Source organism: Cupressus sempervirens, chromosome 1, assembly GCF_028749045.1.
Source record: "Cupressus sempervirens isolate cs-2001-9-10 chromosome 1, ASM2874904v1, whole genome shotgun sequence".
NCBI lineage: Eukaryota > Viridiplantae > Streptophyta > Pinopsida > Cupressales > Cupressaceae > Cupressus > Cupressus sempervirens.
Window position 1 is genome coordinate 555,828,151 of NC_143118.1, and position 72,089 is coordinate 555,900,239.

Consider the following 72,089-nt stretch of genomic DNA (forward strand, 5'->3'; position numbering starts at 1 on the left):
AAGGACCACTAACCAGGGACAGAAGGGTCCTCTTTCGGTGAATAAGAAGGTTGCAGAAGCTTCAAAGAAGGTAAATCAAATGCAACCTTCTGATTCCACTTTGCCTCTAGGAATGCATGGAAAGATTGTTCCTCAGGATAAGCTATTGAAGACAGCCTCAAGTTCCTCTCTAGTCATTAGGGAGCGACAAATGATTAATGTCCAACCCCAACTAACTGAGAGTACTCTGGTAGAGGAAAGGTCAGATCCTCAAGTGATTTAACGAAATATAGAAGGCAAGGATGCCCCACAGTAGGCAGTTCAGGAGGCTGAGACGTTAAGTTCTCCACTTTCTGTGGGAGGGCTTGAACTGGCAACCATTGAGGAGGAGAAGGATAGAGTTAATAGTTTCATTATCATCTATCAAGATCCAAATGAAAATCTTGTTTCCACTATAGCTAGAGGGACTAGTATAGGAAAGATGGATGTTTTGGTGAAGGATCAAGACCAGTGGGAGGATCTTCCAAGCACCCCAAAGTTTTCTCTCAAGGCTTCTAGGTCATTGAAGTTTGGCATGGATAGTGAATTCCTTCTATCCCCAAAGCCCAGGAAGAAAAATGTTAGAGAACCTTCTTTGGCCTCTCTAATGGAGACTAGGAGCAGCTACAAACCAGATGTAGGCTCAATGACCAAAAGAGGCAAAAAAATACAGAAGGAAGCTAGAGAGGAGGAGACCAAAAGAAGCTTGGAAAATGGGTGTTAGAGAACTCTTTAGGAGTGTTCCAATAATTAAAATTGAAGATCATATCATGGAATATTAGGGGCCTTAATGGTCCCCATAAACAAGAAATTATCAGGAACTTGATTAGAGATCAGAGACTAGATATCTTGATGATCTAGGAAACTAAGATGAAAAAGGACTTTTTGGGGAAGATTAAGTTTAGCAACTTGATGAGTGGGGAGGCTTTGGACTCAAATGGCACCTCTAGAGGTCTGCTAACTATTTTTAACACCAATTTTTTAAGAATGGAATCTACTTACACTGAAGGTAATATTCTTTTGTGTAAAGTTTTTCATATCCCTTCCAATGATTGCTAGTTCTTGCTGAATTTATATGCTCCCAACAATAAGAGAAAAAGAAAGAATTACTGGACTAGAGCTAGAAGTTTGGTGTAGAGTAGCAATTTGAAGAAAGGAATAATTATGGGAGACTTTAACACTCCTCTATTGGATGAGGAGAAGAAGGGAGGTCTACCTTCGGATTGGGAAAGTAAGCATGACCTATCAAACTTCATTAATGGCCTGACTTTTTTGGATATGGACCTCATGGGAGGTGCTTTTACTTGGACAAATAAATGCATTGGTCAGGATTATATTCAGGTTAGGATGGATAGAGCTCTTATCACTCCCAATTGGCTGTAGTCTTCCTCTTGCAAATTAGCTCTTTTTCCTAGAGTGGGTTCTAACCACTCCCCTATTTCCCTTTTGATTGTTCCTATAGGCCCCAAAAGACCTCCCCCTTTTCATTTTGAAAAAATGTGAACCTCCCACCTTGATCTTTTTGACAAAGTTAAGCTCTGGTGGAGTATTGATGTGGAAGGCCAAACTATGTATAGGGTTGCTAGAAAGCTTAGCAACATTAAAAGGATGGTAAAAGATTGGAACAAGTATGATTTTGGCCACATATTCATTAAGAAGGAAGACCTATCTGAAAAAATTTCTTCTATCCAAGCCTCTATTCAAGAGGATGGGTATGACGAGTTAAACAGGGAGGCTGAGCTATCTATCCTTTCAGAATTACACAATATTATCAGTAAAGAGGAGAAGCTCTAGAGACAAAGATCAAGGATTAATTGGCTCAAAGAGGGGATCAGAATACAAATTTTTTTCATCTTACTACTCTAAAACATTGAGCTAATAATAGAATTATAGGTTTAGATAAAGGACAGGGTATGCTGACCAAGGATGATGAAATCTCAAATGAAGCTATTTCTTTCTTCTCCTCCCTATTATCTTTGGATCCTATGCTATCCAAAGTGGATCAGGATGACATTGTTTCCTATATCCCTTAGATCATCCATCCTCACCATAATAAAATGCTTCAGGCCATTCCCTCTGATTTGGAAGTTAGAGAAGCACTCTTCTCTTTGCCGACTGATAAATCTCCTAGCCCTGATGGTTTTCCTACTTTCTTTTTCAATTGTTTTGGCCAATTTTGATGAAGGATGTGGTGAAGGTTATTTAGGAATTCTTTGGGGCTAAAAGCATTCTAAAGGAGATTAACTCTACTTTTTGGTTCTCATTCCTAAAGTTCCTAGAGCCAATTCCTTGGACAAGTTTAGACCTATTAGCCTATGCAATTATTTTTACAAGATCATTTCGAAGGTGCTATCTTCCAGGTTGCTCAAGCTCCTCCCTTTGATGATATCTCAACAGCAAACTAGTTTTGTCCAGGGCAGACAAATTTTAGACTCAATAATGATGGTGCATAAAGTTATTCACTCTACGAAATTTGGTAAAAGGGAAGGGATGTTACTTAAATTGGACCTTTCAAAAGCCTACGACTAGGTTGACTGGTCTTTCCTAGATATGGTGCTTAAGGCTTTTGGGTTTGATGTCAAAACTTGTAAGCTAATATCCCAATTGGTAACTACTTTCTCACTTGTTGTTTTAGTTAATGGACCCCCCTCCAATTTTTTCAAACCTTCTCATGGTCTTCATCAGGGGGATCCTCTTTTTCCTATTCTCTTCATAATCTTGGCATAATGCATAGGTAGACTTATTGAGAAGAATAAGAAGGAAGGGAGAATCAAAGGTATTAAACCTTCTTCTAAAAGTGCCCCTTTTACACATTAGAAATTTTTTGATGATACTATTATGGAAGGGGAGGCTTCTATTAAGGAGGTAAAGGCTATGAAGGACATCTTTGATACCTACTCCAGAGGGTCAGGTTAGCTCATCAATTGGGATAAGAGTTATGTTTTCTTTATCAACCCTCCTGAGGACAGACAAAAGAAAATTTCTAGAATTCTGGGATGTAATGTGGGGAAGCTTCCCTCTACCTATCTTGGGCTCCCTTTGGGCATGAATCCTCCTGATTCTTTCTAGAATGGCATTATGGATAGATTCAGTAAGAAGCTGGTTGGTTGGAAAGGGGCCTCTCTAAGCCAAGCTAGAAAATGCCAATTGGTAAAATTCACCCTTCAAAATTTGCCTATTTATGCTTTGAGCCTTTTTGTGATCCCTATGAAATTTTTTGAGAGGATGGAAAAAATTTAGAGAGACTTCTTATGGATGAGGGCTGAAAAGAATAAAAGGTATCCCCTAGTTTCTTGGGAAAAAGTTTGCCTCTTAAAGAAAAATGGAGGTCTTGGCATCAAGAAGCTAACTCACCTTAACAAGGCTCTTTTAGCTAACCAAATTTGATGTATCTTCAGTAGCATAGGAGAATATAGAGATATTTTGGTAAAGAAGTACATAAAGAGGCCCTCTAAATAGTTTACCCTCTTCAGTGAGAATATCCCAAGAGGATCCACTATTTGGAATGGTATTTTAAAAGCCAAGGACTTGGAAAAATCTAGAGTCTCTTGGAAATTGGGAAATGGGAAGGATATCTAGTTCTAGTCCAATAGCTAGCTTATTTAAGGCCCTCTTATGAACAACCCCATCTATGAGGTCTGGGTGAATGACTACATCAACCATTTTGGGCAAAAAGTTAGTAACTATAGGAATGACCAAGGATGGATAGACCTTTCTGTCATCTCTGAAGATCTTAATCCAATTATGATAATGCTAAACTCTATGGCTCTAAATAACAATAGGGATGAATTGGTCTGGGAAGATAATGCCAATGGGCTATATACTACTACCTCTAGGTATTCAGCCCTTTGGAGATTAAATGAGAATCCTCCTTGGTCGAGGGCTTGGCTGCCTGGCCTCATTCCAAAAATTAATATTTTCTATTGGTTGTCTCTTCAAGACAAAATCCTCACCTAGGAAAACCTTCTGGATCTCTTCTATCAAGGGAAATGCATGCTCGAGAGGTCTGATCTTTAGGAATTAAGTTCCTGGATCCTACCTCATTTTTGTTAGAGCATATGGAAGGAGAGGAATAATAGAATCTTCAGAGATAAAGAGGAGTCGACTATAGTGATAGGGAAGACTATATTTGCTAACATTAAGGAAAACTATTTAGTGACGAAAGGGGGAGATATAGAATTTAGGTGGAAAAAAAAGGGAGAAGGCAAAAGATAGAAAGATGAAAAGATAGGAAGCCAAATGGCCTCTCCCCTTGGAAGGATGGCATAAAGCCAACTTCGATGAAGCCTCCAAGGGAAATCTTGGCTCCTTGGGAAGTGGAGGCATAATAAGGAATGAAAATGGTGATGGTATTGCAACTTTTTCCCTCCCATTGGAATTTTAAACCAGCCACTTTGTGGAAGTGAATGCTGCATGTAATGCTATTAAACTGGCTTTTGAAATTAGAGTTACTAACCTTTGGCTTTAAGGGGATTCGAACAACATTATAAAATGTATTAAAGGCAACTCTCAGCCATCATGGTCGATTGCAAATCTTATTGATGAGACACATGAGACTCTTGCCAAGTTTAATAGAGTCCACATCACTCATATATTTTGGGAAGCTAACCTGGTTACCGATAAGTTTTCTAATATAGGGGTCAGCGCAAACCAAAAAATGACATTGCATCCCAAAAATAGGTTGTCGGTAGATGTCAAAAGCATGATCAAACTAGACAAGATCCAAGGAAGTACAAAGAAGATCAACATGTAATTATGATTATGAATGGATTAAGGGGAAAGGGTACTTCCCAAAAAGGTAGCATAAGAAATTGTAATTGCTGTAATTTATGACAAACTTTTTGACACGCTTTGTGGGTCATTTTTTGCATTTACAAAAGGAGAAATAGAAAGGTTAATTCTTTCTGCATTTTGCTCATACATAGAGGTTCCTATCAGTTATAGTGCAAGGTACATATGAGAATTGAGGGTGTGCAGAGTGCAGATATGGTAAGCGAAAGGTGTGGAAAGGAGCCGGTGGGTGAAATAGAAAAATGGAGAAGCAAGGAAAAAGTTTGGGAGAAGTTGGATCAAGGCGGGATAACCAGATACATTATGAAACTGCATGGTTTTGATCAGGAGGTGACCAACAGTATGGTTGGATCATGGAAGGATTATAGAGTAAAGGTGAACGGGGTTTCTTTCATGATTACTGAGGAGGTGATTTCAACCGTTTTTGAAATCCCAATTGAGGGTTTTAAGTTCTTCAGGGACAAGAAGCTCTCGGCTAACGTTGTGCAGGATTTCATGAAGGATGTGAAGGAACTAAAAGCCCTGAAGAAGATTGACACATACTATGTTCTTGATACCATGAAGAAATTGTGGAGGTATGTTCTAAGAGTTGTAATTGAGTACATCACTCTTGACCCTAGGTTTGATTAGGCTCATACCCACCACTTTGTTCTTTTGATCCATTTTCGTAATAGCTGTAAAATTTCTTTTCCTTTTTACTTCCATGAGCAAGGTGGTGGATAGCTTCAAAAATAAGCCCACTGAAAACCCCACTCTACATGAGTGGCTCTTGCTACTTATTTATGAGCACTTTAAGGCTCAACAAATAAGCAATGCCCCCCCTTAGACTGAGAATGTGACCTTTGGAAGTTCCAACTTCTCTTTAGACTTAGATAATATTCAGAGCTTAATCTCTAAGGATGGGGGGATCTCATCTACTGGTAAAAAAGTCACCCATCAGGTCAAGAATTCACTTTCTTCTCTAACCCCTAGTAGAAAAAGCCCTAGGGATCATGGGTAGAAGCAACTTGTGAAGGATTAGAAGGAAGACAGTGAGGATGAGGAGGATATGGAGATGAATGAGAAGGAAAAGGAGATGCAAGAGGAAAATAAGGAAGATTGGGGAGGGAAGAAATTCAAGAGGGAGGGTTTGGAGGATGAGAGAATGCAACAAGAATCAGATATGTTTTCACTGCCCCTTTCTCTTATCCTTCTTCATGCCCAACCTAAGGAGCAAAAAATGGATTTTGAGACCGAGGGAGGGGAGGTGCAGGTCAAAGATAGGAGGAAAGCTTGGAAAAACTTTAATGTTAGGACCTTGAAAATGGGCATTTTTAGAGAGGCCATGAATCCGCAGGTCCTTGTGGAAAACTAAGAAGGGTCATGGCTTGAAGAACTCATAGATCTGACAATTGTGGCTATTTCAAATAAAGCCAAGGAAACTAGGATGAACCTCTTGAACAATGCCTACAATAGTATGATTGATAACTTTAGATCAATCAAGTGGCTTTTCCATGAGTTGGAGGAGGTCAAAGAGCAGGTGGGTCATATGGAGGAATATAGGAATGGAACTAGTTCTAATAATAGAAATGGCCATGGTGAGAGGCCTAGTCTAGTGGAGAGAAGGATTAACAACCTCGAGAACTACAACCACAATCTCTCAAACTAGATGATTCCATTGCTAAGCTCCATTAACAACAACATCATATCTCTAACTGGCTAGATAAAAGAAAAAGTTATGTAGGAAGATGAGGAAGGAAAAGATAGGGAAAAAGCTAGACTGGTGGTCAACCCTGTGAAGGACAACATCAACAATGGTTAGGACTAGGAGGATCAAAGGGGGCACCAGTAGGAGGCTGAGTAGAACCAGATGGCCTATGAGGTTGCTTAGGTCATGCAAGAGCCGAAAAGAAAGAACAAGGACTAATCCACTACCTATTCTTTTGTTTCTATCTGTGCCTTTTTTTGGATTTTTGTCAGGGCTTTTTCCTTTGTTGATTCATGTTGTTTCTATTCTTGGTATTTTCTATGTTCTTTATTTTTTGGCTGGGCCCTGTGTTTATTTTCAGCCTTTGAACTTCAACTCTTTTGGCTGGGCTTTTCACACTTATTTTCAGCCTTGTTAATGTTTTAACTCTTGGGTTTTAGGTCCCTGTAAAACCTATTTATCTAATAAAAAAATTTATATACATATCTCCTTTTTAGCTTTGTACTTCAATAGGTCTACACAAGTCAGTATGAACAATTTCAAGTATTTCCTTAGAGGTATAGGCTTTACTTTTAAAGCTTGACTTTGTCATCTTTCCTAGCTGACATTGGTTTCACATTATATTTTTTGGTTTCTTCAAGTTAGGCAAACCTCTAACTCTTTTCATGTTGTTGATACTAATTAGATTATCAAAGTTTATATGACATAATCTCTTGTGCCAAAGCCATACATCATTAAATTTTGCAATAACACAAGTAGCATATTCTATATCCAAATAGAATAGATTAATCCTAGTTTGATCTCCTTTTCCAATCAAGTTTCCATTTGTATCATATATCTTAACTATTTTTTTTCAAACTCAGCTTTGCATCCCAAATTATTCAGTTGTAACACACTTAACAAGTTATAGTTTAAACCTTCAACATAGCAAGCATTGTCACATGAAATCTTGTCTATGAGTTTGATGGAACCTTTTCCTTTTATTAAAAATTATGCATCATTACCAAATCTCACACTATTTCCATCATGACAGGTTAAGGTAATGAACTTACTTTTGTCTCTAGTCATGTGATGTGAGCATCCACCATCAATGAACCATTTGTCATTCTTGTTCACACAAGTCATAAGTGCAGTAGCTTCTTCCTCATTTGATTCATCCTTCATTGCAACATATACCACTTCATCATCATTTTCATTAGAGCTCTATTCATTAGTAATGTAGCATGACTTTTTGCCTTTGTCTCTTCATCTTCTCTTCTATTTTTGTGCTTGTTCCCTTCTGTAAAGTTCTTCTTTTGTGTACATCTTGCTGCAATATGACCAAATTCATTGCAATTAAAACAAATGATAGGGAGCTTCCTTTGAATTTAACTTTTCCTTTGTGAAATCTTCTTGCCAATAATGCTTCAAATTGTTCAACGTCTTATTGATCTGTACTACTGTCACTGGGTGCATACTTTATCTTTTTCTTCTTCTTCTTTGGCTTTACCTCCTCAGAATTCTCTAGTAACAATTTGGCTTTGAAAGCTGATTCAATACTTTCTATCTTTAGTTGTCAAAATTAGATAACTCAAAAGAATTGAGTCTGCCTACTAGTCCTTCAAGGGTTAGATCATTTCCTGGCATACATCTTAACTCTTGAATTGTATATACTCTAATGGCATACATAGGGAACAATGTTCTCAAGACTTTACTTAGCACAATATCATCATCTATTTTACTAGTAGCACCTTTTATTGCACTAACAACTTCTTTTATTCTAGCAACATATTGAGTAATATTTTCACCTTCTTCCATTCTCATATCATCAAACTTACCTCTAAGGCTCTCTGACTTGGCTCTTTGAACATTTTTGTCTCTCCAATAGATGGTGTCTAGGGCATCCCATATCTACTTTGCACTCTTAAGGTCTTTGGTATCATCAAATTTAGCATAGCTTAAGGCAGAGGCAATTTCTAACATCATCTAATTGTGTTCTTTCTTTTTCTTCAAATCTTCAACAGTTAGGGCTCTTGCTAGATCAATACGTTTTACTAAAACACCAGATTGTGCATAATCTCCAAGTCCTCTAAGCTATAGCTTCATCAAACTTTTTCATATAGAAAATTTAGCTCTATTGAGGTTGGGTACCTCTCTTTTTGACATCCTGATCTTTGTGCTTTTAGTACCTTAAAACTAATCCTCTTAAGCAACTAGGCTCTGATACCAATTTTTAGAATTTTTTTAGAATAGCTGAGAGAGGAGGTGAATTAGTTATTCAAGGTCCATATGTACAAAATAAAACTTTTCACAATTTCAGTGAACCCTTTAAACTGTTTCAACCATGCACAAATTCATTATGTGTTAACCTAAATTGATATGTTACTGTAACATCAACATGCAAAAGTATAAAACATAAAACACAACATATCCATTAGTACACTTGACACAATGATTTAACATGGATACCCAATTTGGGAAAAACTACTAGTAACATGCTATTCCTTTTTCACTCTTCTGAAGTGATGCCCTATTAAAGGCCAACCCCGTTAAAGGTTACAACATACACTATTAAATGTGACCCGGTTAAGGGATTTCAATCACCCTATTAAAAGTGAGCCTTGCTAGAGGACTTTAGGCCATTCACTTGGAATGCCACCCTATTAAAGGATTTACCACTGAATATTAAGTCAACCTTTTTCATAAGGATTTACCCTAATCTGATACAATTGTTAGAAAGTAACAGTATAGGTTTGATCTGATGCAACTTACAACCTTACTTGCAGAATACAAATCACTATTTAGTCCTCAAATCTTCTTGGCTTCCAATCTTTGTAGCTCTGACATCTTGTTCACCCTTCAAGCATTCATCCTCTTAAAGCCTTCTTGCTTAGTTTTCCATTGAAGACTTCTTCTCTTGGGTCACTTCATGAAGCAAACCCTCTTTCTTCTCCTTGTTAGATTTTCACTTCCAAAACTTTCTAACCTCAATCCAACATTGCTTCATGACCAAACATCCCTACATATACGAAATTATAACTCTTTTACCACTCATTATCCATCTCAAAAATTAGGGTTTTTGATGGATTATGTATTCACCCCATATCTTGTCTTCTCTAGAAACTTCTCCTAGAATCCATTTGAATTTGCTTCCAAAATGGTTACATAAGATTTTGTGCCTCTAGCTCATCAATCTTATCTTCCTCCTGATTCACAAGTTCCAAGAAAATAAACTTGTCATCTTTTAATTGGCGAATCTTTGATCTATTTCATAATGCAAAAACTTAGCACTATCAATTTACTAACACTTGGCACATACTGTGTTACTCAACATCTACTATAAAATCACTTAGCATCAACTAGATGTTACTAGTGCTTGGTATCAACTTTAAATCACTCAACATCAACTATCTTGCTTGGCACCTATTAGTTTGCTCAGCATCCACTAAAAATTATTTTCACTTGGCTCCAAAGGACTTTTTTCTTGGCTTGCACTAACTTTTCTTGACACCTTCTAACAACTTGATCAGGCTTAGCAAATGAACTTTGTCAAATCTTTTTCTTCTAAACTTTCTTAGTGTAGCCAATCATTTTGCTATCTCAAAGTAGATCATCAATACATTATGTTATCACTACCTTAACTGATTATTCCACTTCGATACATAATCCTAACTCAACCTCTCCTCTAGGTACTTTTGTTACATCTTGTTGATTAAATCCTCCTCATCAATCAACTAAGTGATAGTTGTTGAAACATATAAGAATTATCTTACCAACATGTAGTAGGTTTGACATTAGTGACAAAACAATGATTGAAAATATTTCTTCAACAATCCTCTTCACTCAAGTGATCCTTTCAATTGAGTAAAAGCACAAACCTATGTCACCATTTATAAAGAAACGTGATATCAGAATGTGATAGTTCAACATTAATGGCAAAAAAAATGGTATTTGTGTTTAAAATATGAAGATGATGTAAACTGATGAAATGTGTAGAATTGGATGAATTTTATGCCTATAATTTTTATAATTTTTTTGAGTAAGAATTTATTGATTTTATTTTATTTTGAAGTCCCTTTTTTAACTGTAAAAAATATAGGGTGTAGTTCCCATCAAACAAGTATATGCAAATCATCTTTTTTTGTTCTGATTTGAAAATATCTTATAGGTGACATGTATAGCTAGTGAAGAAAAAAAGAAATAATTATTTTTGATGTATATTTTCTTTTTTATAAGTGAAGAAGATTCTATACCTTCTTGAAAAAAATTACATATTTGTGAAGAAGATTCTCTCCTCTAGAGGTAAATATAATTTTTAATTTTTTTTGATATGATTTACTATTTTTTTTCCTTTTTTGAGGGAGCATCTTCTGAAATGTTGAAATATTGACTTATAATATTTTCAAATTATAATATATTATAACTAATCAAAACACTCAAAAAATTTATATAATGATGATATTGAATCTGGGATCTATAAAAGGGTATTTTTAGTTTTTGAAAAAAATTGAGTTTTGATAGAGAAATGAGATTTGACCAAAACAAGTTTTGGTATCACAAACGGTGATACAGATCTGTGCTTTTACCCAATCATATATCAACACATTATACCATTATCCTCAAAAAAGATGTTAAATTAATTTGAAATGAATTCTCCACCTCTATCTAATCTCAAATATTTAATCTTCAAACCAAATTCATTCTCAACTCTACTCTTAAATATATTGAATTTATCAAAAACTTTAGAATTCTCTCTAAGAAATGCAACTCATATAATTCTAGTAAAATCATCATTAAGAATCATAAAGTACCTTTCTCCATTAAAATCTTTTGTTTTTGTAGGGCCACTTAGATTTGTATGTACAATCTCCAACTTTTCTAAAAGTAGTAAACATTTTTGTTGTCTACTTGGAAATGAACTTTTTTGTTTTTTTTTCCCAATACACATTCTTTGCAAATCATATTAGAAGGTTTCACAATCTTGGGAAAATATATTAAATCGAATGTTGTTCTAACCCTTATAATGTTATCAAAGTTAATGTGGAAAAATATCTTATTCCATAGCCAACTATCATCCACTTTAGCAACAAAACATGTCATCTTTATAGGGTTTATTTGAAAAGAATTTCCTCTTGTTCTTGTACTAGTGTCAATCAATGTACCATTCTTATCTTTAATAATACAAGTTTCTCTATAAAATTTAGCTAATATCCTTTGCCAACAAGTTTTCCAACCCTCAAAAGATGTTTCAATCCATCCACAAAGTAAACACCCTTAGTGTTAGTCTTTCCTTTAATGTGATATATTGCATTATTTCCAACTCTAACTATTTCTCCATCATAACTATTGAATTTAACAAATTTGTTTATATCACCAATTATATAATGGGAATGGCCACTACCTATAATTGAATCATAAATTTTCTTCTCAACATTTGATACTAAGGGTTTTTCTTCTCTTGCTTCTTGTTTCTTGGGGCTTTCTTCCTTAAGAGGAACAAATCCTATCTCATCATCTTCATCATTACCATTATCTAGGAAATTTATCAGCTTAAAATCAAATTCATCATCCTCATTAACAAAGAAGCAATATTTAGGTGTTCTAGACTCGTAGGGCATTCTAGGTTTAAACTTATTCTCTCTTAGGACATTTAGATGAATAATTACCAAGTTTTCTACATGTCCAACAATCAAGGATTTTGTTACCTTTATGTTCTATTTTCATAAGAAATGCAATTCCTTCATCAATGTTCTTATCTTCCTCTTTCTTTGTTGCATTTTTTGTAGCATAATCTTCACTTGTACTCACACTTCTTGTCAATATAGGTCTATCTCTTTGTATGCTGAAAGAAGTCTCAACTCAAGATAATTCATTGTTTGGTTGCATCCATAATTTAGATGCATGTAACTTTCCAAGAAGAATCCATTTTGTAAAGTTAGGTGTACAAGGAGAAATTTATTCAATCATTTGTGTCTTTTGATAATAAGAAATTGTCAAGGTCTTCAAAATATTAAACACAATTTCATCTTCTATCTTAGATGTCTTACTAAAGTATCCTTTTCTAGCTCCATCTTCATGCATTTTAGCATCATGAAATATACATATCCAACTCTAAAAAAAATATTTCTTTGGACATTCATCACCTTAAAATATCTTCTATAAAGTAATCCAAATTTTATGTGCAAGATTTAAATATTTTACCTCTGTATATTCTAATTTAGGAATAGATGACAATAGTGCTTCTTTAGCAAGCATATTCTACATGAATATATCTTTAGAATCCTATTCATAGGAGTGAATTTTCTCTTCATCTATAACATCCTTTTTTAAATTTAACCAAACAAAATTCTAGACCTATGCACAATAGGTGCATCTTCATCTTCTCCTTCCAACTCTCATAATTTACTCCATCAAACTTTGGATCTTCTTGCCTGAAATAAGAGAAAACTAGTATGTCAACATCAATAACAAACATTGTCATAAATGCACCACATAAGTACTGAATCATCTCTTTGACATCCTGAAGAAATACCTCATACAACTATATAAATAATTCATGCTTAAAATATATGTGGAACTTGAAGTAGGTTATAGGTTAGAGAAAACTAGGGAAAGGACATCATAGTATTTTAGCATGGAAATAGTTAGTGAATTTTAATTTTTGGTGATACCCTAACTGCATGAACATATATGGTTTAGAATTGATATATCTTGAACTTTGAAATATGATAATACAAGTTAATATAGTGAAATGATTTTAATCTTTCATATTCATATTTATGAAGGAAAATTTCTTGGTGAATGTTTATTTCATGTCCTATGTCATCTTATTTTTTGAACACTTGTGATTATTGTTATCACAAAAGCTTGCACCCTTGCTTGAAGTTTTACCTAAAGGAAACCTTATGAAATTTGGAAATAATCTCCAAGTTGTGGGACTTGAACTATGAGATTAACTCTTTGAAAAAGGTCGACTTCCTTACTATAAGGTGCACCTAACTACTCTTTGAGAGAAAAAGGGAGAAGAAATGCATGAATGAAAACTACCTAATCTAATATAAAGGGGGTGATATACCAAAATAATTTATTTAGCCATATCTCTGCCTAAAAATGCACTATTCATCAATATAATATCAAAGGATACTCATTCAACCTTTGTTTTAACTCAAAAACCACACACAAATCAAAAACCAAATGGACACTATGAGGAAGGGGCTACACTCCATAACATTAAAAGGTAATAGTAGATCCCGTTATCTATATTGGAGAATGAAAACAAAACATCAACAAAGGAAATAAATTTTTGCACTTATATTCATGGGACAATGAGATACACTAGAGATTACATTCATTCATAGAAAAAAGAAAATTGCAATAACAGAGTGGGATACTGTTGTTATAGAATCAGAGAAAAAATGACCAACCCTAAGAAGGGTTATAAAATTTTCTTTTATAGTTCAAGCATAACTCAGATAAAGCAAAAGAACTATATTAAAGATTGTAGGGAACAAATACTACAAAATTCAAGAAGATCTCATCCTGGTACAAATTCAGATGCAAGAATATCATATATTTCATAGCCAATAAAGCCCTAAGAAGATAAAAACAACAATCATTAATGCTTCAACTAAGTAGATGGATAATCGGGTACTGATAGAGTGTCCCTTTACATTTATTAGGCATAAAGAACATTCACAAGTGGTTGTAGACAATCATGAAGATTAGATTTTTCCATTTAAGAGTTATATGTCTTTGTTCTCAATATGCCAAATCAGATATATCAACAAGTCAATGGATTTGAGTGTCAAACCCTACCACGTGGACCAACCATTTTTAATCATTCTACCACCCAACCACCCCTCTAACCTTCATGTTTGACCCTTGACTAATCATGATCACATCTTTGCAACTTTTCTTCATTAACTATTATTCCTTGTGAAATCATGACCAACTATCTATTATTGCTTCATAGCTTGATCTCACATTATTCCCTTAACTATCGTGGCCCTACAACTGCATGATTCTAACCCTTCACACCATCATAGCTAAAATAGATTCTAACATAAAATGTCCATGACCATGTGACTGATGTTATCTTTAATGCATGTGATGTCTTTGCATGGTCATGAGTTGATCTTTTTATCATGATTCTAACTCTACAAACACATGATCAAGATAATCACAATGTCATAGCTCAAACTAGGGTTAATCGTTAACTCATTATGATTACGTTAACACTAAGATTCATGACTTAACCATACTAACTATGGGTTAATATTAACCATCCAAGACCAAGTGGTTAATGCAATCATTGTGTCACCCTCTTAACTAGATGTCATCATTTTATAACTATGGCCCTATGCCAACCATGACCCAAACTACCACCACTCAGTCTCCACCTTAACCATAGTTTATCCTGAATCCCTTGCAGCTCTATGAAAGAAGGAAGGTGTGGCTTCACCAGTCAAACCCTAGTTCAAGCTTATAACCTTGCAACTATGTGATAAAGGGAATTGCTGTGTCACCACTCTTAACTAGATGTTAGCCCTTCAAACTACAAAACTACACTAGCTATTGAGAAGACCATGTTGCACATTCATAGCTTCCTTAAGTATTAGGTGCTAATAGCCTATGACTAGGAAATAAAAGGTAGTCACATGGTCACAACTTAAATAGTTTATAAGATATAACATAAAAATCATGAAAGGATAAAGATAGACTTAGGAAAATAAGGGTTAAAGCATGATGCATTTGGATCCACATGAAAAATTTAAAATTTGAAATAATCAATTGACCATTAGACATGTTTTCCATTTAAGATTCATATTTTTTTGACAAAATGGGTAAAAATGGCTAACAATTCTAGTGACTTGGAGGAAATGCAAGCCTGCTATGCATTGATCAATGACCCTAAGCATCAATTGGGCTATGGAGTCATAAAACAAAACCTGTGCTTTGTGAAACCATAACTCTACCTCTATTCCTCTCTCAAACTACAAAACTTGAAAACTTGGCTATCTTTAGAGAAATAGCCTTTGCTCATGCACTTCTTGGAAAACAAGAAACTTGAAAAAAAATCTACTCTACTATGTACATTATTTTATAGGGAAAATAATTCAAAAAAATCCATTGGCTGGCTTGTTGAAAAAACTCCCTTTCTTTCTATCCTTGGAATACTTGAAATGTTCAAACATCATCCCTCCACCATTAAGTGGTTGACTGTGATACCATACATGCTCAAAATCTAATACAAAAGGTGGCTCACCTTTGCATTCATGTTTCTCACCCTGATAAATGGAATAATCCTTTATGTCCTTGAAGATAAAAATATCCTCATCAAAGCCTTTAGAGAAGCATGATTCTTCTAGTTGTGCTACTTGTTCTTGATGCTCAATCCATCCAGCTAGTGATGACTTGGGTAGGACCTCCTCATTTTCAACCTAGATCAGATTTAGAATGACAACATATTGTTCATGTATAACATAGACCCTTGGCTTAGCCTCATCTTTATGCCTAAAAGGATTCTAGTGGCCCCCCTCCTTATCAAAGATAATGCAATTCATATTTCAAGGGTCAACCATGTAGGGCTCCACATGCTTGATATTGAATGTCTCTACCATGATAAAGGTCTAAGTGCCATGATAAATGTCTTTTTTCCATTCACATCCTTAAAAAAGATCAAGGACCAATTAGTAGCAATACATCCACCATTAATCATGGCAGTGAAATCTATGGATAAGAAAATGATAGAGTGTGTAGGGAGATCCATAATAGTTATATCCTAACCCACAATGTAGCCAAGGCATGTACATAGGGTCACTTTTAAATCTTTGAATACTGCAACACTTTTACAAGAACTACCGTCCAACTAAATAATCCCATTGGTTATAGGCTCATATTTTATGCCTAGCCGATCAACAATCCTCTTAGGTATGACTGAGGTGCAAGCACCAGAGTCTATCATACAATTATGAACTATTTTATCTCCTATGACTAAAGAGATATAAAAAGGAAGTGGCTTCATCTTTTTATTTTGATTTTCCTTCTTAGGGGTTGTGTATAGTTGGTTGTACTTGAAGATTCACCTTGTGTTGATATAGAAACAACATTGGGTTCTTCTTTCTTCTTGCAACTCTACCCCTTATTCTAGTCTCGAACTAGTGTGGTTGCTCCCTTTGATATCCTTAGGTCCATGGCATGCATGGTTGTAGTACTATTGTTCTTCTAACCTCTACCACCAAAATGTTCTTTACCAAAGATGGCATAAGAATTATTCCCTTGCACTTGAGCTTGATATTTAACATTGGATTAATTTGCATTGCATTATTGTCTTGAAGTTGTTGGCATCTCGTGTACTGTTAAAGCCTGAGGAAACATGTCTTGATCATTCAACATACAACCATATGTGTATCCTTGTTGTTCTTGAGCTAGATTATTATGACGAACAATTTCCTTTGACTAATATGAAGCTACATAAGGTATACCATTGAAAGATATATTTTGTACCCATGGACCCTGTCTTGGATGTGCTGGCCTATATGAGTACAAGGGCTGAGGGGACCTAGCAATATGGGATTATTTTCCTTTGAGGGTTATCACCTCACTTCCAAGGTTTTGAATCAATGATTTCTATTGATGAAAGCCCATTAATATATTATGTTTCTAATAGTTGATCTTGGAATCTCTTACTCATGTTAGAGCTATGGTCTTGAAGTCTTTTATCTATATTCAACATCAATATCTGCATCATGATCTCAATCTTATCCATCTCATTGGAGGATGTAGAGGCTATTGGGGTTGTGGCTAGAGGTTGGCATGTAGAAGTAGTAGGGGTAGGGGCTATTGTTGATTAATGATTAGGTACATCTGGAAAGAAAGACATTGGAGTCCTCTTTGTATCAAGATATTCTCTTCCCTAATGGAAATTTCATAGGTAGTAGGCAAAGTATCTCCTCTCATGGTTTGTGTTGTGGTAGCAATATTACTATTTAGGGCTCTAAGCTAATGCAAGAAAGCATTCTCGGGGGTAGGTTTTACTGCAGTAGGTATTCTATCCCATGTTTTTTGAAATCTATAGTTGAAATCAATCATATATTCATGAAGTGCCCTCTTGATGGTAGTCAGCTACTCCAAAAGTGATAGATGATCACTTCTATGCTCAAAATTTTTACAAAGCCCTACTCCAATTCCTTCGCAATTAGTAATAGAGTTGTGTGGCAAACCCTATACCATTGGAAGGCTTTTCCCTTTAAAGATGAAGCTGAAGCATAAAAAAAGCATCATCCTCTGTAATACCATGTACATTAAAAACATTTGAAACCTCCTAAATATGTTGTATAGGGGAGATGGAAGTTTCACTAGTAAAATTAGATATACTTTTGAGAGCTAATATTGAGATATCATGTCTTTGAGCCAAAAGGAGAGGACTTCCACCATTGAAGGTGGCAAATACATGTGCTCTAGGTTGTTCCATAAGAAATAATGACCTATTTAAATGAAAAGATGGTAGCATATGTTGTGATCTATCAATAGGAGGAGTGGAGAGAGATCTTGTAGGTGTTTTTTTTACTACTACACTCCTAACTAGTGATAGAGATAATCTATTTCTCTTTCTTCTAGGGTTTTAAAAGGAAAGCTCAATGTATTGAAAATTACTTCTAGAAGATGCTTTCATATGAGCTTTGGGTATGAATCACAACTACTTTGGTCTAGAAACCAATATGTAGAGATGGAGTCACCACATACTTGAAAGTGAGCCTCTTGAAGGCCTAAAAATACTGAGAGTAGTACTATCTTCACAACATGTATTGAAGTTCTTCACTTTGACACTAGTGAAATAGTAGATTTAGAATGCTTCAATATGAGTCCCATCAGGCATGCCAAAAGCTGTTGTCACAAAAGCTTACACCATTACCTAAAGTTTTACCTAAAGGCAACTATGTGAAACATGGAAACAATCTCCAAGTTGTGGGACTTGAACTATGAGATTGTCTCTCTAGAGAAGGCTGACTTCCTTACTATCAGGGTGCACCTATGTACTCTTTGAGAGGAAATGGAGAAGCAATGCATGATAGAATACTACCTAATCTAATCTAAAGGGGGTGATACACCAAAATAGTTTTTTCAAATCTATCTTTGCTTAACAATGCACTATTCATCAATATAATCTCAAAGGATAGTGATTCAAACTTTTTTAAAACTCAACAACCATATATAGATCAGAAACCAAATGGACAGTATGAGGAAGGGGCTTCACTCCATAACATTCAAAGGTAATAGTACATACTATTATGCATATTGGAGAATGAAAATAGAACATCAAAAAAGGAAACAAAGTTTTTCACTTATATTAATTGGAAAATGTGATACATTAGAGATTACATTCGTTCAAAGACAAAAGAAAATTAAAATAATAGAGTGGGATACTATTGGTATAGAATTAGAGAAAATATGACCAACCCTAAGAAGGGTTACAAAATTTTCTTTTATAGTTCAAGCATAACTTAGATATCTTCTACCCTAAGGCAAAGCACAAGAATTGGATTAAAGATTATAGAGAAAAATTACTACAAATCTAAAGAAGATTTTATGCTGATACACATTTAGATGTAGGAAAATAATATATCTCATAGCCAATAGAGCCCTAAGAAGATAGAAATGATGACCATTAATGTTGCAACCAAGTAGATGGATAACTAGGTAGTGATGAGGTGTCCCTTTTATATTTATGAGGCATAACGAACATTCATAAGTGGTTGTAGATGATAAAAAGATCAGATTTTTCTATTAAAGAGTTGTCCTACTTTGTTCTTAACATGTTAAATTAGATATATTAGCAAGTCAATGGATTTGACTGTCAAATCCTACCACATGGACCAACCATTATTAATCATTCCACCACCCGACCACTCTTCTAACCTTCATGTTTGACCCTTGACTACTCATGATTGTAGCTTTTCAAATACCTTTCTTCATTAATTATTATTCCTTGCAAAACTATGACTAACAATCTATCACTACTTCATAGGTTGATCTCACATTGTTTCCTTAACTGTCATGACCCTACGATCGCATGATTCTAACCCTTCACATAATCGCAAGTAAAATTGACTCTAACATAAAATGTCCATGACCATGCAATTGATGTTATCTTTACTACATGTGTTGTCTTCACATGGTCATGGATTGATCTTTTAACAATGATTCTAACTCCATGAACATGTGATGAAGATAATAATAGTATCATAGCTCAAACTAGTATTTATCATTAACTCATTTCTACTACACAAACATTGAGATTTGTGACTTCACCATACTAACTATGGGTTAAGCCTTATTCTCTATAACCAAACAATCAAAGTAATGCCTGAATTTTCCTTTTAACTAGATGTCATCATTTTAAAACCAAAACCCTATACCAACCATGATCAAAACTTCAATTTCTCAGTCATCACCTTAACCATATTTTATCCTTAATCCCTTGTGACCCGACAAATGAAGGAAGGCACAACTTTGCCACTCAAACCTTGGGTCAAGATCATAACCTTGTGATAAAGTGATAAAGGTAATTGCTACATCACCATGCTTAAGTGGATGTTAGCCCTTTAAACCATGAAACTACGCTAGCTATTAAGAAGACCATGTTGCACATTTGTAGCTTCCCTGAGGGTTAAGTGCTAACAGCTTGTGACTGGGTGATAAAAGGTAGTCACATGACCATGAATTAAATGGTTTATAAGATATAACATGAAAATCATGAAAGACTAAGGTTAGATTTAGGAAAATAAGGGTTAAAGCATGATTTTTATAGATCAACATGACAAATTTCAAATTTGAAATAATTAGTTGACCATTAGACATGCTTGTCATTTAAGATTCAATTTTCTTGGTAATAAGGGCAAAAATGGCTAACAATTATTTTGAAATTACTTCAATTGGAGCTCCTTATCTAAGAATAAGGAGAGCATCATTTGTACTTTATGGTAAAAAGTACCTTTATTCATTTAGGTTAGAAATTAACGAAAGATCTAACAAGGGAGTACTACCTTACATAATTCAGAGGGAAGTAAATTATTAAATCTTACCTAATAGTAGTGAATGCATTCTATCTTCAAAGGAAGAGTTATAGAGTTGATGTAGTGCAAGGTAGGAGAATCCCCAAAGGAGATGTCCCATCTCCCAAAAAAAACCACATAATGGAAAATATACAATAATCTAAGATTTGATACCAATTCACAACTCTTTATTGATAAAATAATTGTTTACTAGCAACATGTCAAGCTGTAAGGTCTTTATAGTTATGTCCAAATACAAAGATATTACAATAGTTTTGTAAGATCCCTAAGATCCAACTCAAATCCTAGCTAGCCTAGATGTATAACATAACAACAATCTGGTAGAAACCTCCAGTGAGATCTAAACTTGTGCTCATAATCCACCAAGCAACCTCCTCATGTCTAAACCACAACCACTAGCTCTTCTCAACTTCTCTATCTTAGCTATTCCTCTACTAATGATATCAAATCCTCCAAATCATGATAATAATTTTTGGCATCAATCCAAGCTCCTTATATAGCTAGCTAAGCCACAAGTTAGCTAGTCAAGCATTTAATTACATAATAGGTCCACCTTGGAAGAGTAAACCAAAACTATAAAAAAATATGAAAAAAAAAGATGCTAAGTTACATTCAGGTCTACACATGACCCAAGAAAATTTTCATAACTTAGAAAGATCCTATTTCATGATATAGAACCATGCAAGACAAAAAAACTCCACATTTTACATGAAATTGGCTTGAAATCAAAACCAAAGGAAAATGGTGATATATTCCAACTTTAAATGAATTAGGAGTTGCACTATTAACTAGAAGTATTATTTTAGATCCTCTTTAAGACCCTAAATGTGAAAAGTCTGATTCATTAAGGATCAATTTCTACATGACTTGCAAATAGCATGTAAGAAAGGAAAAATATAGCTCAGCAACAAGGTAAAACAACTCTAATTTCAACACGATCCATCTGATCCTTATGTGCTCTTAAGGAAAGGTTCCCTAATATTCCTTGAATAAATTCCCAATGATGAAAATAATAACTCCACAAACTTAAGCATGAAGCCCCTACATATAGGATTGTTGACTACCCTAGGATGCTACTGCATCAAGAGTCTGACTAGTTTTTTTATGTAAGAAGACAAATTTGTTCACTAACAAATTTTTGGTGACTCTAATAGGGAGTTGTAAAATAGGTGACTAAGTGTGTTATAAATTTTTATGTGATGTATATCCCTAGTTTTTCCACATAACAATGGCTTTTTACTATTACAACCCAATTTAGGATTCTTGATACACAAGAAGATTTGATCTCAAACTTGAACTTAGTGGCTTGGTAGTTAAGAAGTAATAAACAATATCAAAAAGTAATGAGAGTTCTTGAAAAAGAAGAAGAGATAGGAGAAAGGTTGAGAGGAGTGCCTGTAGTTCAAGATTTGGTGGCAGTAAAAGAATTTCTCAAGTTCTTGCTACAAACTAAATAAGAGGTTCATCTGATAAGCTAATAGAACAAAGATATCCTAGAACTAATAGGGACAAAGAGCTAGTAGATGAATTTTTGAAGCACTAAAGAAATTGAATTTTTCACTCAATCATAATTTAAGGAGGAAGAAGAGAACAAAATCTATTATAAAACCTTCATCTCCACCACTGAACACCCTTCCAAAAGTAGCCATCTAGGTGCTAGCTATTCATGGAACTATCACACCCCTCTACATAAATATCTAGCTATTGAACTCTTTCTTTCCCAATATCATAGTTAACCCATGGGGATAAGAATTAGGAGCTTTGGAGCTAGGAGGAAATCTAGGAGATTTGCAAAAAGGAGTTTGTGAGATATTTCTTGATGGTAAAATAATGACTCAAAATCACTTGAGTTCATTTCATTTAGCCTCTAGAGTTTTTAATGTACCAATAGAGGATGTAGTTGGTAGGATTTTTTTATAGATATTCACATATTTTGAAATAGAATGATTCCATCACCTTCTCTATGCATCTATAACTACATTAAATGAGATGGTGGTTGTATTTGAAGCTAGATTCATGATGTTTGGTGATGAAAACACCATGTTGTTGTAGTTGACCCAACTTAAAAGGAGATATAGGAACCCATGAGAGAATTTGTAGGAAAATTTAACAAGCTTTTGAAAAAAATTAATGTGACATGAAGGCCTAATGATGAGAAAAAAGGGATTTTTCTTATACTCCATGCCTCCTAATACAAGTTTCCACCTAAGGAGAGGTAGAGTTATAGATCTTGTTACAACTTAGAGACTAGAAATTGAATTGGAGGATGACCTAATCATGACTCATAAATGGAAGTGATAATCACTACCAATAATCTAGTTGTGCAGAGACTAGTAAATGATGTCCTTAATTTGAAAAGACAATAGGATTATAATTTTCCACCCTAAAAGGCTCCTTATCAAGACATATGCCATCGCTAGTTCAATCATCCATATGGAAAGACACCATTTTTACCATCCTCACAACCTCAATTGCAAATTGAACCAAGAACCCATAAAGAGATAATGTGTTATTTTCACTTGACTATTGATCATGATCAAGAGACTTGTCCTAATATATTAAGATGTCTATAATTTCACACCACAAAAAATCAACTTAGAGTTGTGACTGACAATGTAGGGAATCAAGTGGGACCTCATGATTGTGGTTCTTTTTACCTAGAAAACAAGTCAAATTTGAACAAAGGAGGAGATACCTTAGTCACCCTTAATGATCCTCATGCATAGTTCTCACTATAAACCAAAGGACTTCTAATTTCTCACGTAGTACTAGTTCATAGAACAAAATTCACAAAGGAAAAGATCAGGTAGGTGGTGTTACTCTCTCCAATGCAAAGACACTAGATGTTAAATATATGAAATCAAACCTAAAGGAGTTAGATATATTGGTTAAATATGTTAAGGGAGAGTCGAGTGTAATAGTTTAGGGAAACCATTTCTTTGAAGAAGCCTAAACCTCACATGAATCTCCCACCACACCGCCACCCCACTTTTTAAAAATCCTTTAGATCGACTTAGAAGCCCTAGGTTGTCACATGTGTTTTAAATCAATGAAGATTATAGAAAACTCAAACCCTTCTATATATTCTTGTTGTTTAATGTGAAGAGGTTAAGAAATAATATTATAGATTTGGGAGTGTCAAACAATGTCATACATTTATTTGTTAGTAAAGCCTGAGGTCTAATCCTTATTAAAACCTTTGAAATGTGTTATTCAATGGATGGTAAATGTGTTACTCTCATGGAATGGGTTAAGGACTATCAATTTGTGTTGGTTGCATGTCTAGATGAAATAGTTAAATTGATTATACTAGTTTTTCTAATATTCCAACTACTTATAGGATAGTGCTCAGTAGAACATTATGCAAAGACATGGGTGGATAAATTAAGATGGATTAGTTTGAGGCAATAATTCCTATTGGGGGAAAAAAAAAATCTATAACCTTAACCCAAAAATAAATATTGTTTTCCCTTCTTATCATCCTAAAGCCCAAATATTGTATGAAGAGTTTTAGTTTGGAAACTATGTCATCCTGCTAGAGGAAAGTAATGAGGCTCCAATAGATGCACATAAAGAAGAATGTGTATGGAACATGGAGTTTGATGAAAGTTCTTTAAAATTAGATGTAGGTACAAGGGTGGTGTTATTATCTCCTACAAGTGTCCACACGTCATCTTCTTTTTAAGTTGGATTCTAAGAACATAAATAATACTGTGGAGTTCAAGGCCTTATTGCTCGAATTGCAGGAAGTAAGACACAAAGGAGTGAAGTTTCTTATTAGTAAAGGAGATTTTGAACTGATTGCTAATCAAGTAAAAGGATTGTACACTATTAAAAATAAAGACTCAAACACTACAATAATCGAGTTAGAGACAAAATAGAATTTTTGATGCATTCTCTATTAAATGTATTCCTAGAAGTGAAAACACTCATGTTGATTCCTTAGTTGTGTTAGCCTAACTCCTTTTTCCTTACCCAAATTTTAAGTTAAATAGAACATAATTGAAATGATTTATCAACTATGCAATTCTAATAATGTATACTAGCGGACAATATTTGACCATTTGACTCAGATACTAAAAATCCTGGTATGTGTTGACTATTTTTCTACATTATATTTTGAAGGTTCAAATAATGAGTGCAAAGAGTTTTCTATTGATTCAGATACTAAAGATGGAATGATCCAATTGAAAGGAAAAAAGTTTCTAAAAGATTAGTCTCTTTTGAGTACTTATTTTCTAGAAAAGATGATAGTTCATTCAAAGGAAGAGTTTCACACTCTAAGGTGATCAAGAAGTATGATAACGTCAATGTGGGAACATGCATTGAACCCAAATGGATCTTTGTTGGTAAGTCTTGTTCTAAAGTTGAAAGGGATAGATTGAAGAATTTTTTCCTACACTATAAAGATGTATTTGGATGGGGATATTAAGGCCTAATTTTGTTTTAGGAATGAGCAATTTAGGAACCATTTCACACTAAAACTTGATATTGTACCATTTAGACAAAAATTGCATTATTGAAACTATAAAGAATTTGAAGATATACTAAAGGAAGTAGATAAGATGTTGAAATCAAGGATAATATATAATATCCACCATTCAAATTGGATAACCAACATTGTGCCTATCAAGAAGAAAAATGGACAGATAAGGATATGCACAGATTTCTAGAATTTAAATCAAGTAAGTGAAAGATAATTATGCCTTGCCCGCAATGGACCATGTACTTCAAATAGTAGTTGTAGGACTAGAAAATGGGTTATAACCTAGAATACTATGAGAATAAACAAAAGCTCAATAAACATACACTAAAACCCTTCTAATCTACCATGAAAGCCAAATAAAACAAAGAAAGAAACACAAAGTAAAACTCCCTATTTAGTTGTAGCTCCCATGAGCTTCTTTCTTCTCCATTTGATGTTGCTCCAATTGCCTATAGGGCCTATACAATTGAAAGAAAAATCCTATGATGAGATGATTCTATTGAGAGTACTAGAAGTGTGGTTTTGAGCCTAATAGATTCTAAGAGATAAAGATGTTGAAGACCAGAAAAGGGAGCAAGAAGGCTCAATTTATAGCCAATATGCAAGACAAGAGAATTTAATGAGAGGGTGGACACTTGTCATTTGAAATGTTCAACTTGGTATGATATTCCTTAGAATATCTATGACAACCATGACACAATAAGCCAAATATGAGATTCTATGATACATGAAAGTCAACATGGCTAAAAGTGGAGGAGAATCTATAATGTGCAAATGACACCTCCAAGCCACTTGTAGGATTCTATGACCCATGAAAGTCAACATGGCTAAAACTACAAAAGAACCTATGACATGTACATGAAACCTCAAATCCACTTATAGCCAAGAATCTATGACAATGGAGGCTTATTATAAACATGTGTAAGGAATAAAATATATCAAATACAAAATATTTTAGCCAATTGTGTATAGGGAATCTATGACATGTCATGTCTATGCGTCAAGGCTAGGCAAAATATTTGAATTAAAAATTCATATATCCACACAAATGGAAATTAGTAAAATGGAAATTAGAAGTGGAAAATAGGACTAAGGAAATTGAGAATTCCCATAGTTTGCAAAGATGAATAAAAAAACATAATATTTATTAATTGAGAATCATGAATAATAGGAAGAATAATTAGTAATGCATGATGAAAATGTTCAGAATGACATAAGATTAGATTATGTGTTATCTAATCCTATAGGATAAATTAGTAAAAGATTGGCCATTTTGATGAAATAAATGATGATAATATAGTTTGATGAAATGCAACGATTATGCAGATCACCTAAGATGATGATGGGTATATCAAAGCCATGATCAAATTGATTGACTAATTAGGATTGATAACATTCCAAGGAAACATGACATGGATTAAGAACATGTGACATCTAATAGGTATTGTAAGTGCCACAGGATTGAAATTGATTGATAAGGTTGATCCTAATAACATTGACAGACATTGTCAATGTTATTAATTTGATTGGATAATATGACAATCTAACACTGAGGGACTCAACAATGTTAATAATTGGATGGAGAGAATGATAAATTTGGCTTAGTGTTGAGCGACATGATAGCACCAAGGTTAGATTTGAAGGGTTTGATAAGATTTGATATGTTGCCAAGTCACTAAAGGACATGACAATGCCTATGGTTTTAAAGGAGATGATTGATTGGAGATATCTAACATGTTTTGGGTTGATTGAGGCTGATTTGGGGTGATTTTGACTTGATTTGGGATGATTCTAGGTTGGTTAGAAATGATTTTGATGATGTTGAAATGGTTTTAGGTTGAGTGGATGAGATTATAAAATGATCTACAATTGATGTGAAAGGGGATATGAATGATGAAGGACATTGTCAAAACATGCTTGAATTATAATCAAGTTTGGCCAAAAGACTAAAATTAGTGAAATGAGAAAATGTGACAAGTTAGCATAAAAACTAACTAAACCATAGACAAGAACCATTTTTGAACATCTATAGTAGCAGGTTGAGAAATGGTGTCTGTATTAGATGGGTTCTTAGGGTATAATCATATAAGTATGGTTGTTGATAAGATCAACATAAAACTACTTTTACAACACCCTAGGGTGCTTTTGCCTATAGTAGGATTCCATTTGGATTGATTAATATAGAGGATACATTTTAGAGGTCCAAAAACTCTTATTTCCATGTGCTAGGGAATAAGATTATAGTAGTATATCTAAGTTGTGACATAATACTCCTCAAATAGAAAGAAACATTATCTCAGTGACTTATGAGTGGTACTATACAGGTGCTGGGAGCATAACATATCTTTAAACACAAAGAAGTCAATATTTTTTGTGGAGGAGGGAAAGCTTTTCGGGCATGTATTTTCAAAGAAAGGAATTAGAATAGATGTGAAGAGGGTAAAAGCCATCTAGTAACTAAGTCAACCTTCTAGCAAAAGTGACATAAAATCATTAATTTTGTAATGCCTTTCATACCTAAGTTTTTGAAAAAAAAAAAGAACATCATAGATATGATGAGAAAAAAACATCATTTCAAAAAGATCAAGGAAAGTTAAAAATATTTTAATGATATCAAGTCTATCATAGCATAAGCCCCTATGTTGGTTAGTCCTTACATTAATAAAGATTTATCATTTATTGTTATGCTTTTGAACACACCCTCTTTGGTTTTCTTACTCAAAAAAATGATAAAGGAAAAGAAGCTCCTATTGCATTTATAAAAACTCCACTAAAGAAGCATGAGCTTAAATACTCTCTCATAGGGAAACAAGCCTTTGTTGTTCTGAAGGTAATGGAACATTTCAAGTATTATATTCTACACTCACATTCAATTGTGTAGTACTTAAAATTGAAGTTAAAAGCATATTCACTCAACAGGAAGTAGGAGTAAACAAGAAATAAACTTGGGTTGTTAAGATTAAAAAATATGATCAAACTATAAAGTTAACCAAATTGGTTTGAGGGCGTTGACTATACAAATTGATAGCAAAAAATGAAGATCATTGGTGGAGGATACAGAAGGAAACCACATAGTTATTTTAGTAAGTCATGTTGATTCATAGTTCTCTAATGTAGCATATTATCTTACATATGGAGAATGATCCAAAAAATTAACACCTTGTTACAAATTAGATTAAAGGAAAATAAATTTGTGATTGCACAAAGTGTTCTTTACAAAAGGGGTGCTAGTGGGACTTTCTTGAGGTGCATTGATGAGAGTCAACAAAAAGAACTCTTAAGAACATTTCATGAAGAAGTATAGAAAGGAAAATTTTCATCTACAATTACCATTTTCAAAATTCTTAGAAACTACTTTTATTGGCTAGCGATGTTCAAGGATTCTTATTAGTATGTGATAAATTTCAAAAAATGCAAGCTCTTTACAAGAAAACCTGAGTTGAATTCCTTACCTATGAAGGTCATAATAATTGATGAACCTTTTGAAAGTGGGGTTCAAACTTCATAGGTCTAATGCATCCTCCTTCTAGTGCAGGGCATATGTACATCTTAACTAGGACTGATTATTTTACAAAATGGGTTAAAGAAATCCCCGACAAGAAAAGCAATTCACAGGTGGTGTGTTGTTTCCTCAAACAATACATTCTAGAGTTTTTTGGGGTGCCCAAAATATTATTTTGGATAATGCAAATCATCCTAGGAGATGACTATATTTTGTTATGATCATAAAATCTATTTAGCTCATTCCTCTAACTATTGTCCCTAGGGAAATGGATAGTCAGAATCAAGAAATAATATTTTTGTTTATATCATGATAAAGATGGTAAATGATAATGCACAAGAATGCCATAAAATAATTTATGAAGCATTATTGGAAGAGAAAAATAGGGATGCCACCATTTGAACTAGTGTATGGCATAGGTGCATAAGGTTTCCCTACCCCTAGAATTATTAGTATCAAGATTACAATCAATGGATAACGATGAATGCTTTCATAATTCACTAGAAGAGGATAGAGTGAAACTGGTTGATCAAATCATAGAGCACTAGATGAAGGTGAAAAAAAAATTTGATATGAAAATGAGGTCTAGGGAGTTTGTGCAAGGAGATGAAGCCTTACTTTGGGACAAAAACAAAGAACCAAAGGGTTCTCATGGTAAGTTCAAGATACTATGAAAGGGTTCCTTCATAATTCAATAAGTGATTGGTCTAAATTCTTTTAGGTTAGCATATCCCAATGACACGATCTTACCATTTACCTAAAAGAGGAAATATCTAAAGTTATATAAGTTCTAATTTGTCTGGTCCCTAGTCTATACATATTTATCTTGTTGTTTTCTTATTTTTATTTTTTTTGTAATTGATTTCTTCTCCATTTAATTCCATAGTTTTAAGGATCATCTAACTACAAATTCAGATTTATTTGTGCTTTCATGAAACACAGTCCCGAGTCATAGCCAATGTTAGTTCTAATATTTTTGAGTTGCCTTGTTTTTCTTTTTAATGTTTATTTGAACTAATGATTTTGATCCATCAATTCAAGACCAAGTCCTTGGTGTCTATTATATCATTTGATTGCCATCTTTACCTTCTATTAAAGAAGTCTCCTTTGGGTAAGACAGTTTTAACTTGAGCCACATCCTTGTAAAGCAATGTTTCCAAGTAAAAGTTTCAAAACTTTTGAACCATTTTGAACCCTTGAACTTGTACTGTTCGAACCACTTTGAGCTTCATTCAAAATGGTTAAAATGTTAGTTTGTTGTGACTAATAGGGAAGTACTATACATACTTTGTAATTCCTTGGTGGTATTATTTTTTCAGCATTTTTTGGCTAACATGTTGAAACTAATTTTAACCCTAAAGTTGCAAAAGTACTTGAATAAAAGGGCTTAGGGTTAGGGATTTTCATAAGGAGTGATGTGAAAATTTGTTCTTGCAATAGTACTAAGCTATAAGGGATTATAGATTGTCATCAAGTTGTAATCAGTTGACAATAATAATATTGGACTCACTGTTTGGTGGGCATAGCCTAGGAATTAGGTGAACCATGTCAAATCTTGGTGTTTTGTGTTCTCTTCTATCTGATTTATTATTTTCTAATATTTTTTATATTTATATGTATTGTTATTTATTTCTATGGTTTATCCCAACAAGTGGTATTAGAGAATGGTTTTTTTTAGTTATCCTCTACAAGAAGATGGTAGATGAGGGTAATTTGAAGGTGGAGAAGTTTAATGGGAAGAAATTTTAGTTCTGGAAAATGTAAATGGAGGACTATCTTTATCAGAAGGATCTATGGAAGCAATTGGAAGGAAAAACTAAGAAATAGAGAACTATGAAAAATAAGAACTAGGATATTTTAGATAGAAAGGCACTTGGAAGCATTCGGTTATGCTTGGCACCATCGGTGACATTTAACATTACATAAGCAAAGATGCTAAAAGAGTTGATGAAAACCCTAGCAAAATTGTATGAAAAAACCTCTGTTTCAAACATGGTATCTCTCATGAAGCATTTATTTAATATGAAGATGGAAGAAGGTGGATTTAATTTATATTATTTAAATGAGTTTAGTGCTATTATGAGTCAATTATCTTCTGTGAATGCCAATTTTGATTAAGAAATTAGGTCTCTCTTGATTTGTTGTTCTTTGCTTGAAAGCTAGAATGGCTTGGTAATAGCTATGAGTAATTCTCTCTCTGGATCTAATACCCTAAATTTGATGATATGATAAGTGCTATTTTGAGTGAGGAAACTCATAGGAAAACCTTAGGTAGATCTACATTAGGAAGTTCTTTGAATGCACAAAGTAGAGGCAAAACCATTAAGAGAGGAAATAATTTTGGAAATAGTGGGAAATCAAGAGGAAAGTAAAAAGGAAAGAGGTCTCAATCTAGAGGACCAAGAGATTTCTAGTAGTGTGGGAAACTAGGGCACAAGAAGAAAGATTATTGGACTCGAAAGAACAATGAAGGAGATAAACCAGAAGAGGATAAGGAGGCAAATGTTGTAAGTAACAAATCTGAAGAGGATGCTTTTCTTCCTTCTTTAGAAAGTGTATGATTCTTGAGTTTTAGATTATGGGGCTTCATTTCATGCTACACCTCATTAAGGTTATTTTATTGATTATGTCTAAGGGGATTTAGCAATTATATATTTGGGAGATAATCAACCCTATCATATTGTTGGAAATGAAAAAGTTAAGATTAAGTTTCAACTACCCCAAGTGCATAGAAGGCACACTTGGTCATGCCAAGTGCGCTCTAAGATGACCAAGTATGTCCTGTGTGTTTTTGGGAAGCCCAACTATATTTGATAGTGTGGATTGCACCCAAGAAGTCTCTAGGGACCAAAACTAGTCCAACTAGACTCGAAATGGCCTAAAAATTTGTGTGCATGCCCAAAACCATAGAAAGAGGTCAAAACCTAGGTAAAATTAGTCCAAAAATGGTCAAATTTGATCAAACATAGGTCAAACTTCGTGAAACCTAGGTTAGACTTGGTGGAAAACCATAGAAGGTTGATAGAAAGTGAATGATTATGTGACGATGTTGGAATGCACATTAAAGATTATTTTGTTGTATTAGAGTACGAGACCATGGTGGTGCATGAAATGGACATTAGAAGATAGAAGAGATGAGATGAGGACCAGTTAGAATGAGGTGAGGACTTTTTCTTTGATAAAGTAAACTTTATGTTAATGATGCTTTATTTTGATATGGTAGATGAAATGCAACATCATGGTTATAGAGGGCCAGAGCACAAATGGAAACCTTTTGCATAAACAAGCACGATGTAGATAGGAAATTACCTTATCCTTCCTTAGGCATATATACATGGTCTAGACCCTCAAAGGTGCATTCAACAAATAGAAAATAAAAGATGAACATGAACCATCCCAACCACTCTCATAGATTAGTTTATATCATCGACTGGCACACAAACATGATCAAAGAAAAACAAACCAAAAATAAATCACTCACTAAACAATGTGAACCAACATCTATTCTTGTACATTATTACTTTATTTTTTAGTGTTTTAAGTCTTCAGAGAGTATTTGATAGGTTGATCATGTGATAGGTTTGTGTGTTGGTTTGGTTGATAGGTTCATAGTGATACATTGGATTGATTATTGATTCACATTGCTTAGATAGTGTGATTGTCATGGAAGTGTCATGCTTTGAATTTTAGTTTGTGAAAGTGCGAGTGTTTCAGCAAAAAGAGTGATTATCCACAGTGACTATTTACAAGGCTTATTACACATTTTTGGTGGATTTTATGGTTTTTTAAGGATTTTGAGGATATTTGATGTTTTTGTGTTACTCATTTCTTTAGGACACTTTTATGATTTTTAGGGTTTATTTTAGGATGTTTTATGATGTTTAGCAAATTTTTAAGGATATTTTATGGTTTTAATCAATTTTTGTAAGACATTTTATGATTTTTATGGATTTGTTTAGGAAATTTTATAATTTTTATAATTTTGTTAAGGACATTTTATGATTTTTATCAGTTTGTTTAGGATACTATAGAATTTTTATCAGTTTTTTTTGGATGTTTTATGATTTTTATAAATTTGTTTAGGACATTTTATGATATTCAGGTCTTTTTTTAGGATCATATTTGAATTTTTAGGATTTTTTCAAGATCGTATTTGAATTTATAGGATTTTCTCAGGATCATAAAGGATTCACAAGTGTTAGCTCCAAGCTTATGTGTGATAATTCCAATGGATAATACATGCTTAGGGACATGCCCTTGATTTAATTTCAAACTCATGCACTATTCAGGTGATATGCCCCCAGACAAGACACAAATTAAATACAAAGGCCAAGGATAGAGTATGTATAGGCTAGTGATGTTTGGGCCATGATCAAGGACTAGGGATGTCTTGTAATATAAAAAATATGCTGAGGGAATGACAAGGAGGAAAAACTAGATGGAATCTTGATAGATGGAGGAGTAATAACTAATTAGACATGGTGTATGTTTGCTAAGTTTTCACCATGGTACTTGCCCAGAGTGCTTGTTTTTTAGGTTTTCACTTTTGGATAAAATTTTTCTCTTGATTCAAATTTTTGTGCCAAGACTTCTATTTACCATGTTTTCATCAAGGGATCCATTTTTTCATAACATTTTTCTAATTTTTTAATTTCTTTTTTCATGACTTTTTGTTATTTTTTAAATATTTCTTTAGGAATGTTTTGCCATTTTTTAAAAAGGATTTTTAGGCAAAACCATGAATTTTGTTGACGAAGACTAAAAATTATTATGTTGTCAATGCTACTAGCTAATAACTTTTGAACCCATTAGTGACTATAACTACATAGGATTCATTCCCAGTTTGTAGCTAAAATCAAACCACTAGAATGGCCTTGAGACATACTATTGTGTACCATATGTAAGATGGTGTCTGATTCTCACGAATCAAGGCATCTAAGAATAGTTGTGTTCAAGAATTCTTTGTATGAGATGTCATTGATGATGACATGCTCAAAGGATTACTCAATAGACGTTTGATTTTGGGTGTTTGATAAGTTAGGTAGGAGGATTTGGGTATAAGTAACTGGATACAAGGAATAACTAGGAAGATTGAGACCAATGAATTCTCACATGAAGGTTGATCAAAAGAGCTCAAAAAGATTTTGTAGCATGTTGAACACATGAACACTTGTATTCATGGCATCACCTTGCGCATTTTGTATCCTTGGCAGATGCTTAGCTTTTTCTTTTTTATTATCTAATGGTGCCTTTCTATTTTCACCAAGAGACCTATTTTTGTTATTTTTTCCTTTGTTTATTGTTTTTTAATTGGAAGATGTAGTTGACTACCCAAAATATGTCAATGTGATCCATTTAGGAGGAAATTATTCTTTATGACCATTAATTATAGTGCCTTCATAGATTTCAAACTCTGAGAGTGTCATCATTGTTAAATTGATAAAAAATTGGTAGTCAACATTGGTCCCAATCCAATAGTTTAGGATAACTTGAGGGAATTTCATCATGAATGTTGCATGGGCTCTAGTCAAAGGTATAGATATGGGTACTAGATTCAATGATATTATTGGGTCATGCTTACAAATTGGAGGATTTGGATCCCATAATGTGTCGATCCAAGGTGTACGATTGATTTGAATGATGCGTGGAGTTATGTGTTTATTCTCCATAGGTAGGCTATTGGGGTCAAAAAAGAAAAAATAAAGTGTATAAGGACTAGCAAGATTATCAATTGTAGGTTTGGTATCCTCTGATTTCTTTTCATCATTCAAAATATTCACAGTCCCACACAAGGGTACTGTAGTACAAGGAGGACCTACTCGCAATAGTTTGAATCCAAGCCCCAAACTAGGAGGTCATCCTTTTTTAGTGATAGGTTCAATTATTCCTTATTTATGAGATCCAAGGCCACTACATCCATCATAACCTTTTTTTTGAATGATAGTAAACCTAAGTCCATACTTGTCAAGAGATATCAAAGTGGGTTCTCGTTATTCTTTCTCTTCCTTAATAGAGATAAATGAATTCTCACAAACATGTTCTTCAAGTAGGCCACTCCTACTAAGAAAATTGATGGAAGTAAAAATTTATAACTAAACTTAGAATGTTGTGTTTTTAATAGTTGTAATCTACCATAAGATTGGGGAGAAAGTGGTGACTTCCAAATGTGGAATACTTGAGACATAAAGTATTCTCCACACCCTTTTGTCTTCAATCTTCAACTTTTCTTTGGCCTTACTAAAGAGGATATCAATGTCCATATATTTAGAGGAATATGTGGGTTGTGCTTCATTATTTTTTGGGACTTGGTATGTTGTAGCATCTCTAAGACTAGCACATAATTGGAATGGGTCTAGATCACAAGGGATAGTGAACTCTAGATTCTCATAGGAAAATTCCATGCATTGGTGGTATGTAGAAGGCCCTGCTTTCATAGTATGAATCCAAGGGTGTCCTAGTATCATGTTACAATTCACTTTGATATCTAGGACCTAAAATAATGCATTCTTGGTAGCCGAACAAACTCTTATGGGTAATATGATAACCCTCACAGAGAAGTGTTCACCATCATCCTTGGCCTTTATAGTGATTCTATGAGAGGGATCCACATCTTCTTCAAAGTAACCTAGACCCTTGACAACTTTAAGGGTACATAAGTTTAGTCCCACTCCTCCATCTATCAAGGCACATCTGAACTTGGTGTTATGTATAAAGACTTTGAGATGAAAGGGGTCATTATGGTTGGGCTTGTCCTTAGGAATATCTGATGCAGGAGCATCCAGAGGTATAAGGGCAATCCTGTGTCACCCAAAAAATGTACCTAGAATTAGTTTCTATTTCATGTGTTTTCATTTTTGGATACCCATTTGGGTCAAATAAAGGTTCCAACTCTCACAATTCCACTATTAGTGTTCTAGGTTAGAGTATTTGAAACCCTTGAGATACGTGTAAATGCCAAAAAAATAGGAGTACGTAATTGAGACATAATTTTGGTAAATTAGAGGGTGTAAATTGGCTAGATGAATGTAATTGTAATTTAGAGCATTCCAAAAAAAGAATCAGGTCAAAAGGCTCCACGGTTTGAAAGTTATCGTAGATTTTCAATTTTTGGAGACCTCCTAAGAATGCTTCAAAGTTAGGTTAGGGGCATTAAATGACCTCAAAAAGGGCTGAAAAATGGGGGATGAGAAAATCTGGTCCATAGGCTATAGAGCACTTCGAGAGCTTTTCAAAAATGTAAACAGTTCATTAATCGGAGCTACAGTTCAAAAGTTATGCCTCTCGGAAGTTCAATTACAATTTTTGGATTCTTCTAATTTTGTGCCGACTTCTAATGATACTTTTGGAGCCTTCTATTTGGTCGGTGGATGCCAACTAGCACTTTCTAAAATGTATTCCTAATCCTTAACCCTTTGGGGTCTATTTAAGAACATTTCTAGCATTGTAAAAGGCAGTTCGGAGTGGAGTTTGAGAGAAGGTACTGGGAGAAGAATTTATCTCCAGATTTATGCTATTCTAAGCCCATAGGGCATGTTTTGGAGTTTGTTTCTCTACACTAAGTGTACTGGCATATTTTCACCATTAATAAAATTTTCCCTTTCCTATTGTTTCCATTCTGTGCTTGGGTTGTGTCTCCATCAAGTGGTATCAGAGCAGGTTTTCCTAAGTGTGTAGATAGAGCGCCGACTATGAGGCAGTTTGCACCAGGACTGTGTGGTTGCGAGTTTGAGTTAAGAAGATTCCTCCATGAAGAGAGCATGGCGAAAGGGCTGGAGCTATTAATCCTAAGGAGGTTAGAGCCCTCCAAAGGTAGGTCCAAGCATTGCAAGAGGAGCTCTGTAGGGGAACAAATGTTGCTGCAGGTGACGAAAGTGAGGATGACAATGAAGAAGAAGAAATTGGACCAAAAGGGGAATTTGATGAGGAAGTTTTGAATCAGGCAGAGGAAAGGCTTTTTAGGGCCATTACTAAGTTTGGGAAAAGACCTACAATTTATGTGGGTGTATTTTCAAGAAATTTGAAACCAGATGAGTTGATTGACTGGATCAATGAACTAGAAGAGTACTTTGAGTATGAGGATATTAGGGAATCAAATAGGGTTAAGTTTGCAAAGGTCAAACTGAAAGGACATGCCAAAATCTAGTGGCAAGAGGTTCAATTGGAAAGAAATAGAAGAGGAAAGGATAAGATCACAAGGTGGGATCGCATGGTGGACAAACTAAAGAAGCAGTTCATTCCTATTGACTATGAGCTTGATTTGTTTAAGAAGATGCATGGGTTTAAGCAACCAAAAAAATAAGTTCAAGAATATACAGAGGAGTTTTATCAACTTCTGATTAGAGAGGGGCATGTAGAAGCAAATAAGGAGAAGGTTGCACATTATATCAGTGGGTTGCAACCTAGCATCCAGGAGGAATTAAGTCTGGAAAGAATGACCAGCGTTGAGGGGGCATACCAATTTTCCCTATGAGTTGAAGAGAAGCTAAATAAAAGGTTTGAAGGGAGACAAAGAGGGTGTGGTCAAGGAGGAAGGGGTAGTGGTAGGTCATCTGGAGGCCAAAATGAAACCCAAAAGAAAAATGAAAATGTGGGTACTAGCAGGAACTAGAGGAACGAGGGTTTCAACCGCTCCCATGATCAAGACTTTGGAAGTTAGAGAGGAAGAGATAGAGGACATGGACAAGGAAGAGGAGGCTTCTATGGTACCTATTTCCATTGCAATGAAGGAGGTCATCATGCCTTTGAATGCCCTCAATGACAAGGAAGGACAGATAGGAGAGTTGAGGGTCAAGCTAGGGTTGCTCATGTGGATGAGGATGCACACTCATCACATTTAGAGGATGCAAAAAGAGGAGAGAATTTAGTAAATGAAAGGGTCCTACTAAGTGGTGAGCTTGAATCAAGACAAAGGAGGAGTTTATTCCATACCAGGTGTAAGTGTGAGGATAAATGTTGTTATGTAATCATTGATGGTGGTAGCACTAATAACTTGGTATTAGAGGAGATGGTCTCTAAGCTAAAGCTCAAGAGGCAAAAACACCCCCAGCCCTATCAGATTGCTTGGCTAAAAGATGATCATAAGGTCCTGGTAAGTGAACAATGTTTAGTGAAGTTCAAAATTGGGAGTTACCATGATGCAGTTCTCTGTGATGTTATTCTAATGGATGTTTGCCATCTATTGTTGGGTATATTGTGGAAATTTGATAGGCATGCAGTACATGATGGTCATGCAAACACATACTCTCTAACAAAGGATGGAGCTCACCACAAACTGAAGCCCATGAAAAAGGAAGGCGAAAAGGTTTGTAGCAGTGCTAGGATTTGTCTTGTTAATGGAAGGAAGTTTTTAGATGGCATGAAACATCAACGTATGTGCTATGCTTTGATTCCTAGGAAAGATAAAGAAGGTAGTAGTGAAATACCACTTGAAGTTTCAAATTTACTAGGTGAGTTTGGAAATATCATCTTTGATAATGTTCCAGAAGGATTGCCATGGGTAAGGCAAATCAGTCATTAGATAGATTTAAGCCTAGGAGCTAGTTTTCCTAACAAGGCTACTCACAGGATGACTCTTACTGAAACTGAGGAGCTAAATAGACAAGTTCAGAAGCTATTGAGGAAGGGGTTGATTCGGGAGAGCCTGACTCCATGTGCAGTACCTACAGTACTAGCACCAAAGAAGGATGGAGAGTGGAGAATGTGTACAGACTCTCGAGCTATAAATAGCATAACCATCAAGTATCGGTTTCCTTTGCCAAGAATGGATGATCTTATGGACTGCTTGAGTGGAGCTTAGTACTTCACAAAGATAGATCTCAAGAGTGGCTATCATTAGATATGGATACGAGAAGGAGATGAGTGGAAAATAGCCTTCAAGACCAAGGAGGGTCTTTATGAGTGGTTAGGCATGCCCTTTGGATTGATGAATGCACCAAGCACCTTCATGCGACTCATGAATGAGGTACTTAAGAAGTTCTTGGGAAAATTATTGTCTATTTGGATGATATTTTAATTTTTAGCAAGACTTTGGAAGAACATTTATTGCATATTCATAGTGTCCTTGAAAGGTTAAGGGAAGAGAAACTGTTAATTAATCTGAAGAAGTGTATCTTTGCAAAAAGGGAGTTAGTCTACTTGGGGATTGTTATATCACCTGAAGGTCTCAAAATAGATCCAGAGAAGGTAAAAGCCATCTTGGAATGGCCTACTCCAAGGTTTGATACTGAGGTAAGATCATTTCATGGTCTGGTTAGTTTTTACAAGAAGTTCATTAAGAATTTTAGTGGCATATGTGCACCCCTAACTGATACAATAAGAGGGGATAGAAAAGAGTTCAAATGGACTGTGGTAGCTGTGAGAAGTTTTGAAATGCTAAAGAAGAAGGTGATAGAACAACCTGTGTTGGCACTTCCAGATTGTAGAAAGGTGTTCTAGGTGGATTGTAATGCTAGTGGCATGCTATTGGGGTTGTATTAAGCCAAGAAGGTAAGCCTATTGCATATTTTAGTGAAAAATTGAATGATGCAAAAAAGAATTATTATGTTTATGATCAAGAGTTCTATGCAATAGTTCAGGTCTTAAAGAAATGGAGGTATTATTTATTGCCAAAAGAATTTGTTTTATATACTGATCACCAGGCATTATAGTACCTAAATAGCCAAGGTAAATTGAATCAGAGGCATATGAAGTGGGTAGAGTTCTTGCAGAGCTATACATTTGTGTTGAAGCATAGAAGTGGAAAATCTAACAGGGTTGTAGATGCACTAAGTAGGAGACAGTTGTTGCTTGCAGTAATTTAGGTTGACGTAGTTGGGTTTGATGAACTCAAGAAACTGTACCCTAAGGATCCTAATTTTGCTAAAACATGGAAAACTTGTAAAGAGCATGTTGCTATAGATAGAACCAAGTGGCTAGACTATTTGATTCAGGATGGTATGTTGTTCAAGGGCATTCAATTGTGCATTCCAAGGAGTTCCATGAGGGAAAATTTGATTAAGGAGAAACATAGTGGAGGGGTGGCAGGACATATTGGTCGAGATAATACCATTTCCATTCTCAAAGAACATTATTTTTGGCCTCAAATGTCACAGGATGTGAAGAAGTTTGTACAAAATTGCTAGATTTGTCAAGTGGCCAAGGGATTTAGTCACAATCCTAGACTATATCAGCCATTGCCTATTCCATCAAAGCCATGGGAGGACATAAGTAAGGATTTTATTCTTGGATTGCCGAGGACAAAAAGGGGTAATGACTCAGTATTTGTGGTGGTTGATAGGTTCTCCAAAATGGCACATTTCATTCCATGCCACAAAACTCATGATGTTGTCCATATTGCAGACTTGTTTTTTAGAGAGGTGGTAAGACTACATGGTCTCCCAGGGAGTATAGTTTCTGATAGAGATACTAAATTTGTGGGGTATTTCTGGAGAACATTGTGGAAGAAGTTGAGAACAAACTTGAAGTTCAGTTCTACACATCACCCGTAGACTAATGGACAAACTAAAGTAGTAAATAGAAGTCTGGGCAATTTACTGAGATGTTTAGTTGGGGATAAGCCCAAGGGGTGGGATTTGATTCTACCACAAGCAGAGTTTGCTTACAATAACTCTATAAATAAGAGTACTGGTGGATCACCATTCCAAATTGTATATGGAAGTATCCCAAGGACTACACCAAAATTGAGGAAGATAGAGCAAGGGGAGAGGACAAGTGCTGAAGCTGAAGAATTTGTTGAGCATATCAAGTGTCTACATGAGGAGATTTAGGCACACATTACCAAGATGAACCATCAGTATAAAGCTAGGGCTGATAAAAGGAGAAGACATGACGAGTTCCAAGTAGGGGATCCAGTTATGGTACACTTAAGAAAAGAAATATTTCCGGCCAGTACTTATAACAAACTGAAGATGAAGAAATTTGGCCCCTGCAAAATTTTGAAGAAACTTGACTCAGGAAATGCAAATAAAGTAGAGTTTCCAGATGGAATTCACATTTCCCCTATTTTCAACATTGCAAACTTAATAGAGTATCATGATGATGGTGCAGATGAGGATCTGACATTAGAGCCATGCCCAATTCCTACTTCTAAAAAGGAGGAGATAGAGGAGATTTTGGTTAGTCGTGTGGGTAGGAGTACCAGAAATAGGCAGTATTAAGAGTATCTGGTCAAGTGGAAAGGACGACCAATAGAGGACTCAACTTGGATATCAGCAACTAAGGTTTCCCATTTGGGATTTCCTCTACCATTCATAAAGTGGCAGGGTCACTTTTAAATCTACCCTGGGTGTCTGATGTAGGAGCATCCAGAGGTATAAGGGCAATCTTGTGTCACCCAAAATAATGTACTTAGACTTAGTTTCTATTTGATGTGTTTTCATTTTTGGATACCCATTTGGTTGAAATAAAGGTTCCAACTCTCACAGTTCCATTACCAATATTCTAGGTTAGAGTATTTGAACACCTTGGGATACGTGTAAATGTCAAAAAAATAAGAGTATGTAGTTGACCCATAATTTTGGTAAATTAGAGGGTTTAAATTGGCTGAATGAATGTAATTGTAATTTAGAGCATTCCAGAAAAAGAATCAAGTCAAAAGGCCCCACGGTTTGAAAGTTATCACAATTTTTCAATTTCTGGAGACCTCCTAAGAATGCTTCAAAGTCAGGTTAGGGGAATTAAATGACCTCTAACAGGGCCAAAAAGTGGGGGATGAGTGAATCTGGTCCATAGGGCTATAGAGCACTTTGAGAGATTTCCAACAATGTAAATGGTTCGTTAATCGGAGCTATGGTTCAAAAGTTATGCATCCCAAAAGTTCAGTTACCATTTCTGGATTCTTCTAATTCTATGCCAACTTCTAATGTAACTTTTGGGGCCTTCTATTTGGTCAGTAGATACCAACTAGCACTTTCTAGAATGTATTCCTAATCCTTAACCCTCTAAGGTCTATTTAAGAACATTTTTCGCATTATAAAAGGCAGTTCGGAGTGGAGTTTGAGAGAAGGTACTGGGAGAAGAATTTATCTCCAGATTTATGCTATTGTAGGCCCATAGGGCATGTTTTGGAGTCTGGTTCTCTGCACTAAGTGTACTAGCATATTTTCACAGTTAATAAAATTTTCCCTTTCCTGTTGTGTCCATTCTGTGCTTGGGTTGTGTCCCCATCAATATCTTGGGGTGAAAACATGATATGTTGTGATGCAAATAGGTTCCCAACCATGGCATGAAACTGAGCTACACCAATGTTATCTCATACTACAAACTCTTTATTGGTCAAGGATTTTGTAATGCTGGGGTGACACACACAACAAATCTATGATAGATATTTGCACAAGGGTGTTACCAAGCTAGTCTAAAAGGTTGTAGTCTAAAGAAGTAGGATCAATAGGTCTACTAGGGGCCATAGGTCTAGTAGATATGGTAGGTTTAATTGGGGCCATAGGTCTATTTGGGGGTCCAAGTAAGGTAATCCGAGTGTGGTAGGTGGTGACAACACAACGAGGGTCTTCATATTTTAAGGTGAATGTGGTTGTGTGGGAGTTGGAATCATTGAAATAGTTGATGGTGTAGTCAAATCCAATGCATGTGTAGTTATTCTGCAAGTTAGAGTTTGAACTAGATTCTTTGACTTTGTCATGATTATCGAAAGGGTTTTTTAAAACATTATGATCATAATTAGATACTTGTAGTGATGGATTGATTATGATCACACTATCATTGATAAGGTCTTGTGTTTCATGTTTTAGATAAAAACATGACAAGGTCTTATGTCCTTTGGTATGGTGGTAATCATAGAATTTGTTGTCATCCCACTAAGAGGCCTTAGTTAATGGTTTATCTTTGATCGAGGGTAATTGTAAGAAGTTATTAGTCAATAATTATTGAAGTGTAGTCTCAAGAGGTATCCCTAAGGGTGTGAATTTCCTCTCTTTGTTATTAGGATGTCTTCAAGGTATGTCCTACTTGGAAGTCTCATTTTGTTGTTGTTGAGCTAGTGTTTAGTTGGGATTTTGTGAATTTGTAGGGTTTTCACCTTTTAAGGTTAGTTGAGGTTGTGTTGTGCTAATCATTTGTGCATCCACAATACCATCATTGGTTACATTCTTGTTCTTGGAGAAAATTTTTACCTTGTCATTAGATGAGTTTATATTTTATTTTTCTTTGTTTGTCTTGAGGATGCCTTTGTAGATTAGGGAATCTTTAATTCTAGCTCCCTCTTTCATTAGCTTAGAAATGATGCTCAAACTTTTGATCTTGAGTTCATACATTAAATGAGTGACTAGGTTTTCAATGCATAGATTAACTTGTTATTCTTTAGCAATATTTAGTGAGCATTGAATGACTAGGTTTCTCTAATGTAATATGAATGTTATGAATGACTCTCAAATCTTTTTTTTAGTTGAGCACAAATTAGAAAGTGTCACCTCATTTCTAATGTTGAAGGAAAAGTGGGAGATAAAATTGTCTACTAATTCTGACCAAGATTTTATGTTACTAGGAAGTTTGGAGCACCATTTGAGTGTGGGTTCACCTAGAGAATGAGGGAATAGTCTCATGAGGTATGTGGGCTCATCACTAAGTTCAATACAAGAGAAACATAATTACCTGATGTTATCAACTAGGTTTCCTTTTCCTCAATATTTTCCAAATCTTGGTGCCTTGAAATGTTTTGGGAATGGAGGCATATATAGACATTTGTCAAAGGGATTAGGACATAAGTACCTTTTCGTGCATACAACCTATTTATTTTGGACTCTCAATGCCTTGACTTGTTTGGATAGTTGTTTGAATGATGGTCCTTTATTAGTCTTTTATGTCTACAAGTAGATCTCTTGATATGGAAAGAATTGTGTCTACTTGTTTCTGAGATTTTTGTTTCTAAAAACTCGGGTGATGTGTCACTATGGGGTGGAGGTATGTTAGCACCTTAGAGACAAAATGGTCATTTTCATGGTACTTATTTTTGTGGTATTGATTGGGATTGTTTTATCGTGGGCTATTGTTGCATCACTTGTTGTGGTTGTTGTGCCATTTGTGCTAGTTATTTTTGAGATATCTCTGTTAGTTGAATGTGAGACCACGTATGCAACTATTGTTGTAGAGGTATCCATTGAGGTTGCTATGGCATATATTTTTGTAGTAACAAGTGTTTTTGATAGGAAATTTTTTTCTCTAGGAATATTTGGTATTCCAACTATTGTTTTAGTTGCTCTTGTTGTTTAGAAAACATAGCTTGTTGTTGTTAGAATTTTTTCTGGTAGATTGTATTTAAGTCAAGTTAATTTAGACTAGGTTGTATGTTAGGGACATTGGATCCTTTTACCACTTGAGGTTGTTGTTGTTGTTGATGTTGATTCATTGTATGAATGTTAAGTAGGTTTTAACTTTGTTGTGCATTAGGGATGTTAAGTCCTTGTAACACTATAGGTTGTTATCTTGGAAGTTGGTTATGTTGTTTAGAGTTGAATATCATGTTTGGGTCTTTGTTTAAATACTTTTGTGTGTTAGATGTTTCATTGTTGGACCTCATATTGATTTGGAAATGGGACATATTCCTTTGGGGAATGGGTGAAATATTGATAAGGCTCCTCCTTTGTATGTCAATAGTGGTTTTAGCAATTGATTTTTCACATGGTATACTCATAGTAGGCCCCATAACATTTGATGTCATAACAATTGGTAGAATTATGAGCAATGGTGCACTTTGTTGATTTTCCTCCAAATAAGGTATGTTTGGCATCGCTAAAGTGCAAGTCCCCCTAGGCACATCTTTTTGTTGCATTATTTGATTAAGGCCAATTCTTAACATCCTTTTGGGATATTTTGGAAGTGTCTTGTTGCCATTGATTGACGGAGGTTTGTCAAACAAGGGGTTGATATTAATGTGTTTGAAAGTACTTTGGAGAATTTCAATAGGTGTTATCTATGTGTTTGGAAATTCCAAAGGTTTTTTTCACTTGTCCAAGTCCAAATTAATCATGGATTGTATGTTTTTGAATGTTGGGTTGTCTTGATATTTGGACTTAGGTCCTTTCAAATTTGGAATAAATTTGAAAATTTCTTGGGCTGCCAAATTTTTTAAATTCTTTCAAAAAGTCTTGTCTTGGCAAGCCTTGGGCATTTCTTCATCAGAATCTATGTCAAAATCGTCCCTTAGTTGCAAAGTACCTTATATTTTTTGAGGATTGAAGGTACTTGTGTTATGTTTATTGAATTCAAATGAGTAATTTTCTTTATCCTTAGGAGTTGTAGGTACACTTCCACATTTAGGTAGTATAGGTACAAATATGGGTTCAAAATTAGAACTCTATTGAACCATTCCATGTGTAGGGGAAGTGTAATCACCTAAAAATGGTCATCTAGACTATTAGCCCTCTTCTTAGCTTTTTGGTTTAATTAATTAATCATTTACCTAGACCAAATTGCTAAAATTCAAATAATTTATTATAACCTATAGTTTTCACTATCTTATCCTAAGTGTTGGAAATACAAATGGGAAATGTATACTTCTAGGGGGGGTTGTGAATCATAAGTAACTAGTCTTTAACCAATAAAACTTTTAACTTAAAAAAATGCATGCATGAACATATTGAAATAACATGTAAAGTAAATCCATCCACACAAACATTTTACACTAGATATGATTACCCAAAAACCCTCCAATGAGAAGGTAAAACTAGGGTGGGGATGACACCCATAATTCTTCACTACTGTAGCAATAAAGTTCACTTGTTAAGGTTACATAGTTTGACCATTCTCATGATTTTCCCTATGAAAGGCCTGCCCTATTAAATGCTTACAAAGAATTATTATATCCCACCCTATTAAAGGATTTTAACACCCTACTAAAAGTGTGCCTGGCTAAAGGACTTTAGAACACTCACTCGAAATGTCACCCCATTAAAGGATTTTACAATGGTTGTTAAATCGACCTTAGTTCAAAGGATTTCACCTTGCTGATATAGTTGTTAGAAAGTAACAATAGAATGTTTGATCTGATACACTTACAACTTTGCCTTGCTAATCTCAGATCAAAATTATGTCCATCTTGATCCTCTTGATCTATTGTAGCAATGATGTAAATTTTCTCCTTTGTTTTGCAAATTGATTTTTCAATTCTTTCACACTTCTAAGTCACCTTGAATGTATACTAATCAATTCAACCCTTTCAATTCCTTTAAATCTTCACTAGAATCACCTCCTTGCATACATTCATTCATACTAAATTATGGGGCTTTGTCTCCCTTTAAAAAGATTTTGGTGGCTTAGGGTTAGGTATGAATCTATGATTGAGATTCATTCATTTTTCCCTCTTAATTCCTTCCATTTTATGATTGGTTGCATGTTAATTGTATAAGGAATCCAAATAGATTCGATCTTATCTTCAAAGCTTTGAGATCTATCCATAAGTTAGCTCAAAAATAGTTTACATAGTTTTTTGTGTCATCACAAACAATTTGGTCCATTATGTGTAACTTGGCACTTGATAATACTAATGCTCGACACTTACTATAATTTTGTCTTGCTCGTCACTTAAACTTGCTCAGCATCAACTATTCACTTGGCACTTGAATTGCCCAATACATGAGTGACTCAGCACTCATTGCAACTTGGCATCTATGCATATTATACTCAGCATGTGTTACTAGCTTGGCATGAACTTAGTAAATATCTTAAGTGTGTTGAAACTCAATTGTCAAAACCAATCTAAAATCAACAATATCCCTCTTTGACATAAGTGGCAAAAATACTTAACTATACATAACAAATCTAATTTCCTCAAGTATAATATAAATATAGTTTGGCATATGTAGAAAACTTCAAAATTTCCAAAACTCTGTAATAGACTCATATACCTCAAAATTTTGTGACTCCCCTCAAGTTAATGTGCCCATTCTATATCCAAAATTTCTTCTCTTCTTTGAGTAGATTTTCTTCATGCTGATACTCTTTGCCTTCAAAATTTTTGACACTCTATTTTTGACTGATATACTCTATTTTTCTTGGTTGTTCCCCCTTTGCTTTCTCTCTCCCTTTTGGGTTATCTCCCCCAATTTCTTAGTTTTCTCCCCCTTTAATATTTCTCCCCCTTTTCGACACTAATGTCAAAGGGTCTATGCACTGATTGTGTATTTGTTCAAGAAGTTCTTATGGACTTCCATTATTATCTTCAAAGAAACATCCCAGTTGTCTAATACAACATCTAAAGATTTGATCTGGATGGTTGTCTCTGCTAAAAGATAAACTAAAATATCCAATGTTGAAAAATTGAGATCCTTCTTTAACACTACTTCTACATAGGCTAGTTCTTTCTGGAGTATTTCCATATTAGGGTTAAGGGAGGCTTGTATGCTAATTAAATTGGCTCTTATGCTAGCCTCTTCTTTTGTTAATATAGCTAGTTGATTTTGTGTATGAAGTGTTGAATGAAAGCGCTTCTTACCTTGAGTTGGATTTTGAGGTAGTTCCATACTTGAAATCTTCAAATTCCTTTCCAAACTCAAAATCCTATGGCTCATTTCTTGTGTGAAGAGTATGGGATCACACAATTTTGTGTACAATGAGAATATGTTACCTTCTTCACTTTCTCAATTCTGTTAGCCAATTCAACTTGTCATAGTGCTATCTCACTAGATATCTTCTCATTGACTTGTCCTTGAAACTTATTTTCAGACCATTCCATGAGTTTAACATTGGTTTCTTGGTCTTCATTTGTCATCTTTTCAACAATTTTTGATAATTTTTCTAATATGGGCTTTGATTCATCAGGTGTTTGCAAGCTGAAAGCATCAAAAAGATTGTCTTTGATTTCCTAAAGTGCTTGCCTCAGCTTATATTTCTTCTTGAGTATCTCTTGATTCTTCTCTCTTTCCAATGTTTCTTGCATGATATTGATCTGATCTAAGGTTATTGATTCATAATCATATTTTGTCATCACTATGTCTTCATCTAATAGTGCATCACCATAGTGGAATACCTTTACAACCATTGTTGAGATGGAGCCTAGTGCTGAAATTTGTAATGGTATTGCATCAATGCTCAGCCTCTGAAGGACTTTAGAAGGAGTGCCAGTTGTTGGTAAGTTTTTCAAAGTTTGAATGGCTTCTTGATCATTTTGCTTGGGTTTTTCCTTATCTTCATCAAATCTAGCTTGTTCAATTATGATCAATTGTGGTGCACCTTGTGTTTGTTCAGAAGGTACAAAAGCATCTACCTATCTTGATTGTTCCTTTGTTGGATCCTTTTCTTCTATAGTTTGAACTTCATCAAATTTTGTAGCAGTGTCAACCTTTATGGATTTATCCTCTGTTTGGGTCAATGATTAAGCACTAGTAGCTATAGGGATAGTAGTAGTGGTTCTTGTGTAGTCACCTTTTCCCTTGTTATGTTAGCTATAGCCTTATGTAATTCATCCACATTGACCAATAAGGGATTTTCACATAGTCTTGCCTGCAGTGTGGATTGGTCAATTATCTTTTTCAAATCCTCTGTAGTGAATGGATTGATGTTTTGAGGTGATTTTTCAGGAACATCTTTCACTATAATGGTCTCTATAGTTGTATTTATGTCATGTGGAGGGTTCATGCTTGGCAATTGTGAATCTTTAACATTCTGCTCTGCTTGCTGCTCATCTGTTGTTACCACCTCATCTTTCTTTTGTTGTGTCTCCTCCATTGTAGTGTCTTTTTTCTCTTTTTTTGTTTCATCCTCCTTGTCCTCACCTTATTCCTCATTATTCCTTCCCTCAAAGGGATCTACTTCTCCTTTTTTTATAGTTGTTAATCCATCTACTAATCTCCATATTTGTGTGGATTTCTTCACAACATCCTCAATTTTAATCTATAAAATGTTAAATGCCCTATACTTTGGTGCAAATTTGCTACCATATTTCTTATTAGCTTTGATTATTTTTCCTTTTGAAAATTCTAGCATTACTTGTGCTAATGTACACTCTCTTATTTCCTTCTCCATATTCAGGGAATAGTGCCATTTATTCTCAACAATGATGTACAAATCTTTGGGCATTGTGTTATCAAATTCAAGAGGGGTATTCTTGAATTTTTCCATCATGGCATATACAAATTCTTCAACAATGTTTTGGTCTTCTCTACTCAATTTACCAACTTCAATATTTTTGAAACTAGTCAAATCTGCATTATCTCTAACATTATCACAAATGCTTTATAGATCAAACTTGGGAGTATGACTTACCAATCTAAATTGGGTTGTATCTCCTAACTCTATCTTTTCATCATTTGACTTTAGTTGTGCTACATATTTTCTTCTTAGTTTCTTCTACACAAGGCCATTTTTCTCAATTTCCTTAGTCTACTTCCTAGCTTTCTCCTTAGTCTTTTGAGTGGTTGCTCTTGTAGTGGCTCTTGTTGCTAGAGCTATAGGCTTTGTTGCACTAGGCTTTGCATTCTTCTTTGCCTTAGGTTGTGCAATTGTCTGTGTTTTAGCCTTTTTCTTCTTTGCTTGTCATTTTACTTGTGCTTCCTCAGCATCATCTCCCTCAGCACCATTTTCTTCTTGATCCTCACCCATTCCTTGGGTTAAGGAAGAGGTTCTTGACCTTGTTCCTCTTCTTCATCATCTTCTCCATCATTGCCTTGTCCAAAATTTTCTTTAAGTTTGTTCACCATTTTGTCTTTCTTCTTCAAGGTTGATGTTGCTTTCAGTTCCATCTCAACCTTTGATTTCACAACATCATAGTTACCAATTTTTTTTGCAATTTTATCAACTTCATCAGCAAGAAGTATAGTGATAGTGGCTGAAGCTTCATCAATGTTTATTTCATAACCTAGAGGCCTCAACCATCTCACTCTAGGTACTGCAACCTAGATGAAGGTGTAGTCAATGTCCACAAGAAAGAAAATATCATTGTAATATTTCTCTACCAGGTAAATAGGAATTCTTAGCTCTTGTTTCATGGATTTCTTGAAGTCTTCAAAGTAACTAGTCATTACTAATTTAAAATTCTTTCCCATTTGTTTAATGTACTCATTTATTTGCATAGCAACTAACCTATTGGTTCTCCATCCTACTCTAACAAAAGATGGGAATTCATTTTGAACATAGAAAAATATGCATATTAGTATGGAACCAAACTTACATTGAGCACTTTTAGATTTCCTTATTGCTCCTAGGTTCTCCATTATTTGCTGCAACTATAGTTCTACAAGATCATAAGTATGATCTTTCTTGACTATCTTGTAGCCTACATCAATTGCTATACATAGAACACTATTCAGTTGGCTTGACTGATAGAATTTGTGTGATATGACTTTCACTATAAAATCAAGAAGTGGATATGTAATGGTGTCAATAGTCATTCTTCTCTTGTTCCACTTTGCTGATGTATTTCACTCTATCACCTCTTTTGAATTGCTCCTCAAAGTTTTAGGCCAATCTAGGGTTGGGTATCCAGCAACCCTATGTATAATTCTCTTTGATAGTTTGATGGGTCTAGCTTCCAACCATAGAAAATCATCATGTATTCTTCTTAGAACAATCATGATCCACTCATTTTTGAAGATAGTTGGAAAATCTAGGGTACAAGTTAAGCCCTTCCTCTGTACAATTTTGAATTCTTCCTTCAACACTCCATTTTTCCATAACCTATCATATGCTTGTCTGATCTCTATATCTCCAATTCCTCCTACTTTGCAATTATAATACTTCCTCATGTCTTGAACCATAACAACCTTAGGTGGAATAATTGATAATGCACCTATTGGATCATTCTTGTATGCAACTTCTGGTATGGCCCTAAAATCTGATTGTTTGACCTCGTTGCTTACTAATTGAACTTAAATTGGTTACATAGCCTTTGGATTCTTAGAACTTGAGGCCATTATTTAAGCTAGGGTTTTACAAATATAAAAATGTGTAGCTCGACAGGTGAAGAATACCTTTGGAATCAATGAAACGATGCTCGATCTTCACTATCATCTATGAAAATGCTTCATTCTTTCTTGTCAATCACTTATTCACTCTTCTCACTCTTGCTCTATGTTCAAAATGACAAAAAATATGTAGAATTTACCCTTATACCCTTTCAAAATATAGCATTTATTGCATGGTACATGTACAACTATAAACTTAGTTTCAATACAATTTTTGTTTCACTCAATATTAACTGGTTTTCCCATCACTCAGTAGCTATAAGAATTACCCTTACTTAGCTTGTATAGAAATTTCCTTCACTCAATACCTACTACTGACTCAACTTCAACTAGCTTTGGCTAATAGCTTAGTACATACTAGTGCATTACTCGACAATTGAAGAGGACTTCTCACACTTGGTAGTAGGATGAAAACTTAAAGATTTAACCTTGGTTTTTCCTTATTATCTTGCATCTTTCTTCATGTTAATATATCTATTCTAGTATTAACTTCTTTGGGAATTGATGTATGATAAAAAACTTTAAAATATCAATCCCACATACCTCCTTTTTCTTAGTTTGATGAGATGTGACCACTTGACCTTTCAGGTGAAGTGATCCCTTCATTTGATGTGTTGCATCCATCTTTCTTCCTCCATGTTTTGTTCATCTCTCCTTTGATGTGCTCAACATCTACCTTTCCTTTTCATTTGTTGAACTCTAAGTTAGGTGCCTTTGTCCTTATTAGGCAATTCTTTCTAATATGAATAGTCTTCAAATAGCTAAAGCCTATAGTTTGATTCAACCATATGTTGTAGTTACCATTGAAGTGTGTTCTTATCCAATTTTTATGGATGTGTCCATACTCTTGAAAAGAATGATATCTATGTCTTGTATTGTAATCCCAATTATAGGAGTTTTCATAGCTTCTTCCCTTTGTTGACTTGTTTGATGACCATGTGGACTTGGATCTACATTCAAAGGCTTTGTATCCAAACTTTTGACAATTGTAGTAGTGTCCTTCAAATTTTGGTGCATGCATAGTTTTGGTTGTACATTCATGTACCTGATGACCCTTTTTCTTGCACTTGTGACAATGAGTCATGTTCTTAGGATTGGCATGTTGACCAGCATTCTTGTTCCTACAAACACTAGCTATATGTCCTTTCTTTCAACAATAATGACAAGTAGGTTTAGAATTCTTACCTTTATTGTTTCTTTCCTTAGTAGCTTTGGATGATTCTCCTCCTTTAGTGCTTATGTAGCCCAATCCTGATGTACCTTTGTTGGATCTATGGGATTTAGTTTCTCAAAGTACTTGATGGCTTCATTTGGATTTTTGAAACTTTGAGCAAACTCCTTTTCTCTCTTTAGGTCATTCTGCAGCTGTTCATTCTGCAACTTCAATGCAGTTATTTCAATGTCTTTGACATTCAACTCATGATGAGCATTCATCATTTGTCTTAGGGTGTTGCATGTTTGAGATCCTAGATAGCTTTGTTGACTTTTCTTCCAATCTATTTGCTAAAATTCTTTTGTCTTCTTCAATCATGGCCTTTTATTCTATAGCTTTCTTCTTTTGTTTAGTCACCTCACATAGTAGTATAGCTTGCGATTCTTGTTCCAACTTGAGATTTCTGATTTTGTCAGCTTGTGCTCTATTCTCATCCATGAGATATGCAATTATTGCATCAAATTCATAGGAGTTACCATCTATAAATAACTTTGTGGTTTCAATTTCTTTGTATTATGTGTCATTTTCAGCCATAGCAATCTCTTTCCTTCTCTTCAAGGAACTTCTCAAAGCATCTCCAGCTTCATCCAGTTGTTGTAGTAAGAGATGTATCTCAATCTCCTGATTTTCAATTGTTTTTCCCAACTTGTAAACCTCCATATCAAGATCTTTTCTCCAAGCTACAAGGCTTCTCCTGATGAGAACTCAACTCTTATGCCAATTGTTGAAAATACAAATAGGAAATGTATACTTTTGAGAGGGGGGGGGGGGGGGGGGGTTGTGAATTAGAAGTAACTAGTCTTTAACTAATAAATTTTTTTAAATTAAAATAATACATGCATGAACATATTAAAATAACATGTAAGGTAAATGCATCTAGATAAACACTTGACACCAGATATGATTACCCATAAACCCTCCAATGAGAAGGTAAAACTAGGGTGGAAATGACACCCACAATTCTTCACTACTACAACAATATAGTTCACTTGTTAAGGTTACATAGTTTTACCATTCTCATGATCTGCCCTGTTAAAGGCTTACAAAGGATTGTTAGATCCCACCCTTTTAAAGGATTTTAACACCCTACTAAAAGTGTGCTTGGCTAAAGGACTTTAGAACAGTCACTTAGAATGTCACCCTATTAAAGGATTTTACAATGGCTATTAAATCAACCTTAGTTAAAAGGATTTCACCTTGTTGATATCATTGTTAGAAAGTAATAGTAGAATGTTTGAACTGATACACTTACAAGTTTGCCTTGCTGATTTTAGATCACAATTTTCTCCATCTTGATCCTCTTGATATGTTGTAGCAATGCTATATAGTTTCTCCTCTATTCTGCAAAGATATTTTGCAATTCTTTCACACTTCTAAGTCACCTTGAATGTAAACTGATCAATTCACCCCTTCTATTTCCTTCAAATATTCACTAGCATCACCTCCTAGTATAAATTCATTCATTCATACCTTCATTCAACTTCTATTTTATTAGTTGACTTATGTGTGCACATGGATCAATCCTCATTTTCAAACTCCACCCTTGATCATCCACCATTTTGACCTTGATCTCCACCATCTATATGATTTTAAAATAGACAACTCTCCTCTTAACATTAACAGATTTCCACAATCCATTTGTAAATAATTGGTCTTCTTGTCAAAGCGGGCACACTCTTGAGTATTTTTATGGTATAGGTATATCATTCAAATTCTTGAGAGCTTTTATGGAGAACTTTTATTTCTTTGTCTCATTCTATTATCCATGGCACTCTTAGTGTACATACATGTAGTTTAGCTTCCATTTTGCAATAGTCTAGCTCATATAGTAATTAAATTGGATTATAATACTCTCATCTTTTCTTAGCATAGCTAAATTTTGCATATTCATACTACTTTTATTCTACATTTTCTTTGCATTCTTGCATCTTGTCTCTAAGAGAACCTCCTGTTGCATGGTTTACTAACAAGAAACATATTTCTAAGGTTTAGCTGAGAGCCATTACATTCAAATATACTTTCTTGCACTCCATGGATAGGAAGCTCTAAGTTGACATCCAAGCACTTTGAACTCATGGAATCACTTGGATAAAATGGTTTAGATTTTGACACATTTATAGTGTAAATTTTTGGTACCCATCGTAGGGTAGGATGTCTTAGTTTTGCTCTACATCTCACTGCATTTCTTGCATTTTCAGCATTTTGTTCACGTTTTCTTTTTTTGTAGTCACAACTTTCAGGTGATAGTTTGCTAATATTGTGCAACATTTGTTTGTACTTCTATTTGATAATTTTTTGGTAAAAGTATTGTATGCTCTAGTAAATTATATTACCTCATTATTGTAAGTTCTATTGCCTGGCTTAAGCAAAAATATCATGTAAGAGAAAACTATCGCATGGGTATACTAAGAAGTATCGTACGATAGTATTCTAACATAAACTATCACCTGGCTTGAATTTTCTTTGTATTTGAGTGATTTGGTCAATTTCTAAATTGTTATTTGCTAATTTCTATATTTTACAGCTTCGTGGTTGTTTGATAGTAGGCTATTTGTAGATTTCATGTTGTTTTTAGACTAACTTGTGGGGCTAACAATTGTGTTTATAGGTTGTTGCCTTGAGATGCTTGCATAATCACCTAAAAAGAATGCATGTCAAAGCTTCAAATGCACAAGGTCTACTAACAATTTTTTGCAAGACTACCCAAAGCATAAAAACCAAAACTTGCTTGTATTTTCTTTATTTCATGTGAGGAAATACTACTAGTTGTTTCATTTTCATAGGAACATTAAACTTGTGATTGAGGTTCTTTGCTAATAGGAGAGTACACTCTTCACCCTTGTGGTGAATAAAAAATCTTGACTTTCAAAAGTTGATCTACGTCTTGTTTAGTCTAGAAACCTTTAGTGGGCCTACTCTTGGGCAACCAAGAGGAATGACCCAAGTGGGGACAAGAGAACTTGGCTATTCCAACCCACTATAAACTCAAGGCTATCAAGGAAATAGGACCTTGATAGACATATTGTTCATCTTCACTTGGTGTGATTTCTTGTAGGATTGCAACCATGTGGAGATCACTAGACAGGAATTTTTAAGGTACTCTTATGGCCATGAGGTCTATTACCCACCACAAGATAGGGTGTCCCTTAATTGGGTGAAAGAGGAACATTATGAATAGAATCCCTTTCTAAACACCCTAGGTTAGAAGCTACCTTTTCTACCACTCAAGTTCTCAGTGGAAGGATCAATCCTAGTGGACTACTTAGAGCACCTGAATATTTTACACTCACCATTTGAATTCCCTTGGTTGTGTTTATGAAACTTCCATGACAAAGCCAATATTTCTTGTGGGACTTGGTGTGAGGCAAAGGATCACTTAGCATGGGCCAAGTTGTTGAGTAATAAATCATGACTACAAGGTAGATTGCTTGGCTAATGTTTTTGAATGTGTCAAGCTATGTAAACATTGTCAAAAATAAAACATCTTGATAAAATTGGTAGAAGGTTGTTCTAACATCACAAATGTGCATTGGCAAGGTTGTTTTCACCCTTGTTCAATTATTTGAGACATGCTAAAATCCCCTACTATTTGTAAACTTTGATGTTATTTGACACAGAGTGGAATCTGAAGTCATCTGGTTTGAATACTATTTGACTAACAAACTAAAACACAACAAATTGGAGTCAAACTTGTCATTTTTACACAAAATTGGTACTTTATCACACACTCTTTGGAGAAATATCATGTGACATTTATTTTAAACATTATTTTTCCCTATTATTATAAAGTCTATCACCCTTCTATATTGAACTTTGTCATCATGCCTTATGTAAATTGTCACCCAAGAGAAAAGTGTCACACTAGTATTATAAACTGTGTTGTACGATATTGTGTTGTCCTACTATTGCTTGGGTCTTTTTGCTATTGAAATAGAGTTTGTATTCTAATTTATTTGATCTAGAATCTTCTCACTTCAGTCCTTCTTGGTCTTTGTCTCAAATCCATATGTTAGGTGTTATACCAAGTTTTAAAAATGGGTTTAGTCCCTCAAATATAAGTCTCAAAATTTCATTAATGATCACTTGCCAAAATCTAGCTACAGTTCTGTGCTAGCTATTTGCTATTGAGATTCTTGCTCACTCAGTCAAATTGAGTCACTAGTGTTGTAAATTCTTGAGCACCTTTGACAAGCCATGTATTCTACCTTGACAAGTGATTATTCTTGATTATAAGAGCTTCAAATCTAGAACACTTCTCTAATCCTATTCAGCAAAGACATGTGCTTACATGTCGATCACAACTAGGTTCCAATTTGGTAACAATAGTAATTCCCCTTTCATTTTCTCATTGTTAGAGACTCCACCTAGGTGCCCTCACAGACAAACTTGTGTGTAAGATCCTAATTGTACTCAAACACAAACAACCGATGGTTGACACAATCCACTTTACAATTTTGAGAACCCATTTGGAACACCCTTTGATATGCCCATAGGTGAAAACACTTTGACCAACATGTATCTTGAAGAAATCAAATGCTACTTAGAGGAGAAAGCATGTGAAAATGAAAGACTTGTGGAAACTATCTATGCTAGAGAAAGAGTGGATCAACAAGTTGAAGCTAACCTTCATACACACAATGAGGAAACTAGAAGAGACTATTATCACAATCCTTTTTAACACATTCCCATTGGTGGAAACAATGGTAATCACACACCTCAAAGGACTCCTAGAGTCAATGTGAGAGCATGTTCATCACCACCTAGATAATCACAATCACATCACAAAAGTGACGAGGAGATCACTAGTGAAGATGTTGTAAGATTTCAATAAGACAAGCTTGCTCAAAAATTGATTTCAAAATATTTAGAGAAAAATGGGGACCAATACTTCTAGTATATAACAACAAAAGGATGGAAAGTCCCCCATGGTTTTGATGTGCAATGAATAATCAAAAAATGAGAGCCCACTAAGGTTGAAATCTTGAGAGAAGAAATGTAAGAACTAAGGAAACAACTTGCACAATTGCAAACTTCCAACGAGCCACCTAAAACTTCATTTATTGAATCAAAATGTGCTCTTCCATTTGATAGGAATTTATACATACCTCCATTTCCTAAGGATATAGAGGTTCCTACTTCATTTATTGAATCAAAATGTGCTCTTCCATTTGATAGGAATTTATACATACCTCCATTTCCTAAGGATATAGAGGTTCCTAAGTATGACAAATAGGATGGAAATGGTGACCCTCACAATCATTTGAGGCATTTCAATGCTATTAGCATGGATTTCATGCATGAAGACTCCTATCTTATGCATTTTTTTCATAGAAATTTAGGAGGACAAGCTATGGAGTGGTTCACAAAATTGACCCCCCCTCTCAAAAAATTTGATGAGATTGCACAATTCTTTTTCCAACAATACTATTATAACATTCAAAATCCTGTAACTATGTTAGACTTGTGCCAAATTAAATAAAAATAGGGATAAATTTTTGCAACATACCTTCAACAATGTAGATCCTTATACTCTAGGTATGCTCTGCAAGTTCTTGAAGCTGAGAAAATTGACATTTTTGTCAACACGCTTGTACCTAAACTATACTTTGACTTAAGAAAATAGTTGTTCACATCCTTTAACACAATGGTTGAGAGTGCATATCACATTGAGGATGTTGCTATCAAGAAGGATGACATTGTTGTGAACATAGAAAAAAATAACAATGGAAATGGAAAAGACAAAGGAAAACCTTGGAATAAAAACAAATATGTTGTCAATGATGGAGTAGTGGACACTCCTAAGAGAAAGGAACCTACATTTATCCTCTCTAATGCCATATATGCTAAAAAACAACAAGAAGGTTTGAAACCACAAACATTTGGCAAGAGCTCTAAATTTAACAAAAAATTACGTATTTAGACACCAATAGGTGAGCATTACGAAGTGGTCTTAAAAACTTTGATTACAAAAAAGATAGTTACACTACCAGATAGTTATTGCCCCTATGACTCACTTGTTAGACCTCCTTGGTAGTGAGAGAATTATATTTGCAGTTACCATAGAAGCAAAGGTCATAACACCAAACTCTATTTTAAATTCAAAGATTTGATTCAAGATCTCATAGAGGCTAGCAAAGTTTTCATAGATGGTCTTGTCAAAAATTCTAACCATAAAGATTTCAAGAAACCCTTGCTCAAATATAAGAAAGGTGAAACTTCAAGGCTCCTAAGAAGAATCATGATGCTAAGATCAACTATGGCTATGCTAACATGGATAGTGTTATCAATATGCTTGAACTCGTTGAGTATCTATGCATGGAAAGTTCTAATGATAACAAATGAACCAATTATGACATTGAGGATAAAAGACCTATGGTTGTCCTAAAAATATGAAACACTCCTTAACAACATGTGAATGCACAACCTAAGATGGTCCTTCAAGTTTTTGAATCCTCATCTTCACAAAAAACACTGAATGCTATTACTAGGTGGCAGTATAAAGTTTTCCTAAAAGTTTGTGATGATCCTAAGAATGTGTCATCAGCCAAACAAGAAACTGCATCAACACTCTCCAATTATGACCTTGTTAGTCAGTTGCAATGTACCTTGACTCAAATCTCCATTTTTGAGTTGTTAGAGTTATCCCCTTTGCACAAGAATATCCTTGAAAAAGCTTTACATTCTTCCAACATCCCCATAAATATTGATGCAGAATAATTTCAAGCTATGGTAAACCATATCTCTTCACCCCACTATCTTACATTTTCTAAAGAAGATGACTGAGCTCTTAGTCAACCCCATAATCTCACCCTCCATGTCAAAGTCCAAATCTTTTATACTCACATTCATCAAATCTTGATAGACAATGGTGCAGGGTTGAACATGATCTCATTCAATGTGATCCAACAATTAGGCATGTCTAAATTTTCCATTGACCCTAGTCACAAGATTACTATCAAAGCCTATAAGGAGGTCGAAAGACCTTCCAAAGGTATAATTGTACTTCCACGTCCTAGACATCTCACTTGCATATAATTTTTTGCTGGGACAACTGTGGATTCATGACATGCAAGCAATACCTTCTATATACCATCAGTGCACCAAGTTCCCTTTCAATGGTACTAAGATAATTTTCCCTAGTGAAAACTCAATGTCTTTCAACACATTGTCTACTACAGAAACATTGGTTCTACATAATCACTCTTCTAATGAGCTAACACCATCCTTTACAAGGTGTGAATAGAAATTGAAAATGATGAGCCTAGGCATGGGCGAGTACACTCTAGACTCTATTGCTACTTTACTATTTTCCCCTCTGTCTTATGGGAAACCTTCTATCAACAAGAAACCTATCATGCCCAAAATTCCAAGGCAAAACACAACTTTTTTTTAATAACAATTTTCACTAAGAGGTCTAACTACTAAGATGATAAAAGATAATGCTTACATTTCATGAGTCTTGGGGTAGTACAATTTGGTCACAATTCTTATGGTTTAATATTCAATACTACCCTATTATTCAAGGTGATAGTAATTAGGTGAAGTTAAGGTACATATGAGAAGTTCATTCTTACTTATTAGGCTAGACATACAAATGTATTCAATAACTTTTCACTATGTTGCAAGGTTGATAGGGGGGCATAGTTTGCTTAGTTCAAAGAAACATAATGCAGGTGATACATGTTGATGAGGTTTACTGATTTAAGTAATAAGTCAAGATTTACTAGCACACTATTAGTACAATGAAGTAATTAAGTTTTCACAATAATTTAGAATGCTCGATCTCCCAGGTTAACTTTTGAAAGATTCAGCTCATATCAACTTACAACTATATTAGTCATAAAACATTGTAGAGAGAGTCTAATTTATAAAGAACATTTTTAAAAGGCATAACACCATAGCTATAAAACTATCATGCCCTAAGGGTCTTTATGACATTTTCCTTAGTAGTAATCAATGAACTTCCAAGGGACTAAACCTATATGAGGAGGCTACTTTCCAAAATATATACTGTAGAACTATCCTTAATTGTGATTAATGAATTTTAACTGTGATTACCTATATTTCTCAATGAACTAATAGAGAGAGAATGTGAATAGAAGTGATATCATCAATACTATCTTAACTAACATCTTTCACTAAAGAATTCTTTCGACTTGATCTATAGTATGTTAAAATAAATCACATTCACAAATCATTATATCCTATTGACTAAGGCCATCTAACATTTGAATTCCTAAAACTAACTAACCATGTTAATCCTATCAACTTACTAATTATATTTCAATGTGGGTAATAAAAAAAAACTAATTTATATTATCTTCTAACTAACCTCTACTAATATATTTTAACTACCCTAACACTAACCCACCCATTTAACTAGAAATCTATTAAATATTGTACCACTTACACATGTTTACCCAATCCACTAAACAACATTTCCAATGCTACTTAACACCTATTCTGATCCTATATATATTTTTATATTACTCTAAATATATAATACATTCCAACTAAATAATATATTACTACTAATTAAACATCTTAAATTCCTAAACTTACCCACTAACTAATGCTTCTCACTAACCTTCCACTTTACTTCTTAACACATGACTTATACTATAATACTACCCAAAACATCACTAATTAATCCTTTAAATAAAATATGCTACTCTACTTCTATTTAGGCACCCAAATGCAATGATAACCTAACACTTACCTTTATCCATCCTAGGAACTATACTATTCCCAAGGTGGGTGGGCGATTTCCTCATTCCTTTCAATGTTGGAGGTGGCTTAAAACACTGTTGTTGACATGGTCTTTTCCCCTTAGCAACCTACACCCACCCCAAGGCAACATCATCAAGATTGGACACCTTTCTATGTCCCATGTTTGGGTGCTAAGGACTGGGGAGCCTGACTCTATGTTAGATTAAAAGGGAAATGTAAAAATCAAGCTTGTTTTACCCATGTAAAATGAACCTACCTTTATGCATTGAAAAAGGTGGCGCCTACATAAGATTTTGGGGAGGTGCACCAATGAATGATTTTCTGACTTTTGTCACCATTCTTCCCTTCTCACATGCACCAAGACAAGGGGGTTTTATGAGGGGAGGTGCCATAGGAGGTGTGGGGTCAATTCCCCACTAACATGTTAAAATTTATTGTTAACCTTCTCACTTTTGAGATGATGGGTTCACATTTTGATGTTTAGGTCCTATTTAAAAATATTAATAAATTATTGTGTGCTGATTAATATATTAGAGTGTATTTGAGAATAGGTTTTTTGTGCTCCCATACATTTTCTAGAATGATAAACATGCACGTACAGGTTGAGAATTCTTTTTTGTTTGAATTAAACTATTATCTACTACCTTCTTATTGAAACTAGTATTGTGATTCATGATTGGTATGTTAACTTGCCATTATCAAGTTGATGGGGACACAACCCAAGCACAGAATGGACACAAAAAGAAAAGGGAAATTGTATTAACTATGAAAATAAGCTAGTACATTTAGTACAAACAAAATAGACTTCATAACATGCCCTATGGGCTTACAATAACATAAATCTGGAGATAATTTCTCCTTTTAGTACCTCCTCTCAAACTCCACTCCAAACTGCCTTTTACAATGCCAGAAATGTCCTCAAATAGAGCCCGGAGGGTTAAGGACTAGGAATACATTCTAGAAAGTGCTAGTAGGCATCCACCAACCAAGTAGAAGGCTCCAGAAGCCAAGTTAGAAGTTGGTACAAATCTAGAAGAATCCAAAAATGGTAACCGAACTTTCAGGAGGCATAACTTTTGAACTGTAGCTCCGATTGACGAATCGTTTACATTTCTAGAAAGCTCTTGAAGTGCTCTATAACCCTATGGACCAGCTTTGCTCATCCCCCATTTTTTGGCCCTTTTCAAGATAATTTAATGCCCCTAACCTAACTTTGAAGCATTCTTAGGAGGTCTCCAAAACCTAAAAAACTGCGATAACTTTCAAACCGTGGGGCCTTTTGACCTGATTCTTTTTTTGGAATGCTCTAAATTACAATTACATTCATCTGGCCAATTTACACCTCCTAGTTCACCAAAATGATGGCTCAATTACATACTCCTATTTTTTTGACATGTACACATATCCCAAGGTGTTCAAATACTCTATCCTAGAACACTAATAGTGGAACTGTGAGAGTTGGAACCTTTATTTGACCCAAATGGGTATCCAAAAATGAAAACACATGAAACATAAACTAAGTCTAAGTACATTTTTTTTTGGGTGACACAGGATTTCCCTTATACCTCTGGATGCTCTTGCATCAGACACCCAGGGTAGATTGTAAAGTGACCCTGTCACTTTATGAATGGTAGAGGAAATCCCAAATGGGAAACCTCATCTTTTGAAATCCAGGTTGAGTTCTCTATCAGCCATCCTTTCCACTTGACCAAATACTCTTCATACTGCCTGTTTCTGGTACTTCTACCCACACGATGATCTAGAATGTCTTCTATCTCCTCCTTCTTAGAAGCAGGAATTGGACATTGCTCTAACACCAGCTCCTCATCTGCACCATCATCATGATACTTTGTTAAGTCTACAATGTTGAAAATAGGAGAAATTTGAACACCATCTAGCAGATCCACCTCATATGCATTTCCTGAGTTATGTTTCTTCAGAATTTTGCAGGGGCCAAATTTCTTCATTTTCAGCTTGTTGTAAGTACCAACTGGAAATCTTTCTTTTCGTAAGTGTACCATGACTAGATCCCCTACTTGGAATTCCTTATGTCTTCTCCTTTGATCAGCCCTAGCTTTATACTCTTGATTCATCTTGGTAATGTGTGCTTGAACCTCCTCATGTAGATGCTTGATATGTTCAGCAAAGTCTTCAGCTTCAACACTTATCCTCTCCCCTTGCTCTATCTGCCTCAATTTTGGTGCAGTCCTTGGGCTACTTCCATATATAATTTGGAATGGTGATTTTCTAGTACTCCTATTTATAGAGTTATTGTAAGCAAACTCTGCTTGTGGTAGAATCAAATCCCATCCCTCGGGCTTATCCCCAACTAAACATCTTAGCAAATTGCCCAGACTTCTGTTTGCCTATTAGTTTGTGGGTGATGTGTGGAACTAAATTTCAAGTCTGTTCTCAACTTCTTCCACAACGTCCTCTAGAAATACCCCACAATTTTAGTATCTCTGTCAGAAACTATACTCCTTGGAAGACCATGTAGTCTTACGACCTCTCTGAAAAACAAGTCTGCAATATGGACAGCCTCATGAGTTTTGTGGCATGGAATGAAATGTGCCATTTTGGAGAACCTATCAACCACCACAAATACTGAGTCATTACCGCGCTGTGTCCTTGGAAATCCAAGAACAAAATCCATACTTATGTCCTCCCATGGCCTTGATGGAACAGGAAATGGCTGATATAGTCCAGTATTGTGACTAAATCCCTTGGAACTTTGACAAACTTGGCAACTCTATACAAACTTCTTCACATCCTGTGAAATCTGAGGCCAAAAATAATGTTCTCTAAGAATGGCAATGGTCTTATCTTGACCAAAATGTCCTACCATCCCTCCGCTGTGTTTCTCCTTAATTAGATTTTCCCTCATGGAACTCCTTGGAATGCACAATTGAGTACCCTTAAACAACATGCCATCCTGAATCAAATAGTCTAACGACTTGGTTCTATCTACAGCAATAGGCTCTTTACAAGCTTTCCATGCTTTAGCAAAATTAGGATCCTCAGGGTACAAATTCTTGAGTTCATCAAACCCAACTACTTCAACCTACATTACTGTAAGCAACAACTATCTCCTACTTAGTGCATCTACAACCCTATTAGATTTTCCACTTCTATGCTTCAACAAAAATGTATAACTCTGCAAGAACTCTACTCACTTCATATGCCTCTGATTCAATTTACCTTGGCTATTTAGGTACTGTAATGCCTGATGATCAGTATACAAAACAAATTCCTTTGGCAATAAATAATGCCTCCATTTCTTTAAGGCCTAAACTATTGCATAGAACTCTTGATCATAAACAGAATACTTCTTCTTTGCATCATTCAATTTTTCACTAAAATATGCAATAGGCTTACCTTCTTGGCTTAATACAACCCCAATAGTGCTGCCACTAGCATGACAATCCACCTGGAACACCTTTCTAAAATCTAGAAGTGCCAATACAGGTTGTTTTTTCACCTTCTTCTTCAGTAATTCAAAACTTCTCGCAGCTGCTGTATTCCATTTGAACTCTTTTCTATCCCCTCTGATTGTGTCAGTTAGGGCTGCACATATGCCACTAAAATTCTTAATAAACTTCCTATAAAAACTAACCAGACCATGAAATGATCTTACCTCAGTAGCAGACCTTGGAATAGGCCATTCCAAGATGGCTTTTACCTTCTCTGGATCCATTTTGAGACCTTCAGGTGATATAACAAACCCCAAATAGACTAACTCCCTTTTTGCAAAGATACACTTCTTCAAATTAATTAACAGTTTCTCTTCCCTTAGCCTTTCAAGGACACTACGAATATGCAATAAATGTTCTTCCAAAGTCTTGCTGAAAATTAAAATATCATCCAAATAGACAATAACAAATTTTCCCAAGAACTTCTTAAGTACCTCATTCATAAGCCGCATGAAGGTGCTTGGGGCGTTTGTCAATCCAAAGGGCATGACTAACCACTCATAAAGACCCTCCTTGGTCTTGAAGGCTATTTTCCACTCATCTCCTTCTCATATCTATATCTGATGATAGCCACTCTTGAGATCTATCTTTGTGAAGTACTGAGCTCCACTCAAGCAGTCCATAAGATCATCCATCCTTGGCAAAGGAAACCTATATTTGATGGTTATCCTATTTATAGTTTGAGAATCTGTACACATCCTCCACTCTCCATCCTTCTTTGGTGCCAATACTATAGGTACTGCACATGGACTTAGGCTCTCCCAAATCAAGCCCTTCCTCAACAGCTCCTAAACTTGTCTGTTTAGCTCCTCTGTTTCAATAGGAGTCATCCTATGAGCAGCCTTGTTAGGAAAACTTGCTCCTGGAATTAGATCTATCTGATGACTGATTTGCCTTACTGGTGGTAATCCTTCTGGAACATTATTAGAGATAATATCTCCAAATTCACCTAGTAAATCTAAAACTTCAACTGGTATTTCACTACTACCTTCTTTATCTTTCCTAGGAATCAAAGCATAGCACATACACTGATGTATCATTCCATCTAAAAACTTCTTTCCATCAACAAGAAAAATCCTAGCACTGCTACATACCTTTTCACCTTCCTTTTTCATGGGCTTCAGTTTGTGGAAAACTTCATCCTTTGTTAGAGAATATGTGTTTGCATGACCATCATGTACTGCATGTCTATCAAACTGCCATGGTCTACCCAACAATAGATGGAAAACATCCATTGGAATAACATCACAGAGAACTTCATCATGGTAACTCCCAATTTTGAATTTGATGAGACATTGTTCACTTACTAGGACCTTATGATCATCTTTCACCCAAGCAATCTGATAGGGCTAAGGATGTCTCTCCCTCTTGAGCCTCAGCTTAGAGACCATCTCTTTTGATGCCAAGTTATCAGTGCTACCACCATCAATGATCACGTCACAACATTTATCCTCACACTTGCATCTGGTATGAAACAAACTCCTCCTTTGTCCTGGTTCAATCTCACCACTTAGTAGGACCCTTTCATTGACCAAGGTCTCTCCTCTTTTTGCATCCTCTGAATGTGATGATTGTGCATCCTCATCCACATGAGCAACCCTAGCTCTACCCTCAGCTCTCCTATCTGTCCTTCCTTGTCATTGAGGGCATTCAAAGGCATGATGATCTTCTTCATTACAATAGAAACAAGTACCACAGAAGCCTCCTCTTCCTTGTCCATGTCCTCTACCTCTTCCTCTCTAATTTCCAAAGTCTTGATCATGGGAGCAGTTGAAACCCTCATTCCTCTGGTTCCTGCTAGTACCCACATCTTCATTTTTCTTTTGGGTTTCATTTTTACCTCCAGATGACCTACCGCTTCCCCTTCCTCCTTGACCATGCCCTCTTTATCTCCCTTCAAACCTCTTATTTAGCTTCTATTCAACTCGTAGGGAAAACTGGTATGCCTCTTCAACACTGGTCATTCTTACCAAACTTAATTCCTCCTAGATGCTAGGTCGCAACCCACTGATATAACGAGCAACCTTCTCCTTATTTTCTTCTGCATGCCCTACTCTAATCAAAAGTCGATAAAACTCCTTTGTATATTCTTGGACTGATCTTCCTACTTGCTTTAGCCCATGCATCTTCTTAAAAAAATCAAGCTCGTAGTCCACAAGAATGAACTATTTCTTCAATTTGTCCAATTGATGGGGACACAACCCAAGCACAGAATGGACACAACAAGAAAAGGGAAATTGTATTAACTATGAAAATAAGCTAGTACATTCAGTACAAACAAAATAGACTTCATAACATGCCCTATGGGCTTACAATAACATAAATCTGGAGATAATTTCTCCTTTTGGTACCTCCTCTCAAACTCCACTTCGAACTGCCTTTTACAATGCCAAAAATGTCCTTAAATAGACCCCGGAGGGTTAAAGACTAGGAATACATTCTAGAAAGTGCTAGTAGGCATCCACCAACCAAGTAGAAGGCTCCAGAAGCTGTGTTAGAAGTTGGTGCAAATCTAGAAGAATCCAAAAACGGTAATCAAACTTTTGGGAGGCATAACTTTTGAACCGTAGCTCTGATTGACGAACCGTTTACATTTCTGAAAAGCTCTCAAAGTTCTCTATAGCCCTATGAACCAGCTTCACTCATCCCCCATTTTTTGGCCCTTGTTGAGGTCATTTAATGCCCCTAACTTGACTTTGAAGCATTCTTAGGAGGTCTCCAAAACTCGAAAAACTGTGATAACTTTCAAACTGTGGGGCCTTTTGACCTGATTCTTTTTCTGGAATGCTCTAAATTACAATTACATTCATCTGGCCAATTTACACCTCCTAGTTCACCAAAATGATGGCTCAATTACATACTCCTATTTTTTTGACATTTACATGTATCCCAAGGTGTTCAAATACTCTATCCTAGAGCACTGATAGTGGAACTGTGAGAGTTGGAACCTTTATTTGACCCAAATGGGTATCCAGAAATGAAAAAACATGAAATAGAAACTAAGTCTAAGTACTTTTTTTTTGGGTGACACAGGATTGCCCTTATACCTCTGGATGCTCCTCCATCACAAGTCCATCTAAGTACATATATTTAACTATGTATATGCTTAGAGTAGGCAAACAACTAGTATTTGTTTTACAAACTATAATGTTTAAGATCAACTTTAAAAATTACCTTATCCATAACATCGTAGGCATAGATGTTTGAACTTATTAAGAACTAATTGTATTATATATATATTCAAGCACTTAAATTCTATTTTGTTATTGTATCTTATTACATGATTGCATTCAATCTAAAATAATAACTTAATTCTACAATCATCTTCTATGCTTGTTAAAATTTGAATATACCTATACATCTATTATGCAAGGATGTTGAAATAATAATAAAGTTCAATGAAGGTAATCTTCCTTCATTTTCAAATTCTATCATAGTATTAAATTCATTTGGCAAATCTACATAAATATGAAAAGTTAGCAGGAACTTTTGAACATGATATCTTGTCTTTCAACACCAACACATACTTCCTAAAATAATTGTCAAGATACACAAAAGGTGGTGAAATCACCATAAAAGGGTTACATAATGGGAAGACCTTTTTGCCATAAACAGATGTTTCTCAATCCCTCTATTGTCAAATGAATATGAACAACACAATACTCTTACTCAACACAAATAGAAACACATAACAAAATGGAGTTTGTATCTCCATCATCAACTCATTTGCAATAATATTTTCTCCCCTTATGAATTGAAATCTTCATGACTTACAAGTATCCAAGAGCATCAAATAACCCGAAATTTCAAGAAAAATAAAGAACCATGGAGGCTCACCTCCCAACCTAGACCTCAAGGAGATCACCCACCGAGCTAGGGGAAACAAGGCTCAACTGAGATACATTCAAGCAACATCACAACCCAAGCACCAACATAGATACAAGAAGCTCACAACACATTTACAACCCCAACCAAGGTTTGAACAATGATTCACAGATGGAATCATAAACATTGGATGAAGGTGGGCTCTTCAAGAGGAGAATATCATATCCTTATGCATTAAAAATCTTGCAATTGCAATATGCCCAACACAGCTTCCAAGATACACAAGTCATCCAAGACTATCAATAATCACATGCCTCAACAAGGCTATCCATACATGCTCTCTTCAAACATCCTCACTTATACCTCCTGTAGAACAATAGAAAGGCATATGGCTTCAATGGAGCCCATACTCCATGAAAACTACCCCCACACCAAGAGACAATTTTCTCAACTTCCATGGAAAGCCCAACTAACCCCTTCACCCCAAGACTTCTCTTACCTCCCAAGGGTGAGTGAAGCTTTCACACTCAACACAACATTCAATCCACCATAACAATTCAAGAAACAAAACCAAAGGCAAATAGATTCAATAAACACACTCACATACACTAACATTTACGACATGCACATATGTAATGCTTAAATCCTACAATAACACTCTTATATTTTCCATCTTTCAACTTTCATAAGATGAGAGAAAACATGGCATGAAGCACTAACCTCCTTCTAAGCTAATGGCTGATGAATGGTGATGAAGAGCTTTTTCCATCCTTGGATTCCAAGTTTCTTCTCCCAAAAACCCTAAGTATCTCTACAATTAGACAATGGGTGAACAACCACTAATTTGACACAAGCTCCCTAAAAAGACCACTTTATTCCCACCTACCCCTCTTACACCCTTGTACCTTTCTACCAATAGGAACTTACTCAAGTGGAGGGATGAGGAAAGAAGTCATGTGACACTCTAATTTTCGAATTGGCTTGAAAATGACTAGTTTAGAGGGTCTCCTAAGTCCCCTAGACCAACTTATGATTATATTTAGACCTCCAACCTATACTATTACCATGTGGGTGACTTATTTCACAAAAATAACACTTGGGAATCACTTTTAGGCCCTCTAAAGTTCCTATCACATTTGAATTCGAATTCCATTATGAATGTGACTCATCCTAACACTATCCCAAGTGGGTTCACTTGAATTCATAATGGGGATTAGATTTAGGTTAAGTGACTTCATGCCCAAAAACCCTACATGACATGTCATTTACATATAGACAACACAAGTGTCAAATGACACACACCTTCAAATATTTTACACATCACAATGACATGTCTCTAATTGATCATGATCTTGAATTTTATTACACTCATGCACAAACACATTATGAAATAAACAAAACATAATGAGGCTTTGAATCTTCCAAAGATTCACCTTGGCTTTGATGTATTCACATAGGTTTGAACTTTGTTTCCCTAAATAATTTCCATGGTTCAACTTTTCTTGCACACTCAGCTTAAAGGTAAGTAGTCCAATGAAAATAGTATAGAAGTACATGTGTATACGTGCAAAATAATTCATTATCACATTAACATACACAATTGTTTCCCCTTTCTAATCATTTCCATAAAATATTCAAACATTGAAATATCAAAATATGTGTATCAACATTTATTGTAACCAAATTAACATTCTAATATCATCACAATCCTTTCTATCATAACAATGAAACACTAAAGCCATATTTATTGAATCATTAAAATAGTTAAATGGATCTTAGAAAGTGATAATCACTAATATGCAAACATGTTAACTAGTACCCTTTTATCACATTATGAGGTGCTTGTCCCTAGGGTCAATTTTCTTAGGTCATTAGAATGCTTCCATAATAGTGTCATCCTGGTTTAGAACCAATCCTTGAATACAACCTTTATGGTTTTTTTTCATTATAATCTACATTCCTTGTTTCTTAGGAGAGTAAATGTTAATTCCTCTTTCCTAATTGTCTAGTAGATCATACTATGAATTCCTTGACCAAGTTCATTAAGTCTCATTTCATGTGGTCTTATCTCATCAACCTCATATTATTGAATAGGGTATTAACTTATAATATTCAAAATATATATTTGTCCCTAACAAAATCTCATAAATCATTCTAAGTAATGAAAATGTCAATCATGTCCTAATTTAATATCCTAACCATATGCATTCCTTATAGTTTATAATAGGGTACAAGTGTGAGCCTTACAAAACCCTCGACTTCTGCAATGACTCTTTTTGGCACCTTTGTCCAATCCTTAGTTACACTAGAAGTAGAAGTAGATGAAAACACAATCAAAGATTGGATCTATAGGGAAGAGGAAGATGAGGGGGTAGTCACAATCACTACTCCCATCTCTCCTAAGTGTTATGGAAAATGATATAAATTTCTCACAAACATGGGCTATCAAGGCCATGGATCCTTAATTGGTAACAAAAAAGCTCTAGTCAAACCATTAAGTCATACTTAGGGTTGTAACACTCAAGATACTATTGGCCTAAGTTTTGGGCTAGAAGATGAAATACCAACATTTTATTGAAGAGCTCATATGTCTAGAAAATTAGAGGATGATGATCCTCCCTTTGTTGATGCCACTATCAATAATGATGCTAAAAATTCCAGTTCTCAATAGTTGGAACATGATGAATTTGACCATGAAGACATAAACAAAGGATAGATTATACAAAACATTTCTTGTTTAATTGCTAGAGATCAAAGTGCATTATCTCATGAGTATGAATGGGAAAGCCTATTAGATGCATCTTATGAACTAGAAGTGGATTTCATTCATGCCTATGCAACCCAACTAAATGTATTCAAAGAGTCTATTATAGGGTTAGATGAGTTTGGCTTGTAAAATGCTTTAGTGGATCACACTAGTCCCTCTAGGTGTCTTCTTGATCTGGACTCCTTTGCAATGTTCACTATAGGCTCAACTTTGCATGTCACTAGAGATGACTCCTTTTATATCAATATTCTCAAAAATTCCACATCACTTTCCTTGATTCATCCTGATCTCACAAATTGGTCTATTCAACATCAAAGGCCTAAAATACAATATTTTCAAAATGACTATGAGATCACTTACTACCTAAATGCCATTGAACCTATCACTTCTTCCACTAGTGAACCTGAAGTTAACATGACACAATTAGATATCAAATACCTCACTCATCAAATTAAAAGAAAAAATAGATAGTTAGATGGCACAACTACATTTCGGTGGTATCTGAAACTACAAAAAGTAAAAATATAGACATATCCAATAGTTGTGGGTGAGGTACTTGGCAGTCTACCAAGATATTTTTAAGATAAATATTTAGATCTCATCGAACCTACATAGCTTATCAACTTAGGGATAGAGGAATCTCTTAAAATTATCCATGTGGCTCAATCACTATCAATTGAAGAAAAGAAGAATTTTTCCAAATTCTTTCAAGACAAGAATATAAATTTTGCATGGACATCCTTTATCTATTTCTCCTTGTGTAAAACCTATTAAACAAAAACTAATAATGATACATCTGCATGTAGTCCTCTTGGTCAAAGTAGAGTTGGAAGAACTCCCGAGTGAAAACTTTATCAAAGCTATTGACTACATGGAGTTGATTTCCAACATTGTACTTGAGTCTAAACATGATAAATTCGTTCGAGTTTGTACTGATTTTAGAGATCTAAAAAAAGCATGCCCCAAGGATGAGTTTCCACTACCAAACATAGACATGATAGTGGAAATGATGATGGGTTATGAAATGTACTCCCTCATGGATGGTTTTTCTAGGTATAACCAAATTAAGATTGCTCCAACTGATCAAGAGAAGACAACTTTAACATGTGCATGGGGAACTTTCTGCTAGAATGTCATGCCCTTTGGGCTCTAAAATATTGGTGCTACCTATCAAATAGAAATGACCATCATCTTCCACAATATGACGCATACAAATATGGATGACTATGTTGATGACACACTGACTAAATCTAGAAAATAAGACACACATTTTAAAGACCTTAGTCTAATATTGGACCATATGGAACAATTTGAACTTAGGCTAAACCCAAAAAAGTGTACCTTTAATGTCACATTTGAAAAAATTCTAGGCTACATTACATCAACAAAAGGAATTGAGGTCAATCCTTAAAAATTCCAAGATATCATGGAAATGCCTCCTTTAAGAAACATTGGTCAACTGAGAAGCCTACAAGGATGTCTATAATCCATTAGAAGATTCATCTATTAGTTGGCTAATAAAGTTCAATATTTTAACAAGAATTTGCATAAAGGCTCTAATCATGTCTAGAATGAAGATTGGCAACAAAGTCTAGACCAAATCAAAGGGTACTTGGCTAAACCTCTAGTTTTTATGCC